This window comes from Magnolia sinica, chromosome 1 (assembly GCF_029962835.1).
Source record: "Magnolia sinica isolate HGM2019 chromosome 1, MsV1, whole genome shotgun sequence".
Classification (NCBI taxonomy): Eukaryota; Viridiplantae; Streptophyta; class Magnoliopsida; order Magnoliales; family Magnoliaceae; genus Magnolia; species Magnolia sinica.
In genome coordinates this window covers 137413179-137485267 of record NC_080573.1, presented here as the reverse complement: position 1 = coordinate 137485267, position 72089 = coordinate 137413179, and the positions used below count along the sequence as shown (strand labels likewise).

Here is a 72089-nt window from a genome sequence, read left to right as displayed (position 1 = left end):
TTAAATCGAGCGTATCTCGCAATTCAGAATTAGTTATCGGGCGTAAAATATATAATTTTGGAGTAGAACGAGCTAATTTAGCCACCTAACCCTACTATACCGCGTTGCACAAGCTGAATTTGCGAAATACCACCAGATCAACAGTTATTTTTCTATTTTAATTCTGTTTTTATTATAAATAGTAAGTTTTAGTTTGATTATAACTCTTCTATTAAGCTTTAGGAGTTGCACCCAATACAAGAAGTGAGAATAATTAAGAGAATATCTTGGCAAAGTCAAATAGGACACTTACTATTTTTGACTAAAAACCTTGGTTACTGTTAGACACCACGACTGCCTATAAATAGTAACTTGCGCACTAGTATACATCACTACCACTTATAAATAGTAAGATTACTAATTATATTAAGTTGTGAATTTTATGAGTTTTTGTTGTAGTATGATTCTGAAATTTCTGTCATTGCTTGGTATCTTCATTTAAAGGTTCGTGAATTGTTTACTTCATTTATCATTCAATTTCAAATTTTATAAAATATATCTTCTATTTTTTTTTTTCCCTATGAATTTGAAGAGTTTTTGTAAGGAGTCTAGAAAAGTTCCGCGTCCTTCCCTGCACCAGCATGGCGCACGTGCAAGATCCAGTTGCATCATAAGGTCATGGGTGAGTACATGCTACTGATCTAAGTAGCAGCAGGTCGGCCCATTAGTCACATGGCTGCAGTTATTAAAAAAAAGAAGGAAAAAAAAAACAGCATCTTCTGCAACGGGCCCCACGCTCATCTGCCTGCACGAAAGGTGTCATCTGCAACAGCTGCAAAGTCAAGGTCAGTATCAAATGGATTTCATTTCATGTCGGATCTCTCATGAGCCCCTAGCTTTACACGAGTAGGCAGGTAGGTGTGGCAGATAAGTGTCACACCCCATTCAAAGAACATGACAATAATAATAACTGATATTACAACATTTAAAAATAAAATAAAAAAATCAAATGAACGGTCCACGATCCTTCTCTCTATTTGTACGCGCATTGCTTTCTACCCCCGCCCTTTCTCTAGCCACGAACGGGCACATCTGTACGGGGCCCACCGTGATGTATCTGTTTATCCACGCCGTCCATCTCTTTTCTCAGATCATTTGAAGGTACGGGCTTAAAAATGAAGCAGATCTAAAGCTCAAGCGGACCACACCAAATGGTAAGCCTGGATTACATTAAGGGCCTGTTAGTTTTTTGAATTCTATGGTAAATGCAATTTTCCTAAGCATTGATTACTTGCTAAGGGAAATGCGGTGATGTGTCAGGGGATACCATAGCCAATGTAACTCGTTTGAATATTTTGCAAAAAGCAGAGAAGCTGCTATTCTCGCGTTTGGAAATGGCGGAAAATGCAGGGCGGAAATTAACAGATTGATGGAACTCGAGTGGTGTACTGTCCATTCATTGACGTCAGCAACTTATGTGGGGCTGATCACGATGTATGTGTAACATCCAAACTGTCCATTCATTTGCTGAGCGCATCTTAGGCTTGAGACGAAAAATTAGACAGATCTACCTATCAAGTGGACCACACTGCAAAAGCCAGTGGGGGATTGAACGTTATGGTGGGCCCTACAAACTTTTTAACGGTGAAAATCATTATCACCGCAGCTATTTATGGTGTGGTCCAGATGATCTAAGGATATGATTCATTTTTTCGATAACGCTATATAGAAGATGGTGCACTCCATCAAATACTCCTACGGATTATCGAAAGCTACATCAGTCTTGTCTAGTCTTCAAGATCTGCCCAGAGATCCCCATAGATTTCCTTTGGAAATCTCCTCTGCAGTTGGGATTTCACATTTTCCATCCGGGCGCCATTTTACAGCATCCGTCAAACACACGAATGGGTCATCATGACCCATTTCACTGTGAATTCACCGAACCCAATAAAACAAACACGCCCTAAATGCTTAAAAATTGCCAATTACATTAAATGCAAGAGTAATGGTGTGGTTCACTAAGAGCCTGTTTGTTTTTCAAAGAAATGGAAAATGCCTGAGAAATAGTAATTATTACAATTTCACTGCGTTTGAAAATTCACGGGAATTTGTGCTCGTGAAATTGATTCAAAAGATGTAATTTTAATTTTTGAACTGCAAGGTAATGTGAATGATATATCCATTCCGTTAGTCTGTTTTATTACAATATTTTGGACGTAGAACAAAAAATGAAGCGGATCCAACACTCAGGTGGCCCACGCCAAAAGAAACAGTGACCCTACAAAGTTTTTAGCGATAAATATTCGATTCCCTTTTTTGTATGACGTGATCCAATTGAGTATTGGATATGCCTCAATTTTTTACTCATGCTATAAATTCAACTGGAATAATGGATGAACGGCGTAGATAAGCCAAATGCATCACAGTGGAACCCACAGATATTTTGTAATATTCTTGATTTTCGTGTCAAAAAGTAAGTAGCCAAATCAGGTAAGTTGTAAATGCAGTGGAAGTAATTATTACTTTTTTACGCTTGATTTACCATTTCACCGGAAAATCAAACACGGCCTTAGGGCCTCTTTGTTTTTCAAAGAAATGAGAAAAGGGATGGATGGCGTGGATAAATATATACATTATAGTGGGCCCTCTCACAGATGTGTCGGTTCGCCTCGGGTGGGGGCAGGACGCAATCCACGTTCCTTTTATCTTTAGCTAAATGTGCACTTGGTACATTCCTCTTTGCTAGGAAACTTAGCAGTTTGATTATTGAAAAAGCTCCATTTTGGTCACCTTACCTCACCAATGCAGAAATGAATGGCTCCCCTTTTGTGCACAACTGTCATATACTAGGTAAGTAATTTTAGGACAAATCAAATACATGAATAAAGAAATGAAAATTGAACAATTACAGAGAAGCATGGAGATTTTATGTAGAAAATTATTTGCAGTAAAAAATACAACACTGAATAAACAATTCACTATGATATAAAAATTATAAAAAATAGAACAAAAAAAAATCCTAAGTTTTTCCTTGTAAGAACTCTAGCATCGTATAGACTCTCTTTACAATACACATTAATCCTAATCCTATATTACAAAAGCTTATATAAACTTCCGTATGAAATTAGAAACAAAATTTGTATTTATGAAAACTTATGCATCCTGTTCGGTCAACCCCACTTGACCTTCGGTCAACCGAAATCATCACGAGGACTCTTAGTCAACCACAGTCCAATGATGGTCCAAGAGCTAAAAAATCTAAGCTTACATGTGATTCAAGTGAGCTATACTAAGGGAAATAATTAAATTTTTATAAGGCCTACCATGATGATTATGTAAAATCCACTCCAACCATTAGATATCACATCAAACTTTAGTCTTGAGGCCCAAAAATCAGGCTCATATGTGATTCAACTGGGCTATAACAAGGGAAACTGTTTGAAGGGTGAGCTTTCATTGTACAATATTTTCAATTGTGTGGTCCACCTAAATTATTGATGGAGCTTATTTCTAGTCTCTAGGTCTAATGTAGTGTGACTCACCTAATGGTTGGAGTGGATTTCTCATTAATGCTATGGTGGGATCACCGGATGATAACTCTTTTCCTCTTCAAAATAACTTTCTCGTGGGTATTATTTATTGAGTAATGCTCACACACAACTGATTGTACATTACATTTTCGTCCAAGTAGCTATGCATTTAATGAAAATTTTCTTCTTAATTAATGTAAGTAAATGCTTCTATTGCATACTAATATCATTTTATCATGGAAAATCCGTCAAGGATTAGGTGGGCCCATCATGTTGTTAATATAAAATCAACCCCAACCATATGTCACTCCATCTTAGACCAAGGTCTCAAAATTTATCCTCATCTATAGTTCATGAGGACCACACAATTGGAATCAGTGTACATGGAAAGGTTCACCCTCCAAACAGTTTCGCTTAGTGTGGCTCATATGAATCATGTATGAACTTAATTCTTGAGACCCAGGCTTACTTTTGGTGTGACATATATTATGTCTATTTGAGATCCAACCTGTTTATAGGTTAACAGGTACATGGGATAATGGCATGATCCACTTAAAATTTGAATTATTATTATTATTATTATTTTTTTACACACGCACCCGCCACACACCCACGCACGCCATAGTGGGATTTCACCACCTATGGGTTTTGAACCGAAGACCTCGTGTTAAAACTCCTCGGAGTCTACCACTCGGGCAAGGACTGGAATCCTACTTCATTTTTAAATCATGGAATGATGTGTAAAAACTGTTGGATGGCGTGGATATACAGCGCATACATGAAGGTGGGCCCCACGGTCAGGTAAGCACTCCACTGCTTTGTTACCAGGTAATTAACACTGATACACTCCCCTGCCCATCTTGGGAATGTCTGACATTTATGGGAACCAACTGTGCAAAAGGTCCACCCTTTATATTTGTACACGGCCTGCCGTGATGCATACCATGACATCTACTCTGATCATTGGATGTGTAATCCTGTGCAGGTCCAGAGACAAAAATCAAGCTGAAATGTGATTCAAGCGGGCCATACTAATAGAAAAAGTTGGGAGAGACATCTGCCCTAAATTGTTATTAGGCTTACCGTGATGAGCATGTAAAATCCATTCTAACCATTAGATTCCACACCAGATTCTAGGGCTGATGACTAAAACAAAGGCTCATAAAGGATTCAAGTGGGGCCATACCAAGGGAAACAATTTTCGTGGTAAGCATTCCTTCTAGATTGTTTTTAATCGTGTGGTCTATTTGAACCACCGATGGGGCTGATTTAAGAGCCCTGGGTGTAACGTTGGGTAACTTACCTAATCGAGGTGGATTTTACATGAACACCTTGGTGGAGTCATCTGGTCATCATTCATTAACATTAATTAGCATTAATTCAAAGTCCAACTAGTTGTGTGTGAGCATTACTCTTATTTATTAGCATTAATTTACACTCAAATCTGCGACTAGTTGGACTCAAATCTGCAACTAGTTGGACCATCCAACTAATTATTTGTGAGTAGGACAAAAAGTCGGGCGGGTTGGGCCGGTCTCAACCCTAGCCCAACTCAAGGTTCCTATACCTCAACCCAACCCAACCTCGGGTTGGGAATTCTTAGCCCAAGCAGGCTCGGGCAGGTTGGCCGGGTTGGTCGGGTAGATATATGCTAATATTTTTGTTATGACATTAGTCTATTATATTTTTAATACGTCTTATTTTTGTACCTATAATTTTATTTATTATATATGTAGTTATTCATCGTAAAGAAGCTCATTTTTTTTTTTCTTTCTAAACAAACAAACTAAAATACAGGACTACTCCTTTAAAAGTTCATTTTTTTTTCCTCTAAACAAACAAGCAATTATTTGGGAGAGAGAAATCTGGCATGTCTTGTTAGCCTGAGTCACCGGAAATGACATGTTCATTGGAATTTTCTGTGCTTCAACACAAACGATCCACACTCAATTATAATTAACTTATAAAGAACTTATTGATTGATCGGGTTCAGGTTGGGTCGGGCAACCTGAGACCTCAACCTGAGCCCAACCCAAGTTTTATCAGGTTGGTGTTTGTATGGCCCAGCCTTATTTGTGAGCATTAATCTTTCTCTCTCTCTCTCTCTCACACACACACACACATATATATAGTGTGCATTAGAGATATGGATACTTAATTAAATAAGGTATTTGACAAATAGCAAGTCGTTAAAATATCAACTTAATCAGATATTCTTAATGGATAGATGCTGTCAAAAATTTCCAGCGTGGTAATTCAACGGGTCATATAAAATACAACAGGCCCACGTGAGCCATTGAATTGCAAACATGAGACAAACAGTACATAATTTGTGTGCTGTATCTAACATTCAAAACCGTACAAGTGGCACAACTCAAGTTGGCAAGTCTTCATAGCTGTGCATTACAGTGGAGGGTCCATTACTCATAAATCATACTATAACTAACAATCCTAGCCCTCCAATCAAAATATCGCTTGTTCTGAAGGTTAGGAATTATGTCCATTTCAGAAACCGGCCTCATTAACCGCAGAAAACGACCCAGCTAAGAAGACAGTGAACCAACGAGAACCAACCGATCAAAATTCTGGACCGCTGAACGGTGGGCCCCACCTAGACACATGGATGGACTTTTCTTTATCGGCATCTTGTGCAATGTGATGACCACACATTTCCTTTTAATCGTGATTGTCAGCTGCCGTGATGGATACTGGAGCGTTTTGACAGACTCAACGGGTGATTATAATCGGAAGACTCGGTTGCGAGTTTGCTACACTGTAAGCGAGAATTGACAGTCCATCCCTAATTACTTGGAGTATATGTACGTAGATCCAGACCATCCAAATAACGTCCCAACTAAGATGGATCATAATGACAGATCACACAAATCAGATGGTGTTAACAATCTAATTTTGACCGTTGATCGATGTTCTTTTGCTGGTCCATATTTCTTGTAGGCTCGGGGGCCACAGCCTTGATGAAACCAATACCCAAATATCCATTTAACGTCCCTCGATTGTACTTCTGGACTACGATCCAATCTGCAAGTGGGTTCATGATTTGTACGGTCATTAATCACCACCATGAAACTCATTAAGGCGCATGCATGCACCTGGTAGGACCGATCGAACATGTGTGGAATACAACATTCACCACGTGTATGTTGTGCACTATAGAGCACGAGAATGCAGTCTCATGAAGGCACGGCATTTTTCAGGCCTCCAGATTGTTTCTCTACACGTGGAATATGTATATGATGATCCGAACCAGACATCTTGTTAGTGCGGTCTCGTTAACACTTAATCAAATTTTTCTTTGATTGTACCATCGTAGTCATTTAATAAGTGGGCCTTTCCTCAATCAGAGCCATTGCTGATTTTGGTATTTTGGAGTTTATTTATATGGCCCAGTCACTGTTGGAAGCATGGAGTGGATGGTTTGGTTTCAATCTCATCCTTCTGTGACAACTGTTCAAAGTGGCAGAGGCACAAAATCAGCTCTCCTGGGATAAGGGTCCTGCTCTTTGGTCTGATGATCCAAACCGTTGATATGATGTGTCTATACGTGGATGAAGAATATGAAAATCATCTCACGGCACATTCTAACTATTTCGTATTATATGGACCATACTATTTTTGTAGGCTACAGAGAGATTTTGCATCTTGAAGATTTTTGAAGAAGACGCTATCAACTGTGCATCTCATCCCATCAACGATTGCTACGGTCCAACCACCCACCCGATGCGTGAGATCATGCTTGTTAAAGACAGTGCATTTTACATCTAGATTCTATAATTGGTCATTCTCGTGCAGTCTCATCATTGAACGTTTTGTTTCCATACCTACTGAATTTTTTACATGTCGATAGGTGGGTCCCACTTTGAAGATACATCGGCCCGAAAATCATACCATGATCCAAAACCAGCTATGTGGTGTTAAGGTCACTGTACACTGTGCATCCCCTTGATCAGCTCCCTCCACTCTTAATGTGATGGGATTTAATTGATCAGTTGGCCACTGTTAGATTTAGAGTCCATGGAAAGCATGTTTTAAAGTTGTTTTAATTGTTTTGAAAATATTGATTAAAAATTATTTTAAATAAAAAATATATATGTATATAAAAAGTGTTTATTTGAAAATTTTGAATTTTTGGTGTTTTGGGAATGGTCCCATGTCCGAAGGTAGAGAAGAAAATATTATGTTTATATATAGGTTGTGGTGTATGTTATTATTTGCATGGTAGATTCGTGAAGTACCAGGAGAACGGTCTCGAGCTCGATGTGAGGGCGTTGGCATTTAAGGCAATGTAGTTGTAGAGGCACTAATGGTTCATTTTGGATTTGGCTAATTTTTGACCCACAGGCTAACTTCTAAAAGTGCACCTGATGGACAGATTGGATGTCACGTGGATAACATAGTGTGTTTTCATAGCTTTATCGTTGAACACCCAGCTTAAAACAGGTGTAACCGGGGATTGGTGTCGGTCTTTGAGCTATTTCCTTGGGATGAACATAGTATACAACATTACCATTTTGTATATGTAAATTCACTCCGCCAATGAGGTGAAAACCTATTTTTAATTATAAAATTAAAAGATCATCCTATTTTTTAATTGTAAAAATTAAAAGATAAGCCTATGTAAAACTCTACTTTGCCACACTAATGAAAACAATATTAAATTATCACTAAAACCTCTAAGTTCACACAACATGGCCAGCCTGAATCATGGACTAGGATGATTTTTTTAATTATTTTAAAGCAGTCAATTACACTTAATTAATGGGTTTGCATGAGAGACACATACGGTGTCACACACATAAAACTATGGTTGTGATGTAGAGAAGGGTGTGAAGAAATGAGAAGAAGATTATTGTCTTTCTAAAACAAGTAAAACCTTGAATTTATAAGGTAGTTTTTAAATTCATAGGATTGAAAAAAAAATCAAAATTATATTATTCAATAATTCCCTTGGCAGGCTTGATTACACCACTTATATGAAAGACTCAAATCATAATGAAAGTCCTAATTCTACTATAATAAAAATTATTCGAAATATGTTGGGGCATCAATTTCATATGACCATTTCCCCATTTTTTTTAGAAATCTCCACATTTTTCTTACCGTTGACTGTGTTTTCAAATGATTTAAGGCAATTTCATGCGGGAATAATGATTATCGAACGGTCTTAAGTTTTTAAAAGAAAATACTTTACCTACATTTGGAACGTTTCGAGCCATCATAAGTGGAGGGTCTCACTTTTGCAACAAGTCATTTGAAACCTTAATGAAGAAATATGGTATTACGCATAAAATGAGTATCCCCTATCATCCATAGATGAGTGGCCAAGCTAAAATGTTAAATAGGGAGATGAAACAAATCTCGGAGAAAACGGTGAACTCGGATCATAAGGATATGTTACTTCAATTAATCGACGTGCTGTGGGCTTACCGTACGGCCTATAAAACCCGTATCGATATATCACCCTATAGACCTGTTTATGGGAAGACTTATCACTTGCCTGTGGAGTTGGAATATAAGGCATATTGGGTTATAAAGATTTTCAATTTCAATATCGATAAAGCTAGCTCGTTGGATAAATTTTAATTAAATGAACTTAACAAAATTCAAAATGAGGTTTATGAGAATTCATGGATATACAAGGATAAGATAGATGTATTTTATGACAAGAATATCTTTCTAAAATTTTTTGAACCACACCAGGAAAAGTCCTTTTGTATAATTTGAGAATTCATATTTTTCTTGAAAAGGTGAGATCTCATTGCAGCCCTCTGTAGTTAAAATAGTTTATTCCCATGAGATTGTCGAGATATAAAATCTAGCGAATGAGAACATTTTTAAAGTAAATAGTTATTGCTTTAAGGCATTTGTTAAGAACTTTGATTCAGATGACATAATGATCCCTTTGAAAAATACTGTTTACCAGGACTAATTTTCTTGTCTAATGGAGGCTTCTCTCACTCTTTACTACTTTCCTATGTTAGATTAGAGCAATTTAGGTTTGCTTTTGTCTGTGAGTTTGTTTTGTCTGGCAACTTGGAAACCCCTTTAGTTGATGGAGAATTCATGCAAATTCCTTTAATCCATCTCGAGTAGTCTCTCTTACTCATTCCTTGTTTAATATTCGTTGTCTTATGTTATGATGCATTCACATATTTTTACATTAAGGATAATGTAGATTTTAGGTTGGGGGTAAAATTTGGTCAAATTTTTAGTATATATATATTTTTTTTAAAAAAAATTTTGAGCAAACTTTTTAAAAATTTTCAATTTTCAAATCTCAAAACTGTTTTTGAGAGTATGTGTAAGTATAGATGATGAAATATAAGTAATTTTTTAAAGTCTAAAGTCTAATTGATCAATAGATTTTTTAACAAGTTTCTTTAATAAATTGATTGATATGAAGTTTTAAACATAAATTGAGTCTAGTTCACAATTCACATTTGACTTAAAGTCCTTTAAGTCAACTTGAACTTCTATTGTTTAGCTTGATTATTAAGCAGAAGTATTAGGAACTAAACTTGGAGATCTTTCTCTACCATGATATAAAAAGAAGAAATTACTAATTAGAAAAAAGAAAAGAAAAGAAAAATAGTAGAATAAAAAAGGGCAACCTATTTCACGTGCTTAAAGAAATAAAGAAAGAAGAAAAGTGATATTGTAAAAGCTGTTGATGATAAATTGAAAGCTGAAAAAATTAGAAAGGGAGATGGGTTCAGAATCAATGACTTGTATTGATTTGACCGCTTTGAAATAATTGTCACGGTTAATATTATGGAGGGAAGGCTAATTTTTAATTATTATAAGTTAGAACTCATGGAGCACATTATGAACTTGATGTTTGAATGAATTCTATTAATTGATTGATGAATAAGAACTTAGTTTAATTTCGTACTAGTCATATTAGATTTTAGGTTGATAATATCTTATCTTTGTATTTTTGAATTATACATACAAAATTTTACTTTTCTAAAAGACGTTTGAAGTTTGAGATTTGGATTTAGTTTTCTTTTGTTTTGTTGGGATTATCAAAATGCTAGTTGGAGTGTGTGTTGAGTGTGAATAGAGATGTACACGAGTCAAGCTGAGCTAAACTTTGCCTAGCTTGTGCTTGCCTCGGACAGCTCGAGTCTCAGCTCGTGCTCGGCTCGGCCTTCGAGCTTGGAACAGTAGCTCGTGCTCGGCTCGGCCTTCGAGCTTGGAACAATAGTTTGTGCTCAGCTCGGCCAGTAGATCGGTCCAGTCCGAGCCGAGTTTGGGCTGAGTTTTCGGATGTGTTCCACTACTCGGACGGACGCTACTCGCTTGAAAAAATGGAGAGAGTGGAGGAGAGGACTCACTTTGGAAGAAGAGATCATCCGGACAGACGCTGGAAGAAAGAACGTCACCGGGTGGTGGAGAACGGCGAGCGAATTGGGTGAACGGACGGCCGATTTGGGCCAAAGGGAGGGAGAAATGGGTTAGGGTTGGGCGATTTGGGCAAAAGGGAAGGGGATATGGGTTAGAGTTGTGGGTTGGGTGAGTAAGGTCGGGCGAATGAGGGTTTTTTATTATAAAAACCCTCATATATTCACTCAAAACTCGATCCAAGTCGAGCTCAATACCAAGTCGAGCTAGGTCTAGCTTGGACTTGACTCTAAATATTTCGAGCCCCCCAAAAAAGGCTTGATTCGGTTTGAACAAAGTTTCGATTTGAGTCGAGTTGAGCGAGTTATCGAGCTAGCTAACCGTACTTGTGTACAGCTCTAAGTGTGAATATTGCATATTTCCCCTTAATTATGCATTGGTTTTTAAAGCATATGTGTGCTAAATTAATCTAATTATATGTGTTTTGCTATACGAGGTGATTTGGAGAGATAAGATGAAAAAGATGATTAAAACGATGATTTAAAGCTCGAAGAATGACCAAGTGAAGGATTTGATCTATGTAAGATAATATTGAAGAATTTAAGTACCAAAGATCCAAGAAAACCAAGCATTAAAGATGGAGAAAAATCTAAAAAATCACTCAATCCAAAATAGAAATAACAAACTATCTGATCCCACTTGAGGTTGATTCTGCCCAACCGAAGGTGCGCAAAACAGTCTAACAAGAAATTGTGATTTTCATACTTAATTCAGCTTGATAATTTTGTGTAACTGAAATGTTGTTCGGTCATACCGACGGAGGGGTCGGTGCGACCTGAGGGAGATAGGGAATTCAAATGTATTTCGAGAAAACTTGGCTATAATTGAGAAATAAATTTGGTGCAATCAAAGGCCGCCATCAATGCGACCGAAGCGTAACAAAAGTGCATAGATTTGATATTAGTCCAAAGTCAGTGCGAGATTTTCTTATTTAAAGGAGTATTTCATGTCATTCTAAATACAAATTAGGGTTTAGGAGAGAGAGCAAGAGGTTGAGAAGCTTCTATGGAGCCGTTCTTCTTATATAATATTTCGGTTCTTAGTGTTTTTTTTTTTTTTTTTTTTTTTTTTTCATGTTTTAGAGTTTAGTTCAACTATGACTACAATTGGCTAAATCTCTTAGGTAGGGCTAAGAAGTAAAGCTTATAGTTATCATTAATGTTATGGTTTGGTATGATTTAAGTTATTTGGTTTGAATGATGAACAATTCATTAATTTCGATTTGAATAAAGCATTATTTTTAGTTTATTTTCATCAATTGTCGACTCCAAACACTTTAAATGATTAGGAAGGCAAAAATTGCTTGCTTATATATTTTACAAGAGATTAATCTATAAAATTTATTGATATATAATAGACTACGGGGTACCTTGAATTCTCGGTGATTAATAACTCAATGCTTCATATGAGAATTGAATCAATTAAAGTTCAAATCTCTTCTGATTTGTGAATGTTGAATTAACTACTCTATTATTCAACTTGATAGGATATGACTTCAATTCTAATTGAGTTATTTAATTGAATAAGTGAATTATGTATTAAGAATGACTAAAAATAGATACTTAGTACTCTAGTATTTTATTTCATTGATTTTTTCTTTACATTATTTAGATATCTTTTAATATAAGTTTCTAGTTAATCCTAATTTTAGTTTTAGTTTTAAAATATTTTCAGAATGCACAAATGTAAGTCCTTGAAGATTTTGAAGATTCGATCTAGGTCTCATCAAGTTAAAACTACATCACAACTTTTTACTTGGGATTGTTATCCTTTTAGATCGATCATTAGATAAGAGTTGTAGCATCTTGGGTGAGGTCGGGGTCTCACCTAATCTACCCCGAGAAGTAGTGTGGTTGGAGGTTTTGGATGAGAAGTGCTTTAAACGCCGCTCCAAACTCCATTTTTAGAATTCAATCGTTTCGATATGACATCCATGCGGTGGTCTATCCAAAGTTGACATCACTGGTAGACTAGATAGGGAAGCGGATTGCGTTCATCCCGCCCATCTCTAGCAAGGAATGGACAGATATGTGTGGGGGCCTCCAGGCCGTCCATCCATTCTCCCAGACTATTTAAAGGTTTGAGCCCCAGAATGAGTCAGATCCAACGCTCAAGTGGACCACACTAGAGATGACTCTTGCATTTAATGCAGCTTGAACTTACTATTTGGTGTGGCCCACTCGAGGGTAGGATATGCATAATTTTTGAGCTCATAAATTAAAATGATCTGAGAGAAGGGATGGACGGCCTGGATAAACAGATACATCATGATGGTCCCATACAGAACTGCACGTTCTCTGTTAGAGACGGACGGCGGCCGGACGCAATCTGCCTCTACTGGACAGGGCTGCATTATTGATGGGCAGTGCATGGCTGAATAAGAAGGGAGCGGATTGGATGAGACCCGCGAAATTGAAGGAGATCTAAATCTGAAGTCGACCATGGAGCGAGTAAGGATTGAATTCTCGCCGTTAGAAACTTTGTATACATGCACCACGAAAATTTGAGATCAATCTTGTCTTTGTCTTTGTGTTTGTCTTTATCTCTGTGTTTTCCCTTCATCCAGGTCTGTGTGACCTTGACGTGCCCTAGGAATTTGTTAATGGTTGCCATTCAATGACCACCGTTTCTTTTGGTGTGGTCCACTTGAGGTTTGAATCTGCTTCATTTTTTGGATCATGTCTTTAATTGAACTAGAAAAACTGATGGACGGTGTCGATATAAAATACATACATTGGGCCCTACGGTCAGGGCCTCACCCAAGCTAGATTTGATTTCCTTTTCACCCTATTATCAACAGAAAAAATAAATAAATAAATAACTTTGATACTCTTGGCAGAGTGCGAGTGCACTTGCACACGTGGTAAATCGTCCTAATCGAGGACGCGGAATAGCTACTTACAGGTTGAGTAGCGAGATTCGCTGCTGAAGTGACGTCATTGGGTTATGTGGGCCCTAGGGTGATGTATGTTTTGTATCCACTCCGTCTATTCACTTGGAGATATCATTTAAGTGAATTATGCAAAGAATGAGGCAGATCTAAAGCTATATTAGACCCCACCAAGAAAACAGTGTGGAGAGTGATTACCTCCGTGGAAACCTTCCTAAGGCCCACCATTATGTTTATTTGAAATCCAAACTGTTCACAAGTTAATACAGACATGAGATAAAGGAAAAAACAGACATGAAATATTGGAAAAAGACAAGTATCCACACGGTGATGTATGTTTTGTATCCACTCCGTCTATTCATTCGCTAATTTAAATGGTGGCCGTCACTCTCCCCACTGTTTTCTGGTGGGGTCCACTGGAGCCCCGTAGTCAACTCATTCTTTGGCTCTTGCCCTGAAATGATATCTACAAATGGACAGACGAGGTAGATACAAAACATACATCATCGTGCGGGGACCTCACTTCAGTAGCGAGTCTCGCTACTCAACCTGTCAGTAGCTAATCCGCGTCCCAATTTTGGATGGCCAAGCTCCATCGTCGTAACTGGATGATTGTTGGTCCATTTAACAAACGGTTCAAAAGAAAACCGGTCCCATTTATCAGATGCTAGAATTATTTAGTTAATATAACTTTTGGGTGACAGACATCTTTAGTGGGTCCCACGATCTCAACGGTTCAGTTTGAAGTAAGTATATTGCACGGATAAAATTCTTAGCGGCCGTGTATTAACCAATAAAAAAAAAAAAAAAAACAAAAAACCATCACAATCTAGCACACTCTAGCAGAGTAATATCAATGTATACATCAAGTCCCCCGCTGGCAAAAATGGTCCCCTGTGCTTCGTGAAATGTGTGGAAAAAATGGTGAATGTACTCACCTCACAAGGCAGATGTATCATGAATCCTATAGCAACTCGTCCACAACAGCCATAGGATCACAAGACACGTGGCACTTGATTAGGAAATGGACAAGTGCCCTCGCTATCACGCACGTTGAGCGATGATGGACCAATACACGTGGCGCCTGATTAGAAAATGGATAAGTATTGCCCTCTCCCTATCATGGACGTTGAGCGATGATGGTTAACGCGTTGCCCTTTTCTGTCTACGTGCCTCGCCCAGACTGCCTGCCTACGTAGGAACAGAAAGGGATTTTATTTTATTTTATTTTATTTTATTTTTTAATACCAAAATAGTCTTATGCTATGGCTAAACGGACGCGGATTGCGTCCTAACCCAGCCCTGACGGTAATCCGTTCGGACAGGGCTCTGTGGGGCCTACAGTGATGTAAGTGTTTTATCCACGCCGTTAATTGTTTTTCTCATATTATTTTAAGGTATCATGCAAAATATTAGGCAGGTACAAATCTTACGTGGACCACAAAATGGGGATTCAACGTCCACCATTAAAAAGTTCTTGGGAGCTGGAGAAGTTTCGGATCAAGCTTATATGTATGTTTTCACTTCATCCACATCTACATGACCTTATTAATAGGGTGGATGGTAAAAAAAAACATCACAGTGGCCCTCGTAAAGGTTTCAATGGTGGGTGTCATTATCACTGCAGCTTCCTTTGGTGTGGTCCACTAGAGCTGTGGACTTGCCTTATTCTTTGTATTATAATTTAAAATGGTCTAATAAAAGTGATTAACGGCATGGATAAAATACTTAAATCACTTTGGGCCTCACAGAGCCCTGCCACGGGGGTAGGACGCAATTAGTGTCCTTGCTAAACGCACTCAAAAAACATCTTAAAAAAACAAAAAACTTTTTTTCTTTAGCTTTGATAGCGCTCTGAGATTTCCAAAGGGATACTTTGCATTCAGGTCACACCGGCTGGGGAGATTCGGGTAAGGCAATCACATCGCAGTGTTTGTGAGAAATTTACACTGTTTACATGTTTTACCAAATTATTTTATCATATGAGCTCAAACATAAGGTAGATTCAAAGCTCAAGTGGGTCACATGATAGAAAATAATATATCATACACCTACGGTTGGAATATTCGTGGGATTGTAGAAGCATTGGATAAAGCTAATATTTTTATTCTTCCAATTTATCTTAGCGATGAGAACTTTATGAGCTTTTGGACAACTTTATGGATGGTTTGAATTGTATATAAATATTATGGTGGAGCCTAAAAAGGTTTGAACAGTAGGCAACCCCTTTCCACTACTTCCAGTCGTATGGTAGCTCGCCCAAGCCCCTAGGCTCTGCTCACATTAGTGTCCGCCCACGTGTACAACAGTGATGGACCGTCACAATATCCCCCACCGACGGCAGAGCTGAGTCTAAGTACAATAAGTGGGCTTCCTTATCCTCTCTATCGCGCTAGAAACTGGACTTCCCTATGGGGCCCAATATATATACACAAGGTGGGCTCTAAGGTGTAGGTATCATGATGCTATGCTGTCACATACTCATAATTGGTATCGATAACCGTCATCGATAATTGGCTTCAATAATTGGCCTAATAAAGGGCTTAAGGGAAAGTCACAATGTGGACATTTAACCATCATTGTGGACATTTAACCAACATTGCTCCCAAGGAGTGGCCTACATAAAGCCTAAAATATAGTGGGCTCATAAAGGCATAATGTACATCACATCAGGCTGTATCACCTGGGCCTTAAATAGTACATCAATGGACCGCATCGCATGGGCCTCATATACATCACAATGAGGCTCAGCACATGGGCCATAAATACATCACATGGGCCTCACCACCCGGGCCTCAAATACATCAAATGAGGCGCAACACATGGACCCCAACAATGGGCCTCCAACATATCACAATGGGCATCATATCTGGCCCTCAAATACATCAATTGGGCCGCAATACATGAGCCTCATATACATCAAGTGGGCCGCTCCAATGGGCCTCATATATATCAAGTGGGCCGCATCACATAGGTCGCACCAATGGGCCTCATATACGGGCCGCATATATATCACATTGGGCCTTAAATACAGGCCGCATAAATGGACGACATAGTGAACAGATACATACACCGAGGTGAGTCTCACGTCCAATGGATGGACGGCGGGGATAAAACAGATACATCATGATGCATCCCATGAACGGACAGCAAGGATAAGATATACATCATGGTGGTCCCCACCACTGTCAAAGGCATGGATGGTGTGAATATATACATGCCATCAAGGTGGGCTCTACTCAGCACCGTCCAAATGGACGGTGTGGATACAAGACACATCAATGTGGGCCCCGCCTGTCCGTCCTGATGGGCTCCCACAGCACATCCATATACGGACGGTGTGGATACAAAACACTTACATCAATGTGGGTCCCACCCCCACATGTATGGGGTGGGCCCTCATCTCCAAACGAATGGACAGTATGTATAAAATACATACATCATGGCTGAACCCTCTCTGCACCGTCCAGAAATGGACGGTGTAGATATTAGAATGCACACATCAAAGTGGGTCCCTTCCCACACGTGCAACACGTGTGGGTTGGGCCGCACACGTCTACCAAATTGACAGGCAGCAAGGATAAAATACATATATCATGGTGGCTTCACCCACCACCGTCCAAATGGATGGATGGCTACATATATTGAGGTGGGTCCCACCTGATCTGGACGGCCAGTGTAGATAAAACACTACATCACGGTAGGCCCCATAGAGCTTGTTGTTGGAACAAAAACAATATTCATTTTTATGACTATAAAAATTGCTGGTGATACCCATATATCGGAAAATTGATGGCAGTCACTGTATGTTAGAAAATGCATTGGAGTGGGTGGTAGTGGGTCCCATACAGGAAGAAAAAGAATTCCAAGAAAACAATAAAGGAAGAAGAATAATAATATCCATACGGGCACTAGGCTCCAAGGACGAGCAATCTAATATTGATTAAAACAAAAAAAATAAAAATAAATCGTCAAGGCACCACTCAGATAATGTTTTAAAACTTTTGATTTTTGGAGCGTTTATGGTGAGGTTAATTTGGTCAAAATCCCGAGCAGAAATTATATTTTCATGAGAAATGACGTGTCCTCAACCAGAGCTTGTACTTTGGCTTTCGGGATGTTACTCAGGCATCATATGCCCTTTGATACACAGGCACTGAGAAACTGCATAAGTGACATTTATTTGCTCAAATTCACAGTTTCAAAATTAGATTGCTTGGTAATTGCAACCCTTTGATTCTTGAATACATGTTTGTTAAAATATGACCATTGGACTCTTTTTTTTTTTTTTTTCATCCAAAAAATGTCTACCAATCAAATGTCCAAGACAAGTAGAATAAAAGTAATTTTTTGTTGATGATAAATGGACTTATAGTTTTGACAGTTTATTTGAATTATTGTATGCCAAATGACTGAGTATCATCCATCACACTATGCCAGAGTATCAAAGCTTTCTAAACCGTTTGTTAGTGCGGAACATGCGTATATTGAATGTGGGCCTTTGGTTGTCTCTTGCATCCCTCCGTTTTCTCCTTTCATACATGGGAGGGAAAATCCAAAAAACAGACCAGATTGTTTTTCGGTCCCGGACATCATCTTAATGGTACCCAACTAATTAAGGGTCCCGATCTTGCACACTCATGTCATCATCACGTATTCTACCAAGATGAACCTTAAAGTCTTAGTCCATGAGTCCAAGTGGCTGTTTAGTTGTGATCTATCAGCATTCCACGTCAGTACTGGAGAGAGAAACACATGACTCGTTTATCACGTGTTCTTGTTGGTACAAAATTTATAAAATGCGATTAAAGATGTACCAACAAAGGGATAAGATTCCTACGGTTCTCTACTAATTTGGAGGGACTTTGACACATGAGCTATCTAACTTTTAGCAGGGCCGTATACGGGGAGAGTTAGCTCGGTTAGCTCGCTCGACTCGACTCAAAAAAGCTCGGATCAACTCAGTTTGAAATTGAGTTCGAGCCGAGTTAAGCTGATTTTTTTAGCTCGAAAAAATTTTGAATATGAGTTCAAGCTTACCCAAGCTTGACTCGACTCAGATCAAACTCAACTTGAATCGAACTAGTTTGGTGACTCGGTTACTTTGATATTACTGTTGCTCACCAAGTGTTCGATGAAATGACTTATCGAAGTGTGGCCTTTCATGCCCCAAACTCGGAAACCAGGCTCACAAAATTTTCGATAACCGAATCCGGTGCTGACAACCTCCGTAGTATCCCATTTTCGGCTTCAAGCCCCCATACGCCAGATTCCAATCATGGGATCCTACAAGGAGGATTTGCAACATGCATTTCTTTGTGGACAAGCATAACAACAAGTGTACCCAAATCACAAAGACAACATCATCACATATCCACTAATATAAACATTTGAATACAATGCTGAAAGGAAAATACATATATCGAAAATCAAAGTTCCAGAAGACACTGCACGCTCCAAGCTCAACGCTGCTGCGACCTAATGCTACCTGCACGCATTTATCGTGCATAAGCTTATAGAAATCTTAAAGGGTGGTGTAAGTGTGTGCACAAGGTAAGTGCCAAGTATGTAATATCAGAGCAATGCGGAAACATGTCGGTAAGTCTATAAATACCATCAGCCTTATTCAAGCTATTGATACAAAAACATAATAAGCCAATATCATATACTGAGGAAGCAATATAGATCAGCTATACAATGCGGAGACATAGTAAGCCAAATATCGTATACTGAGGATGCAATACAATATGCAATTCCGAAGAGCCACGAATACCATCAGTCTTATCTAGGCCATGCATCAAACCTGCACATATCGCGTGATCATGTGGGGGCAACTCCTCTCACAAGGAGTCCCATAAACATCTCAACCCCATGACATATGCTTTAATCAATCATCTCTCACAAAATGTATACGAATGATGGGGTTTGCAGAAGGACGACAGATCTAGTCCAAATATCGAAATAGACTCTAAACAGTGGATACACCAAACCTGATATTGCATATTCTTCTGTCTACGGCAATTTGTGATATAGACTGCTCTGCCAAAACTCACTGATTTAAAATACGTCACGACAGTTAAGGAATCCAACTTATAGCCACCACAACATCGGATGATGCTTTCGATGTGGGACAAAGTTCTGTCTTCACTGAGTGCACAATAGCTTGCCAACACAGTAGCCTGCCAATTATTGGTAGCTCGCCCAAGCCCCTAGGCTCTGCTCACATTAGTGTCCGCCCACGTGTACAACAGTGATGGACCGTCACAATATCCCCCACCGACGGCAGAGCTGAGTCTAAGTACAATAAGTGGGTTTCCTTACCCTCTTCATCACGCAATAAACTGGACTTCCCTATGGGGCCTAATACATATATAAGGTGTGCTCCAAGGTATGGGTAATCCTACAAAGCATGGTGTAATGTATCATCATCAATGGGGGCCCAATGGTTTGGCCTAATAAAGGGCTTAAGGGAAAGTCACAATGTGGACATTTAACCATCATTGTGGACATTTAACCAACATTGCTCCCAAGGAGTGGCCTACATAAAGCCTAAAATATAGTGGGCTCATAAAGGTATAATGTACATCACATCAGGCTGTATCACCTGGGCCTTAAATAGTACATCAATGGACCGCATCGCATGGGCCTCATATACATCACAATGAGGCTCAGCACATGGGCCATAAATACATCACATGGGCCTCACCACCCGGGCCTCAAATACATCAAATGAGGCGCAACACATGGACCCCAACAATGGGCCTCCAACATATCACAATGGGCATCATATCTGGCCCTCAAATACATCAATTGGGCCGCAATACATGAGCCTCATATACATCAAGTGGGCCGCTCCAATGGGCCTCATATATATCAAGTGGGCCGCATCACATAGGTCGCACCAATGGGCCTCATATACGGGCCGCATATATATCACATTGGGCCTTAAATACAGGCCGCATAAATGGACGACATAGTGAACAGATACATACACCGAGGTGAGTCTCACGTCCAATGGATGGACGGCGGGGATAAAACAGATACATCATGATGCATCCCATGAACGGACAGCAAGGATAAGATATACATCATGGTGGTCCCCACCACTGTCAAAGGCATGGATGGTGTGAATATACACATGCCATCAAGGTGGGCTCTACTCAGCACCGTCCAAATGGACGGTGTGGATACAAGACACATCAATGTGGGCCCCGCCTGTCCGTCTTGATGGGCTCCCACAGCACATCCATGTACGGACGGTGTGGATACAAAACACTTACATCAATGTGGGTCCCACCCCCACATGTATGGGGTGGGCCCTCATCTCCAAACGAATGGACAGTATGTATAAAATACATACATCATGGCTGAACCCTCTCTGCACCGTCCAGAAATGGACGGTGTAGATATTAGAATGCACACATCAAAGTGGGTCCCTTCCCACACGTGCAACACGTGTGGGTTGGGCCGCACACGTCTACCAAATTGACAGGCAGCAAGGATAAAATACATATATCATGGTGGCTTCACCCACCACCGTCCAAATGGATGGATGGCTACATATATTGAGGTGGGTCCCACCTGATCTGGACGGCCAGTGTAGATAAAACACTACATCACGGTAGGCCCCATAGAGCTTGCTGATGTCAACCATCAATGGGACCCACCGTCCCATCCGTTGGATCCAGTGATGAACGGCTGGATGAAAAACATATATGACGTGGGTCCCACCGTCCCATCTGCTGAATTTAGTGATGAAGGTAGGATGAAAAACATATAGGACGTAGATCCCACCGTCCCATCTGCTGGATGGTGAGGACACCACACGTGCCAGGTGGGTCTCACCGTCCAGAAAGTGCAGATATAACAAATACCCCATAGTCAGACCCACTGACTGGCTGACGTCCAGGGTAGCAGCCGCTGCCTGTTGCGTGGGACCCACCGTCCTGCTTGGACGGTGTGGATTCGGCATACTATCAAGGTGGGTCCACATGTGTGTGGACCACTAGCTACTGCACCAAGCTGATATTTGTGCATCCTCGTCCAAGCCTCACCATTTGGACAGCGCAGATTAAAACATATATATCACGACAGGCTTGCTGGCCCTGGACGGCCAACATGAATAACATGCACATCAAGGTGGGACACACACACACGCACATTAGGTGGGCCACACACTTCATCATCATCATCACCATACAAAAAGGGAGAGAGAGAGAGAGAGAGAGAGAGAGAGAGAGAGAGAGGATGTAAGGAGAGAGGGATGGGTGATGAGTGTACTTGAAAGGTATGGTTGTGTTGACTTTTGGTGAGAGAGGGATGGGTGTGATGGGATATGTACTTGACTTATACATTGATTGATTGATTGATTGATTTGATATTTGGTAGAGATTCTCTTGTGTGGCGTTCTTTTCAAAATAAACGCGGACCCACATCTCCTGGCCTGGGTATCGTATCGGCGCACAAGACGCGGCGTTGGAACTGCGACGATGGCACGGTCGTAAGAGTATAAGTCTCGGGTCGAGCTGACTCAGATCTACGGGATATGACTTCGGGTCGCGTGCAAACGGCGATTACAAGTTGTGGGTTGCTGGAATTTGATGAGGAGGATCACGAGAGTTTACGGAATGGTACGGACTAGTATACGGGCCTAACATAGCTGGTGGCAAGGAAGGTATGTATATGAAACAAATAACCTTTTCTTCTTAATTTTTATGTTGCTTAGAAGGTTTTTGATGAAATACCTGTATAACCATTGCTGCTGTTTTACATTTAGTGAGATTTTGAAGGTGCAATCCATGTGTTTGTGAAAATGCCACATAGGCGAACTCGGCTCGATCTAGCCCGAGTTACTGACCGAACCGAGCCGAGTTGGATAGTCAAGCTCAAGGATTGAGCCAAGCCAAGTTTGAGCTGGGGTAGCAAGTGGTCGAGCCGAGTCGAGCTGTGCCAAGCTTGACTTGGTTCGACTTATGTACACCTCTAACTTTTAGTATTCATAATGACTTCTTGTCTTTTCAAATGTTAATTAAAATAATCATTCTCTTCAATGAGCTATACTAACAATCCCCGTATTTTAAAAAAAATAAAATAATAATAATAATAATAAATTCAAACCTGACTTTTATTTAGTTACGGGTCGTTACACTTTTACGCGGTTATTACCAAACCTCATTACATATCTTTACACTTGTTACTACTCCCTCTTCTGTTCCTGTTAACCCATGACTATGAACGGACAACATTCATTCTATTTTGATACCTCTTTATTCCGTGTTGGAGATGTAAGAATGACTATTGATGTGATACAATACCTAATCTTCCTGCTGTCAATAGAAATAATGAGAAAATACTGGAGTTTCATTTTTAAACTACCAAAATGGCCTAAAAATCCAAGCCCTGAAAGGTGCACCTGCAGGCACAAGTGTAAATATGAAACACATGCATAAGATCTAATCTACCACGTGGTTAGAAATAATTTGCAAATCCCTAGTGACATAATTATTTATGTTTGCTATCCGTCCTAGCTATTAGGCTAGCTAACAAAAATACTAATGACTGTATTTGCTATAGGTTCAAAAGCCTGAGATTTATTTAGGAATACTTAAAAGGATTTTTGTTAATGTTCCCACCTTAGTCTCAATAAACCTTTTAAATGGTACACAAGTAACCTATCATGGATCCAAACCGTTTATTCATTCATACAACTGAGAGCAAACAATGGGTCAAAAATTATGTCAATAGGGTGATCCTAAGCTATCAATCAATGGCACAAAAATGGACAATCAAAGTTAATTGATGAGAAAAAGGTTCAATTATCATATCAAAACATTTAGTATGTTGATTACTTTTTGTATTTCTTATGATTATAAAGCAACACTTTAATTTGATGATTTTAATTATGCAATTTATGACATATAAACAATGGACAATCATAACCAATTGACTCCAAGGGTCAAGATCATCCAATTGGCATGATCCTTACACTGCCGCTTGCTTTTGTTGTTATAATGAATAAATGATTCACATCTGGTCACCTTGTGTGCTCGTTTAAAAGATTATAAGACATTGCTAACATCAACACTAACAGGGTATGAGGTCCAGTATTGTCTTCCTCTGGCAATAAATAATACGAATTCACAAAGCTTTTTAGGCTTCTCACAGGGCTTCCTTGACTTAATAAGAGATAAAAGTAAGAGTAATTTCTAATAAATTTAAAAGTAAATTGATTGATGATAAAAAATAAAATTACTATCTTTTGAATAATGAGCTCAATCTTATGATAGAATTTTAGGCTTAAATTCCAATTCAAAGACCCTAAAAACATGATCTACAATAAATAGTAAACTTTCTATTTATAGTGTCATCATTCTTACTAGACTCAAAAATAACAAGTGTCCAATTTAACCTAACCACATTATTCTCATAATTTTTATAAGCCCTTTTCATAAAAGCACCTAAAGTTAGAATCGAACGAAAATTTATTATTTATAGGAAAAACGAAAATAAAAGGGACTTCTGACCCTTATATCATCCGAATCATTTCTACCTCTCATTGAGCAGTCTCTTGTCCATCTGGCAGGGTATCTTTTTATTTTTACTTTTTTTCAAAAAAATCTTTACATAGGCACCCGCCACGCACTCACGCACCGTGGTGGGATTTCACCAGGTATGGGTTTCGAACCCAAGACCTCGATTTGAAACTCCTCTAAGTCTGCTACTCGGGCAAGGACTTGAACCGACGAAAAAGGCAGAGCTGTAAATGTCCAAAAGATCTTTTGAAAATGGGAGTGGCTCATCTTCCTTCCATGTGATAGTCATGTACGCTATCTGGACTATCCAAATTGTGGGGTACATGGTGGACGAAGCATATCTTAATCTATCTTATTGATGGTTAAGTATAGCTCAGATAATATAAAAATTGCATGGTTGGAAGGCTGGCCGGCCGTGCACCTCTATCCATAGCACACATTCCATCCTAACACGTGCAAGAGCTACAAATTGGTGGGCCTCACCGTCCATATGCTGGGCGTGAAAATCCAGGTACAAACAAATATTGGACGGTTTCAAATGACTTTTCAATAGACCACGGGTACAACGCGGGCATGACCGTCCCAGTCAAGCTGTACCGAGGTCCCCTCATGCAAAACACGAGCACCGGTTCGCATAGAGAACTCGTGAAAACTTTTTCGAAACTCGTCAGGTGTTGTGGGTCCAAAATCTGAACCGTCCATGATGCAGCACCCCATGAAACCCCTAGATCCCGATTTACACTATGATAAAAAACTTTGGTGGGCCATGAAGAAAGTAACAGTTTTCTCCATTGATTTGTCTTTTTTTTTTTTTTTCCATGTCCCACCAAAATTTTGAATAAGGGTAAAATTCGGCTCACCGGGTCTCATGGGGTGCTGCATCGTATGGACGGTTCAGATTTTGGGCCCACATCATGCATGATGAGTTCTGAAAAAGTTCTCACGAGTTGGGTTGAGTTATGATGGGCAGGTGAGCATTCCTGTTAGGAAACACTGCTTACCTAAACCGATCTCTATACTCGATTCCTCTCTACACGCATAGCACGTGCCAATTTCAAATGCTGACTTTAAAACCTAAGAAATTATAATCTGAGGCTCCCATCTATGCATAGGTCCCACAATTAGTTGATCCAAACCGTTTATCTACTGGGTCCTGTTCTGGATGAGTGTTGCCCCGAAAATCTTCTAATATAAGAGATTCTAGTGGACGGTCTGGAGTACAACACAGCAACGGTCGAAGAAGGTGATGTCTAGAATGTTCGTCACTGAAACAGTTTTACTACTGAAGCGACGAAACCACGTTATGTGAGCCCCACCATGATGTATGTGTTTTATATACACCATTCATATCCACTTGGAGAGATTATTTCAGGGCATGAGCCAAAGAAAGGCAGATCCAAAATTCAAGTGTGGACACCACCACAGAAAAAATTGAGGACAGTGGCGCCCACCGTTGAAGCCTTCTTAGGACCACAATGATTTTTATTTGAGATGCAATCTGTTTATACATTAACAAAGAGATGAAATAATGAAATATCGGAAAACACGAATATAGCTTGATTGAAAACTTATGTGGCCCATTGGAATTTTTAATGGTAGGAGTTCAATCCTCACTTTCTTCCGTGGTAGGGTCCACTTGAGCTTTGGATCTGACTGGTTCTTTGTCTCATTCTTTAAAATGATTTCTCCAAATGGATGGATGGTAGGAATATAATACATACATCATGGTGGGGCCCACAGAATGTGGTGGCGTCAAAATCGGACTGCGTGCTGAGATACTCAGTAGGCTCTCATTGTGCGAGTAAACTCAGCTGGGCTCACCCTGAATGTATGTGGTCTATCCATGCTGTCCATCCATTTTTCCATATGATCTAAAGGGGTTGAGCCAAATTGAAGCACATCCAAAGATCAAGTTGATAATACCACAAGCCGTGGGGATAATGATATCCAAGTTAGGCCCCACAGTGATGTTTATTTGTCATCCAATATCTAATATGTTTATAATATCATGAAGGGAAAACACAAATATAAGTTTGATCCAAAACTTCTGTGGCCCCCAAGAATTTTTCAATGGCAGAGGTTCAATTCAACTGTTTCCTGTGGTGTGGTACATTTGAACATTATATATGCTTCATTTTTGGGCTCAAGCCCAAAAATTATCGGGTAAAATGGATGGACGGAGCCGATAAAATACATAAATAATGGTGGACCTCACAGAGTTTACTCAGTCTGCTGTCGGTGGCGTCGCGAGACTTGCTACTGTCTAGTTCAGTAGCTAGTCCGCGTCCGTTTTCTAGGCTCGCCCATAATGGCAGATCATATCAACGGTCTAGATCAACTAACCATGGACCCCACTTGTACAAACTGGCTACATATGGGTACTTTCATATTCAAAAGCATCAAGACCTTGGTCCCGACTGCCAACCAATGGTCTGCTGCCAAGATTAGCTGGCCATAGTCAGGCTGTTGCCGACTGGGAAAATTATAGCACGTGTGGGAAAATTAAAATTTGGTTGGTGGTATAGTCACATGCATGTGCACATTTGATACATGAGTTACGTTTAATACATTTGATACATGAGTTACATTCAATACACGTGTCACATTTTTACAGAGGATATTTGTGTATTTTAATGGAATTTTTGGTTTTCTTCAGTGGAGTTGAGATGTACGCCCACCTTGTCTCATAAATATATGGTATGCTATAGAAACTGGTGTTATCCATCAAACCTTTCCAACATGTGGCTGGATCTGTCCTAAAAATCAGGTTTTTTCACACCTCAGGTGGAAAGTGGGCACAACATGATACAGAAATGAACATTACGTTTAATACATTTGATACATGAGTTACATTTAATACACGTGTCACATTTTTACAGAGGATATTTGTGTATTTTAATGGAATTTTTGGTTTTCTTCAGTGGAGTTGAGATGTACGCCCACCTTGTCTCATAAATACATGGTATGCTATTACGAAACTGGTGTTATCCATCAAACCTTTCCAACATGTGGCCGGATCTGTCCTAAAAATCAGGTTTTTTCACACCTCAGGTGGAAAGTGGGCACAACATGATACAGAAATGAACATATTGCTATTAGAAAGACGCTCCCATTCATAATAGTGCTCCTAGTTGCACTGAAACGCTTAGATGGTCCAATTCATGATCCAGACCGTTCATTATGTCGTATATATTGCTCATGCAAACATTACACTGATCTGAAAAATATTAACCATTTGATCAATGGACTTTTTTAAGTCTAGTAAACAATTTGATCCCTCTATCTTTTGGGGACTCTCATGGATTGCTTATCATTACGAAGAATCTAATAAAAGAAATCATAACCATCCATCCATGCTTGAAATTAGAAGGATGGCTATAGAAAAATAAGGTCAAAACAAGGATGGCTAATATAATGGGGAAAAAAAAAGTGTTTTAAACTTAAAATGGTTAATTTTACAAGGCTCTATGTTTCTAGATAGCTATATATGCATGGTAATTATAAAAAATCTTAAATCTTGTGAAATAGTCTAAGTGTCTGCTTGGTGTGGAGATCCTACGATATCAAGGTTTAGTGCCAATGTATGCATAATGCTTTTAAAAAATCTTAAAACTTGTTAGATAGTCTAAGCATCTGCTTTCTTATGAGATCTTACAAAATCAGGATTTGATGCCCTTTCCTGCTGTACTCCTAGGCTTAAATAGCATTTTCAAGACTCACCATGTTGTATATGTGAAATTCACTTTGTACATCAGCAATCATGCTCCAACGTGGGCTCACAAAACTTATAGCAGTTTAATAGGGGCGTTTCTATACCAACCATTTCCTGTGGCCCACTCTAGTTTTAGAACTGCCTTATTTTTTTATCTGATCATGTCTCAACATGAGCTCACAAAACTAATAAATGGATTAGATGTTACAGGTACATCACGGTAGACCCCACAAAGCTTGTGTGAGCTCTTGTAGGGCTCTGTTAACAAGAGGAGTTGATGTGAACTCTATGACCCTAACCTAAAGCATGTGTGAGATCCAATTCATTCATAAGTTCTGCAAGCTAATTAATGTTAAGACAAGAAATAAAATGAGGCAGATCCAAACCTGGAGTGAGAAATGATGATGATAGAAATAACCACCATTAAAACCTTCTTGGAGCTCACCCTAATGTTTATGATTTGACCAGCTGATAAGTTCATTACCATAAGGATGAAGGGAAGGCACAAATGCTAGTTTGATGATGATGATGATGATGATGATGATAATTATTTTCAATAACAGTGTCCATTCAACCTTTAAAAAAAAAAAAAAAAGACTATTCCACTGATGATGCAAGACATTGCAAGACTTTTGGCTATTGGTGTGGAGACCAGCTACAAAAAAATGCTGGCCTGCCTATCGTTTCCTATACAAAAGAGATCCCTTAATGCTCTCTAATCAAATTTAACCAGCCTTATCTAACAGATATAGGCCCTTGACAAGAAGGGGCAGGCTAAAGGCCTCCCTGAAAGTGGATTCCTTTAGCTCCCACCTTCTTCTTTGGCCAGCCTGTCTGCCGGCCCATTCAACTCTCTTATTATGATCATTGTATCTCACACTCGAGTCATGAATTCATATGATCTTTGAACAAGTTCTAACATGAGCTGGCGCACTGGATTTGAATAGGATAGGTACATCACATACAACGTGGTGGACCCACAGGTCATTTGGTCAGTCTCTTCATTTGCATACATGATTTGGCAAACCGAAATGATGTCTTTTTAGATGGCACGTTTTCCCTTTACCAGAAGCACACTTACCATTATAAAGTAAGTTTGTAAAAGACTCGTGGAAAGTTGTCTAAAAAGAATATAATACTCCTATTTGAAAATGGGAGTTAATCCAATCCGATTGTGTGGGAATGTAGCTCAACAACAGTGGCTTTCACAATTTGGCGAGTTTACCTTCAAATCATTCATATATGAAAGGTGTAAAATTTCTCAATGGCTACGTATCAGTGTCGCACATGCCTGTGCAACTCCCCAAAATACCGTACGCGCACTGTTTCCTCCATGAGTGGTGTGAAACACAAAGACCGCACTCACAGCCGAGGACGTGGATTGGATAGTACCCTCACCAGCCCCTAGCTAGAGAGGGAGGGTCCGCAGGGGCTCTGTGAGGCCCATCATAATGTATATGTTTTATCCATCTTGATGAAACGTTTTTATGGATGAACCCAAATCAAATACTCAAGTGGACCACGCGAAAGAAAGTAGTGAGGATTGAAAGCCTACCATTGAAAAGTCCCGAGGGGTACAAAAGTTTTGGATCAAGTTGATATTTATGTTTTCCCTTCACCAAGTCCATGGGATTGAGCAAGTTGGATGATAAATAAACTTCAAGGTGGATCCTTGCTCTTGCTCCAGTGGTAGACTCTATGGAGTTTCAACACCCGGTCAAGGGTTTGAGTATCTATGGGTGGTGAAATCCAAGTAGGGCGTTAGTGTGTGTGCGTGTTTAATAAATAATATTTAAAAAAAAAAAAAAACCTTCAATGTTGGCTCCGGAAAGTTTTCAATGGGAGGAGTTCAAACCCCACTGCTACTATGGGTTGGCCATTTTAGCAAATTTACTTTTTACGACGGTTCGTAGCTGGCTAGGTCCCCACAGGGGTAGTACCCAATCTACCAGGCAATTGTCTGCGGTCCACCTGATGGAAGGTTGGTATATTTCACCTGTCTGCCACGTTGGCAATGCTGAGGCAGTAGCAGCCCCGGCCTCATGAACCAAGATGGTACGGTCCTCACTCTGGGCCTACCTTGAAGTATGTATTCAATATCCATGTCATCCATCCTTTTTGCCCAACCTAAAAATGAAGCACATCCAAATCTTAGGTCGCCCGTTTATAGGAAACAGTGGTGATTGACCACTAACAGTCTTATAGTTTTGGATAAAGCTGATATCTGTTTTTCCCTTCATACAGATTTATGTGACCTTATCACCACGTTGGAAGTTTCCTAAAAATGAAGCATATCCAAATCTTAGGTCGCCCGTTTATAGGAAACAGTGGTGATTGACCACTAACATTCTTATAGTTTTGGATAAAGCTGATATCTGTTTTTCCCTTCATACAGATTTATGTGAACTTATCACCACGTTGGAAATTTTCTATGGTGGGATGTTCAATCAACACTGTTTGGTATAGTAAGGTGCTCCGCCAGAGATATGTCTCCTGCCTTAAAATCATCTGACAAAACGGATGGACGGTGTGGACATAGAATACATGCATCAAGGTGGGCCCCACGGTAATTGCCTCACCGTGTTGGGTGAGGCAGGGGCCGCACCTAATCCGCTCTCCGCTGACGCGTGTTCATTAGCTGACATGTACAATAGTTTAAGGAAGGCCCAATTCTACTAACGCAATTTTCACGTGAAACCAATGGAAATAATTTCTTTATTATTATTATTATCATTATTTATCCCATGACAGAATCCTTCCTCTATAAAAGGGGTGTATGGACAGACCAGCTGCAGCTCACAAGCTATCCTTCAAACAATGGCCAAGATGGTCAAGCCCCAGCTGCACCAATCCAACCATGCTCCCTTCACCATGGCCTTGCCCAGGTTCTCATTTCTTAGCCAAGGAAACCCCATGATATCTGTCCGATCGCTGTCCGCTTCCTCTCGCCAGACTGCAATGAATGGCCGAGTTTCTGCAGTTTCAAATAACGTCCGGGCAGTCGTAACCACCCAAGAGAAATCGGTCTCCCTTAAGGCCGTAGTCACCGTGAAACCAACCATTGGTGGTTTCTTTTCCAACCTTGGCCTGACCCGCGGGCTCGATGATATTACTGATTTGTTAGGCAGAACGCTTCTACTTGAGCTTGTCAGCGCCGAGCTTGATCCAAGTAAGTAGAATTACAAAGAAGAAAAGATTTGGAAAGCACATCTACTTTTCTCTAATAAATGCCATTTTAGACTGAATTGGGGTTTTACGGCATTTGATCAACAAGGATGGTTTTTTTTTTTTTTTTTTTTTTTTTTTCCCAACTTTTCTTGGGTTTTGAGAGAGTTGTGACCAGATCAAGTTAAAATCTGGTCGAGTCAACTGAGGCAAGGTTTTTTTTTTTTTTTTTTTTTAAATAATAAAAAAAATAATCTTTTTTTCATGTTTAGAGAGAGAGAGAGAGAGAGAGAGAGAGAGAGATTCATGCTCACCCACGCACCTATATATGCACGTGCGCACCTTTGCACATGTGTCATGGGCGTCAGATCCAAACGGTCCATGTGATGCAGAATCCCATGAAACTTTATAAGAAAAATTTTCATCTTGATCTAAACTTTTTATGGGCCATAGCAAAGAGAAATACAAATCAAGGGGGGAAAATGTTTTATTTTTTTCATGGCCCACTAAAGTTTTGAAACAAAGTAGAAATTGGGCTAGGGGGTTTTATGAGGTGTTGCTTCACGTGGACCGTTCGGATTTTGGAGTCACAACACGTATGATGAATTCTCAAACAAGTTCCCACCAGTTCCGTGCCAACTGGTGCAGAGTTGAGCATTCAGCTATACACACTGGTCGGGTTAGTTGAGCATTCAGCCATCCACACAGGTCGGGTGTTGAATGGAGTTGAGTCAAGTTATCAGGTGACCGAAACTCGACTCAATTTGAGTTCGGATTGGACCAAGTCTACTTGGTTTGAATCAGGTTTAGAACGAGTTGGCTTTGAATGAGTCGAGCCTGTTAGAGTCATCTCGTGCCGCTCTACCATGATGTGTGTATTTTATCCACACCCATCCAGCTATTTTGACATTCCATTTTAGGTGATTTGTTCAAGAAAGAATTAGATTAACAAAAAACAGGAAGCAACGCTGAATAAACGCTTACCAAAACTTCCTGGGCTTAAAGAAATTGTTGATAAAGCTAATATTTATGTTTTCTTTTAAGTTTATACGAACGCGTGAACAGATTAGATGGAAAATAAACATCACATAGGGCCCTAGGAAGATTTTAACGGTGGTGCGGTTCACTTGAGCCTTCGATCCACCTCTTTTTTGAGTTCATCACCTAAAATGGTCCGTCAAAATGGATGGATGGCATGGATAAGACACATACATAACAGTGGGTCCACAGAGCCCCTGCAAGGACCTATCCTCTCTAGCTAGTTCTCGGCTTGAAACAGATTGAATACATTGTAAGGGTCCTTACTCTTACTCCGGTGGTAGACTCTCACAGCAACGAGTTTCAACACCTGGTTGAGGGTTCGAGTACCCATATTTGGTGAAATCCCACCATGGCGTTAGCGTGTGTACTGGTGTGTGTGCGTGTTTAAAAAAAAAGAGAAAAAAAAAACTCTATGTTCATAAAATTGAAGCATATAAAAGCTCAAGTGACTCACAACACCAAAAACACTATGCAGAATAATGTCCACCGTTGAAACCTTCTTAGGGCCCACTGCCTGCTTGTGGTCCACTGCTTGTTTTTAACTGTGGGAGTTTTTTCACCACTATTTAGTGTTTCCTGTGCTGTGGTCCACTTGTGATTTTGATCAGCTCCATTTTTGGGTCCATGCCTTTAAAATGAACTACCAAAACGGCTAGACAGCGTGGATAAAACACAAACGTCATGGTAACCCCACAGTGGCCAAGCCCACTTCGCTGGGTAGTTCTGGGTCACCATCCACTTCAATGGCCACTTCGCTGGGTAGTTCTGGGTCACCATCCACTCCGCTTCCATTGAAGTATCTTGTCATTGCTTTCCATCACAGGATACAGGACATCTTCATAAGAAGTAAAAAAGCTGATGGCAGGATCGTGCGTACTGAAAAATTTACAGCTGTAACACTGAACAGCCATTTGGACAATTGTGATGAGCCATCAAATATTTGATACTCAGTCATTGTGTGACGGATGATACGGAGGCACTAATAAATATTTAAAAATTGCAGGTGTGTCATGCAGAAACTTTCAAATTATATATCCAGGTTAGATGCGTGTACTGACATGGGTGTTTACTAACAAGCTATCAAAAAATAATTTTATATATATATGAAAAAGTATATTGAAAAATCAAAAATAAAAATATTTAAATTATCATCAGGCTTAAACATAGATAAATACTTCATCATGCAAAGAAAATGTTTAAAGAGATTAAATTGAATTTGTTGGACTTGGATGATTCTGAACTTGGATCAATGATACAACCATTGGATCATTAAGGTCCATCATCTAATACCATTACAACCACATTGTCTACGTCTAAGCTTGAGCGCACGCGCGTGTATGCATTATCCATGCTTGAGCTCGAGTGCACGCGCGTGCGTATGCAAAACAAACTTCTCATCCTCCATCTCCCTAAGTAAAATACTATCTACTCAACTACTTATAAACCACAACTTTTCTCCAAGTCTATCTGATATGAGATTAAAAAAAGCATACTTATTTTCTTTATTTTACAAAAACCGTTTTGAAGAGAAAATAAATTTTTTATTCATTTATAGGCTAAAATTTCATATGTGTGTGTGTGTGTGTGTGTGTGTGTGTGTTTTGGTGTTTCGATCTTAAGTTGCTCATGAGACTGTTAGGATTTGTGTTGTAGAATCACACAGATCTAGATATAGGATAACAATCCAAGGGCACCAGGCAAACACAAGAAAATATAAAAATTTAACGTGGAAAACCCTTTCGGAAAAAAATCACGGCACAAAGTTACAAATCTTCATTATAAAAATAGAAATTAGAAAGAGAAAGGACTTACTCGATTCGAACAACCTCGAATCTCACCCTTGTTACACCATTTGATAACCCTATAACTCTTTTAAAAACCCTTGGAATACCTTTAGAAAACCTTAAAATACATAAAAAGACCTTAAGAACCCCTATTTATAGTTTAGGAAACTCCACTTACGCACCTATCTGAAACTGCCTCAAATTTATATAGTCCGGACAGAATCCGCGCACTGTCTGCGTAACCTCGACTGGTCGAAGGAAGGCTTCGACCGGTCGAAGACCTGAGGATTTTCAAAAACATGGATGCTGGACTTCGGGTCGAGCGGGCTTTGACTGGTCGAAGGGAACCTTCGACTAGTTGAGCCAGCCTCTCGACTGGTCGAGCAGTGCGGTGAAACCAGATTTAAGACATCTGTTTTACAACAATTTTCAGTATGTCTTCAATCTTTAATCGTATAGCTTCTTAACATCTCCTCTTATGTCTGTATCACATCATAGCTTCTCGTGCACACTCCGTCCTCCTTTTACACCATTGCCAAGCCTAGAAAAGTCGCACAGAACTTAAACTTTTCTATAGGAACGACCTTGGTGATCATATCTGCCAGATCTAAATCCACATGCCAAACGTCCTTTGCTCATATCTTCTCACAAGTAAAGACGTAGTTTTCTTACCATCTCACCGCTACCCAATATTGCTTGTCGGGGTATTTGCTCACAACACTAATAACCTATGAAATAACCAACCCAATATAGACCATGGCATGCACTGCCAACCGTATTCGAATAAGGCTTACGAGATATATCTTGTTTTTCCTCATATATTTTGGGACATGTCTTGAGAAAAACTTGAGGAGAGACGCGTAGAGAACGCTCACCGGCTTTGTCTAGTCCATTACATACTTGATCAATACATACCCAAGGTATTCTGTCTAAGATAACCAAAACTTATTCATTTTTCAGTCTCAATGAAGATCACTGCCGAGAACTTTCTTTATAGTCCCCCGATCCTTCATCCTTAATGTCCCACTTAACTGAGAATACATTGATTTCAGACATGTCATAATTGATGATCTACATGTCATCAGTATACAATTCCTAACTCACCATGAAGGAATCAAACCATCGTATCGGCGACAGGTCATACCTCGACCTCCTGCAAGCTCCTTTTCTCAACCCCTTTAAACTTTGAAGCCCTTTGGTTGCTTTATGTAGATCTGTTCTTCCAATTTTCCTTGCAGAAGTTCAGACTCCACATCCATCTTTTTCAGCTCAAGATTGCATTGGCCAACCAGCACCAATCACGAATCTAATAGACACCTTACTATACCGTTAGCATGAATATCTCTGAGAAGTCAATCTCTTCTCTTTGAGCATAACCCTTCGCTACCAACATCGCTTTGTATCTATGCTGTATCCTCCTGAAGATCAACCTGCATCCAACCACTTCTCGGCCCACTGGAAGCTCCATAAGCTCTTATGTGTCGATCTGGTACAATGAATCCATCACATCACCCATCGTCACCTTCCACTTCTCAGTAACAGGTTCACATAAAGCCATCTGAATAGAAGACGAATCCCTTTCGATATTAAAGTCGTCCATGTACCTCGCTGATATCCTGTGATTATAACGTGTGATTCTTCTCACAGGTGGCTGCTCCACCTGTTCTGTATCCCTATCCACACGTCACAACCTTCATGCCCTGCCCGCTCATGTGGCCATATCCAACATGCCACACACGTGTAAAGGTGGAATCCACTATAGCCACTGTAACTCCACCTTTTGAAGTGCTCTCGATCAATATGTAAACATTATGGAATTGTTGCGCTTTAATGATTACCCGTGACACCTTAGATACTTTAAGGACACCATTTATACTTGTGAACCTACAGCCTATAGCCTCGAGTACACCGAGAGAAATCAGACTCTTCTTCATGTCAAGAACGTGTCTCACCTCTGTTAGGGTATGCTTCACCCCATCAAACATCTTGATACGCACCATACCAACAGCTACAACATTACACACACTGTCATTGCCCATAAATACCTGTCCACCATCGTACTCCCCTGTAGCTGGTGAACCAACTCCAATGAGGAGTCATATGAAAGGATGCCCCTGTGTTTAGAATCCACTTGCCCTTATGATCATTGTATGGGCGTTTAATCGTAGATACAGATAAAACATCACCATCACATCTACTCGATCCATCCGATGTGGCAGCGTTAGCCTCCTGGTATGAAGCCTCAGAATCTTTTTTTTTTAGGTTTACGATTTGTACAATCCTTCTTCACATGTCTTCCCATCCCACAGTTTCAACACTTTACCTTTCCTTTTCCCTTACCCTTGGATTTGGATGTAAAACCCGAAGAACTTGTTCCTTGTTCAGAATTCTCACCCCTTGTAAGCAGCGCATCAAAAGATATCATCATGTCGACGTTAAGATTTCTTATAGCCTTCCCTAGAAGGGCTAAGATAACAGTGTCGACACTCAGGATTTTATTCGTGGTGCATATTGTGTCCTTAAATGACTCATACGATGTCGGAAGAGAATTTAATAACATACATGCTTGTTCTTCATCTTTCATCATTTCCTCCATATCCAATAATTTTCAAACCAATTTATTAAATTTCCTAATGTGAGCCTCCAGATCTCCACCCTCTGCTATCTTGAAGTTATACCACTGCTAATTCAAGTGTAGGCAATTTTCAGACGATTTTTTCGCATACACATCCTTTAGTTTCGCCCACAACTTAGCCACAGTTTTCTCCCTCATAATATATAGAGAACCTCATCCGTGAGACATAAACGGATTGAAGATAAGAGCTTCTTATCAAGAGTATTCTAATCATCATCAGTCATAGTAGACTTTCGCTCCTCAAGAGCACCATCTTCGCCTTGATTAAGGAACTGATCATCTTGATATTCCATAACTCAAAGTTATTTTTCTTTGAGTACTTCTTAATATCATATCTATTGCTTACCATTATTGCTAAACCTACAGATTCAGATCTGTGCCCCCAACGATTGCTCTGATACCATTTGTTGGGATTTGTGCTGCCGAATCACACAGATTTAAATGTAGGATAGCAATCCAAGAGCACCAAGAAAACACAAGAGAACACAAAGATTTAACGTGGAAAATCCTTTTGGAAAAAAATCACGGCATAAAGCGACAGATCTCCACTATGAAAATAGAAATTACAAAGAGAGAGGACTTACTCGATTCGAATAACCTCGAATCTAACCCTCGCTATACCCTTTGATAATGCTAGAACCCTTTTAAAAACCTTTGGAATACATTTAGGAAGCTTTAGAATACATAAAAAGACCATAGAGACCCCTATTTATAGTTTAGGAAACTCCACTTACGCACTTCTCTGAAACTGCCTCAAATTTACGCAGTCCCAGCAGAATCTGCACACCGTTTGCGTAACCCTCGACTGGTCGAAGGAGGGCTTCGACTGGTCGAATAACACTTTCGACTGGTTGAGCATGTCTCTCGACTGGTCAAAGACCTCGGGATTTTCAGAAACATGGCCGCTGGACTTCGGGTCGAGCCAACCCCTCGACTGGTCAAGCATCACGGTGAAACCAAATTTAAGACATTTGTTTTACAACAGGAACAAGTAGCTTATCTTATTATTATTTTTAATTATTTGATGGCATCCAAATGGGCCTTTATTAAATAGTTCTAGACAGGAAGGGTCATATTTGAACAACCGCCCATTAATAAGAGGTTAGGACTGTACAAACAATCTGGCTTTTCAAATGCAACTTGGAGACTTAGGTTTTCACAATTTAGCTTGTTGAATTTGAGCTAATGCATGTCAGTGGTATTATGTTGAAGTGCCTACGTATTAAGTATCATGCTCAACTGGAGTATCAAATAATTCCTCCCACGAATGGATGCATAGGTCGAGGCTGGTAAATTACTAACTCGAACGCACTGTAACCTGGGCTACAGGAATCTCATGTAAACACCAGACGCTGGTTTGGCTAAATCGATGGTGCTTTGTTGTCCCCACAATTATGTACAGGCTTAATTAGCTCATTGCTACGTGGTTTCCACAATTATGTATGTGCTTTATCCATGCTGTCCATTCAATGCCCACCGTTAAAAACTTCTTGGGGCTTACTGTGATGCTTGTTTTCTATCTAACCGTTGATTAAGTAACAAAAATATGGATGGAAGGAAAAGGCAAATATCAGCCTCATTCAAAACTTCCGTTGCTCCACGAAGTTTTTTAAGGGTGATCGCTTTTACAGTGGTGTAATGTGTTCTTAAACAGCAAGATCTGTGGGGCCTACCTTATTGTTTCTGTTATATCCACCCGTTAGTTGTCTCTAACTCATCTTATCTAGGACTTGAGTGTGTAAACATGTGAATTAAAGATCCAAAAATCGAATGGGCCATACACAAGAAATGGTAGAGATCAAAGAACTTACTGTTGAAACCTTTGGGGGACCCACCGTGATGTTTATATGCCATCCAACAAATTCATAAGGTGATTCCCAAATGCATGAAAGGACAACAGAAATATCGGCCAAACCCAGAACTTCTGTGGTTTCAACAGTGAGAGTTTCATCTCATTGTTTCTTGTGGTGTGGGCTACTTGATTTTGGGTCTCCCTTAACCTTGATTGATGTAAAGCAGATTACAGACAGTTTCATGACCAAGATGGGTCAGAAAAGGCCTGGTTGACGACAGAAGTGATCTAGACCTTTAGATTTTAAATCGGGCGTATCTCGCAATCCAAAATGAGTTATCAACGTAAAATATATGAATTTAGGGTAGAACAAGTTACTTTAGTTGTTCTTTAGGAGTTGTGCAAGCTGGATTTACGAACTACCACTAGATCGACGGTCGTTTCCCTATCTTAATTTCGTTTTTACTATAAATAGTGAGTTTTAGTTTGATTATAACTTTTCATCCGATGGGCTTTAGGAGTTGCACCCAACGTGGAAAGTATTTAGAATAATTAGGATAACAGCTTGGTGAATCCAAATAAGATACTTATTATTTGTAGCCGAAAACCTTGTGCACTAGTAGACATCACGACCATTTATAAATAGTAAGTTTACTATTTATAGTAAGTTGCGAATTCTAAGAGTTTTTAAGAGTTTTACTTATAGTATAATTCTGAAATCTCTCTCATTGCTTGCTATCCCTATTTAAAGAGTAGTGAACTCATTTATTTCATTCATCAATCAAATTATGAATTTTTTAGAATTTAATTTTATTTTTTCCTTGCTTTTTCCTCGTGTATTCGAGAAGTTTCTGTGAAGAGTCCAGAGATGCTTCATGGATTTGGAATAGTTATGCTTGAGGAAGACGGTGATCGACCTCATCGTGTTCATCCCTGCGTCATTGGGGTATATCTTAAAATGAGATGGTAGGCCCCACACAATTGGAGTGATTTTAGTGTTTACAAGTTAGGTCCATTAATGATAAATCAGTTGAAATGTTGAAGCGGGATCAACAGATGGCCCATGGACGAAAATCCACCAAATTTTACAGCCGCCATTTTAATATTTTTTGGTGCGGTTGGGAAATAAAAACATTGCAACGGTTCACATTCGATCAAGAAGAGGCAAAATGGGGATGGCTAGGATCTTCCAATCGGGGGGATTTTTGGTTCATGGGCCGCCAACAATGAGAAGGGTCGCTGAAGCATGGGCCCACCTGAATGCCTCAATGAACTGCACAAGTCCTTTGGCCATGCATTGTACAGTAATATAAATCCGGGCGGACTACACATTTGGTGGGGCCCACTATAATCCTTAAACTGAAAGTGACCCTTGTGGTCATGGTAGAGCTGGACACAAAATAAACCAGCTTGAAAGCTTCACTCGAATTAGTTTGAAAAAGCTCGGTTTGGATATGTTGGGATAAAAGTTCAAACCAAGCTAAGCCGTGGAGTCAAAATAAATCAAGCTATTGGCTTGGCTCAGCTTAATTCAGTACAATTTAATTTGGCTGGTGTAATTATAGTTTTTAATTTTGAGTTCTTATTCTAAAATGATCTATAAAATAGATGGGCAACATATATATATATATATATATATATATATATATATATATATATATATATATATATATATGCACATGCGCACCTTTGCGCACGTGTCATGGGTGTCTAATCTGAACGGTCCAAGTGATGTGGAATCCTATGAAACCTTGTGTGATAAAATTTCACCCTGATCTAAAATTCTGGTGGGCCATCAAAGTTTTTCACGACCCATCAAAGTTTTAGATTAAAGTAAAACTTAGTCTTGGGAGGTTTTACGAGGTGCTGCTTCACATGAGCAGCTCAGATTTTGGATCCACATCATGTCTGATGGATTCTCAAAAAAGTTCGTATGTAGTAAGTACGAATTGGTTCACAGGTGAGCGTTTCCACACGTGTGTGTGTGTGTGTAAATGCACAGTGTCAGAACTTGGTTGGGCTGAACTTGGATCAGATGTTTAGACCAAGTTAACCCAAACCAAGCTAAAGTGAGGCTTGAATCTAGGCTCAAGTTGTTTAGACCAAGTTAACCCAAACCAAGCTAAAGCTAGGCTCGAATCTAGGCTCATGTAGAACTTGAATAGGAGTTGTCACGTAAATAAGCTACACCAAACTCTTTGGTCAAACCCAGTTTGGCTAGGCTGGCTTTCAACATTATGCTGTGGTCCGTACTTAAAGAGTATAGAACACAAAAAAATTATTAAAGTAGGTACTGTCTTTTGAGTTAATTATTTTTTTTCGCTGGTGGAAAATTTTATCGATGGCGGACGATTTTTAAGGTACGGATGACTGAAAATATCGCCCCAGATTCCCTCGGTTCAGATAAAAAGCAAGGGAAAAAGGAAGGTTAATTTCATCCGAAAAAAGTTGTCGTACGAACAGGGTCTACTTTGCTCATTTATGTTTGTCGTCTACCGAGGCTGGTAAGGTAGGTAAAAGGTGGCGTCTACAGTAAAAAATTACCCGCCTGGGGCAAGTACTCACCGTCGTAACGTGCGGTAGTTTTCAGGCTCACCTGAGTGGACGGTAGGGTAACCGTCCAACTTGCTTATATGGTGAATGTGTCAGTACAGCATCCGAGCCTTTCAAAACAGTGGACCACACTATTAAAGTTTACATCCCCCCAAATCAAGCTGATCCAACGGTCGAGTGGGCTACGTCTACAAAAATAACAGAAAGGCAGCCGTTATATGTGTGATTGGTAGTGTTAATAGGTGTGTCACACCTTATAAATAGCTGGGCAATCTTTTACTGTTACTGATTTCTACGTTGGGGACAGCTTTTTCAACGGCTGGGATGTTGTTTTCTCATGTTACATTGACCAAGCGGACATGGTAGATGGTAACGTTGTGATCCTTTATAGGTGCATATGAACAATCCTTGTGCCAGCAGGAGCCTATGCCTTTATTCTTTAGCTACTAGTTTTTGGTATGGCGTGGAGTATCACCATCCGTAGGCATGCACATTACCACCGAACATTTGGAATGCATTTCTATTGATCCAAACCATTAATTAATCGGCCCCTAACATGTTCTACGGTGATTATTTTTGGATTTTGTTTTTACTTATTATTGAAGAGACGGGGTTGGAGAAGAAGACAATCGAAGCATTCGCACGATCGGGGGGCCGCAATGATGAAGTACTGAAGTACGAGGCCGAGTTCGAGATCCCGGGTGGTTATGGTGAAATTGGAGCGGTTCTAGTGACTAATGAGCATCATAAGGAGATGTTCTTCGATGACATAATCCTCACGGGTTTTGCTAGTGGACCAATCACAATCAACTGCAATTCATGGGTTCATGCCAAAAGTGATAACCCCGATAAGAGGATCTTCTTCACCAATAAGGTCATTATCTCACTCTCAACCTCTTTTTTTTTTTTTTTTTTTTTCTCGCATTGATATTTTTTTGGCACACATTTTTCCACATAACAGGCCCAACCTCAAACGTACTCTGGGCTTATATCTACTCCACTTCATCTATCCGTTGTGATAGCTTAGTTTAGGACGTGATCTAAAATATCGTGTATATTCAAAATTCAAGTGGGCCACACCATAGGAAGCAGTATGGATTGAACGCCCACCATTGAAGCTTACTGGTTCACAAAAGTTTTGGATTAGGCCGAAATCTTTGTTTTCCCTTCCACAGTAGGAGTCACCTTATAAGTGGCTAGGATGGCATATAAATGTTACCTTTGCCTAGGAAAGTTTCAACTATGGGCATTTTCATCCCGATTATTATCAGTATTGTAGCCCACTTGAGTTTTGTATTTCCTTCATGTCTGGGCTCATCTCCTAAAATGAGCCAGCAACACGGATGAACAGAGTGACTATAGCACCGAAATGGGGTTCCAATTAGGACTAAGAAAAATATGGACTTTTACGAAAAACTGCTACTCCACCGTCAAACTGGATGGTCATATTCATCAATCCAAATTCGGATTACCTGGTGTAGCACACGGCACCAATTAGTAAGCAGATCATAAATCGAGTGGTCAAGATTGATAAATGTTCATTTAGCGTAGCTGCCTTTATTTTAGATGGTCCAAGTTAATTGAAGGGATTAGTAGAATGGAATGTGGTTGGTGTAAAATTGATGGTCAGCTATAGGGGTGTACACCAACCGAGCTAGCATGGTTAGCTCGCTCGGCTCGGCTCAAAAAAGCTTGATTCGGCTTGGCTCAAAGCTGAGTTTGAGCCTAGTTGCATTGATTTTTTGAGCTTGAAATTGAGTTCAAGCTAGCCCTAGCTCGGCTCAATTCGGATTGAACCAGTTTGGTGACTTAGTTACTTTGATATTGTTGTTGCTCATCAAGTGTTTGGTGAAATGACTTGATGAAGTGTGGCCTGTGGCAATGAAGGTATGTATATGAAATAAATATTCATTTTTTTTTTCTTGATTTATATATTGCCTAAAAGGTGTTTGATAAAATACCTGTAAAACTACTGCTATTATGTTACATATAGTGAGATTTTGAAGGTGCAGTCCATCTGTTTGTGAAAATGCTGCACAGGCAAATTCAGTTTGATCTTAGCTTGAATTGGCCCGAGCTACTGACCAAATCGGGCTGAGCTAGCTAGTGAGGCTTGAGGACTGAGCAGAGCCAAGTTCAAGCTCGGGTCAGCTAGTGGCAAAGTCGAGTCAAGCTGAGGCCAGCTTGACTCGGTTCAACCCGATGTACACCCCTAGTCAGCAATGCTATCTTGATCATGTAATAATGTGAAATCCAATCAACAAGGTGCATGAAGCTATAGTTAAGAAGCTGAATAATTTTTAAATAGGTAGGTTTAAAAACTATTAGATCGATCACTAAACGAATTAGATGCTAGTTAGCATTTTAATCTTGTGTGGTCACTTGAGTGCCCAAAGGTGGTTAAAGGTCAGTGTTTAGATGGACAGGATTATCCGTTCTATGCACTTCTCTAATTAATTTTTTGATTTTATGACCCATCCAAAGTGGGTCCCACTATTTGAACAGTTACATGGATGGCATATGTACCCTGATTGTTAGCATGTGTATAGATATCCATAGTCATGCAAGCGTATGAAAATTCTTCTCACGGGACTTTGTGGGCGTGGCGTGTGCGGTGCAGTCGTACTTACCATCACAGACCCCAAGTGGTCTAAAGCGGATGAGGGAGAAGGAGCTTGAAATCCAACGTGGCGACGGTGAGGGAGAACGCAAGACTTTTGAGAGGATCTACGACTATGACGTGTACAATGACCTGGGGAATCCAGATGGGAGCGATGACTTGGTAAGGCCCGTCCTAGGTGGCAAGGAGCACCCTTATCCACGCCGTTGCCGGACTGGACGGCCTAGATCGAAGAAGGGTATGTAGATGAATGCATCAAAAATGGGTAGACACGCACTTCTTTGATCAGTTGACTCCACCCGAAGCTTTGGTGGAGTCAAGCAAAAGTGGGCCCCACGTGATGGATGCACGAAACCCAATCTGTCCATTGGAGGCAGCTAATACAAGGCTCATCCAAAAATCAGGTGGGCCACACCACATGGAAGAGTTGGGAGGGGGATACCCAACCCACTATTCCGTGTGCACGCCATCCAATCCATACATCTGATGCATCCCACCTAGATGAAGGGACCCTAAAAAGAAGGCCATTGCGAACCTGAAGGGGGCTCCAACGCAACAAATGGACCGCCCAGATCATGCCTCAGTGGAGTGTATGATGGATGGATTGGCTGTCATTCATACATCACATGGGGTTCACTTTTAGGGTCAATCACTGAGTCTGATTGGCGGGAAAGCGATTACCCGTGAAGAGGATCCAAAGGAAGACACAGCAACGACCGTCGAATCGACTTTGATCGTCGATCTGACGCATTGGGTGCTCTTCTTTTGATCTGAACGATCCGGACGGTCCATCCTATTGGAGGACATTCTGGGTGAAAGGGATGGAAGCCAACTTTAAATCGAAGTGGGTTGTGGGCCACAGTCATGAGAAGCGTTGAAATGGTGATCAAAATCATGAAGTGGTTATTTTTCATGGGTGGGGAACAGATCCTGAGAGCGAGACGACTGGCAATGCCTATGTGCCGAGGGACGAGGCGTTCTCAGAAGTGAAGCAGCTAAACTTTTCGGTTAAGACGGTTAGGTCGGTGGTGCATGCGCTGTTGCCATCTCTCGAGACAGTGCTGGTGGACAGCAAGCTGGGGTTTCAATTCTTCACGGACATTGACTTGCTCTTTGATGATGGGCTGAGCTTACCCCCACCACCCAACGAGGCTAAAGGAATCTTTAAACTGCTGCTGCCCAGGCTCATTAAGACTCTACAAGAGGGTGGGGAGGAGCTCTTGCGCTTTGAGCCCCCTGAAATGATTGAGAGTATGTCATCCACACCTCTCTCTCTCTCTCTCTCTCTCATCCACACCTCTCTCTCTCATCCACACCTCTCTCTCTCTCTCTCTCTCTAAGTTTCCTTCCTTGTGTATGTGATATGTGTAGGAGACAAGTTCTCATGGTTCAGGGATGAAGAGTTCGCTCGGCAGACTCTTGCCGGACTCAACCCCCTCAGCATTCAATTGGTTACGGTTTGTTTCCTTAAACTAATCAATGCGCTTAAATATTCATTCATGCATAATGTATCATGTATCATTTCGTTATGTGTTTAATGACATATCACTTCCATGCATGCTTGGCAGATCATGTTCACCACATAGGTGCGTGTATTTATAGAAGCATGTCGACACTCACACGTGTTTTGCCATGCTGGTCAGTTTAGTATGTGCATATATACATCCGGCATGTATGCTTGAAAAGATGGGAAAGCGGATATTGGGTTTGTACGCCTACATGCCCACTATCCATATGCATGTATTTATTCATGCATGCATGTGTTTAGGGTATATGAAGTATATTCAATTATAAATAATTGCGAGTCAGAGTTCTGAAGTGAACTAAAAATTGGTGCAGGAATTTCCATTCGTGAGCAAGCTCGACCCTAAGATCTATGGCCCACCTGAGTCTGCAATTACAAAGGATCACATTAACTGCGCAATTAAAGGGTTCATGACAGCCGATGAGGTAAAAATAAATTAAAAGCTCTGCTGCTAAGTGCACTCATTTGAGTGCACGCGTGGCTTAAGTGTGCATGATCCAAGCCGCTCATCGAGCAGGAAACCTTCTAAATTTCGTGTCAGTAAAATCAGTCCGATTAACAGGTAGCTGCACGTGATCCTAGCCACTGATTGGAGGATTCTTGAGGATTACAAATGGGTAGAAATCCAATCAATGGCTGACATTCAATGTGCAGAAAAATCTCTCAACTGATGGCTAAAATCGATTAATTATTGTGATTTTTGCGTGTGGACCATCAATGCTAGGGCACCATCTCTGAATCAATTGTAATCTGTGCAGGCCCTTGAGCGCAAGAAGCTCTTTGTGATTGACTACCATGATTTGCTCTTGCCACACGTGCACAAGGTGAGAGAGCTGGGAGATACCACCTTGTATGGGTCCCGCACGCTCTTCTTCCTCATGCCTGAGGGCACACTGCGGCCCATCGCCATCGAGCTCACGCGGCCCGCTTCACCAACAAAGCCCCAGTGGAAGAAGGTGTTCACCCCTGGCTTCGACAACACCAATTCCTGGCTCTGGAAGTTCGCCAAGGCTCATGTGTGTGCTCACGACGCTGGCTATCACCAGCTCATCTCCCACTGGTAACTGTTTCACGATCTTCCATTTGGACACACCATTGAATAAAATTGCAATTTGGGTCATATGAGTACTGTGAACCCAAACACCCAACCAAAACAAGGATTATATATATATATCTTGATTATAGAAAATTACATTAGCTTAACACGTGGATTTTTTTCAGGCTAAGAACTCATTGTTGCACGGAGCCTTACATAATTGCGGCTAATCGGCAGCTAAGTGCATTGCACCCTATTTATAGACTACTGCTGCCTCACTTCCGATACACTATGGAGATCAATGCGCTCGCTCGTGTAGCCCTCATCAATGGCAATGGAATCATCGAGAGATCCTTTACACCCAAGAAGTATTCCATGCAATTGAGCTCTGATGCCTATGATCAGCTTTGGAGATTTGATATGGAGGCCCTACCAGCAGACCTGATTAGAAGGTATATAAACCGACCGATTCCAACTCCAATGGCAAATTAGTCATCAATGAAAACTCTGTATGTGCTAGTAACCGTGCACATATTTCCTGACCGTCCAAATTAATGGGCCATTTCGTGTATGGATCATGGCTGTAAGACACTCTAGTCCAATCATCCCAACAGTCTGATCGATGGACCAGTGACCAACTAAAAAAGAGGGTCATTGATTACAGCGTAGGGAACTTCCTGAGAATAGATGACCAATCCAAGATGGGGTGGATTGATTGGATGGTCCAGATCAATATATGGCATGTGCACTCATTACAAACTCTACATCTAAGGTCATTTGCACCAATATTAAGAAACTCATGTGGGGCCCAGCTCATACCATGGACGTGTTGGATGTAATGCTTTCATCACGTGGGTCCCATTTCCAGCCTTTATGTTTGTATGTCTTTCTCGCACTTGTGTGAGTTTTCTGCTAACGTTCATTGGACTACCAGGGGTATGGCAGTTGAGGATCCAACAGCTGAGCATGGCCTAAAGCTGACCATAGAAGACTACCCATTCGCCAACGATGGCCTTCTGATCTGGTCAGCTATCAAGCAATGGGTCAGCGACTACGTGACCCACTACTACCCAGACAACAGCCAGGTGTCATCAGATAGCGAGCTCCAAGCATTTTGGACAGAGGTCAGGACCAAAGGCCATGCAGACAAGAAAGACGAGCCATGGTGGCCCACCTTGAACACCACAGATGACCTAATCCATGTCCTGACCACCATCATCTGGGTTGCCTCAGCCCACCACGCTGCAGTCAACTTCGGCCAGTACACCTACGGCGGGTACTTCCCGAACCGGCCCACCATCATGCGGACCAACATGCCAACGGAGGACTTGTCAGGTGACGAACTGGAACGGTTCTGGAAGAGGCCTGAGTCTATGCTGCTGGAGAGCTTCCCGTCGCAGGTCCAGGCGACGTTGGTGATGGCTATCTTGGATGTGTTGTCTACTCACTCGTCTGATGAGGAATATCTGGGGAAGGTCCCAGAAACAGCATGGACCGATAATCTTGCGATCAAGGCCGCGTTTGAGCAATTCCACGGACGTATGAATGAGATCGAGGGAATCATAGATGAGAGAAACAGCAATATTAATATGAGGAACAGGGCTGGAGCTGGGGTGGTACCATATGAGCTACTGAAGCCATTCTCTGAGGCTGGGGTCACAGGAAAGGGTGTCCCATACAGCATCTCAATCTGAAGTTGGCAAATGGAGGGGAAGTTTCGTAATTAGAGTATATATTATGCGTATTTATAGGGAATTCGTAGTTGGATTGTTGTAGGAACGGTACAATAAGGATGCGTGGGTTGAGTTGAGATATCTAATGAAAATGGAATGGCTTAGGCCCTGTTTGGTGAATGCCTAAAAATGAATTGCTCTCATTTTGTTAATTGTAATTATGTATATATTAGTGATTGTTGGTTATTTAGAAACAAATATAGTCTCTGTTACATAATTATAATTAACTAAATTAAATGAGGTTAACTCTACCAAATAGGCCCTTAGTAATATTAGATAATTAAGAATGTCGGCTGGATTGTCAATAGGCTGAGCTGGCCTGACCTGTTAGGCTTCTGGACCTGGCCCGCTCTATGCTGGGCTTGGGTTCGCATATCCGGCCTGGATATGGCTCAGGGCTGAAAAATCAAGCCCGTTTGTTAATATTCGTTGGCCATTTTTTATTTTTATTTTTTAATGTTCTTTTTTACTATTTGCTATTAGGTTTTGACAAAATAAGCAACGTGGTGTCACAACTGGCATGCATCATGTGAGGGCTGACTTCCAATCTTAGATGCACACGTGTGATCAATCTGGGCATGCATTAATTAGTAACGCGCATGATGCACATGCCATGTACCAGAAATCAGGATAGTACAAAGCCACACGTACGTTGAATTTGGACAGTTGAACTTTTTCTCCAACTGCCCATTTTCTACTAACTAGTATAATCTGCATAGTTGAGCTAATAAAATTTTGAGTCGACTTGTGCATACCTCTTTATTGAACCGTACAAGGTATGAGTGGCAATGGGTCGGGTCCAGCCCCTACTTAGGACCCAAGGCCCAAGCCTAGCTAAAAGGCATAGCCTGAGCCTGAAAATTGCTTCGGCCCCAGCCCAACTCAACCTTGGCCGTTTGAAAATTTGATAAAATCCTTATTTCCTGTGTGAATATTTCTCATGTATCTACCGATCAAGTAAGACACATGTACAAAGAAATAAACATTTTTGAGGAATGAGATGGACCATTTACATTCAAGATAGACGGGTTGCCTGATGATTGGAACAACATATTTTTAAGATATAATATATATATATACAAAGTTGGGTCAGGTTGGACTAAATGACTTGATACCAATCTAAGCTGAAAATTTATTGGGTGATGCCACTATCAAAAGCCGTCGGAAGAAGCTATCGCCGACGGTTTTTAGCTGTAGGCGTTTCCCTGTTTTTTTCATTGCCACCCCATCCTCGGACCCAAGCTCAAGATTATGCATTTTGACACATCACGGACCCAGAAATTAACAACCCTAATGTTGGCTTACCATCAGAATCTTTGAAATGCAACCTACTTTGATGGAAACTTCTCCAGGTACTCGCGGCAGTGTTTCGGACTCCATGATCTCCATGCACAAAAGATGCAGAGAAGATTGTAAATCCTAACTCAAGATTGCAAGTGGTTGCTTTCTCAATTCTCGTCAATGTTTAAGACTCCAAATCAACATGCATCAGACCTAGCTCGACGCTGCTTACATTCCCATATAGCACAGAAGATACCAATCATTTTTCTACAACAAAAAACTAGTGAAGGAGGTTTGGCTTCACTTCTCGAATCGATTTGAAATGAGATCTTAGCAAGAAGAGTTGGTTGAACAAAGAATCTATTTGATCTTTTTTTTTTTTTTTCAAAATTTCTATTCTTCCAAACGTCTCCATTTTCTTTTTCAAAATGTTTTTTTTTGGTACTTGTCAATTCTTTATTGAATTCTATTTTTTGTTTCAAAATCTCACTTTCATTATCGAACTTTTCATTTTTTTTTCGAAATACAAATCTCAAATTCTTTTTCAAAGTTAGTCAAAATTTTCACAAATTTTTTTAATCTTTTCTATTTTTTTTTTCAAAATATCTTTTTTTTTCAAAATATCTTTTTTTTTCTTGAAATCTATTTTTGTTTCCAAAATTATCAAAATTATTCAAAATTCTTAATTTTTTTTTTTTGAAATCTAAATTTTTATTAAATCACAATTTTTTTTCAAAATCTCTCTTTTTTTTTTTTTTTTCTCAAACATGTATTGGTAATTGTTTTTCTAAACTACTCAACTATTTTTTAAAATTGTAATTTCTTTTAAAATTCTCTATTTTCTTTTTCAAAATGTCAATTATATATCAAAATTTTGATTTTTTTATTCTCTATTTTTTTTCGAACTTTATTTCCAAAAATATTCTCAATTTTTAATAAAATGCGAAGGATGTAAAGTGTGATTTTTCATGTGATATTGAAAAGCATTTAAATATCAATTTTAAAGAAAAAAATAATAATAATTTCCACACTTTATTTTTTTTATTTTTTTATTTTTTTGTTTTTTATACACGCACACACACACACACACCCCCACACACTCACGCTAATGGAATTTCACCACCTATGGGTACTCGAACCCTTGACCCGGTGTTGATACTCCCGAGAGTCTACTACCGGAGTAAGAGTAAGGATCCGATTTCAATCAATTGTTACCAAAATAATCTTAGATACAAATAAATAGAATTCAGCCATTGAAATTCTATTAAAAAACAGTTCTTAGACTAAAATGAAACACAATTTCCTTTATATTTTGCAAAAAAAACAACAACAACAACAATATGCGATAGGGAAAAAGTCAATTTATGATAGACTAGGATCCGTCGCAAAAGCCAACAAATCCGTCGCTAAATGAAGGTTTTTTGGGCGGTACAACTGACCAAAATCCGTTGTAAATTCTTATTACGCATAGTATCAAATCCGTCGCAAATTTGTGACGAATTTAATCCGTCGTAAATATCAATTTAGCGACGGATTTTGGTCCGTCGCTAAATCCCACCGCTTTTAATTACCATAATTTCCCTAAAAAAGTTGCGTACGATGTGTCACAAAGATTCAACGGTAGATATTTTCATACCTACCATTGCGTAATATGCCTAACTTTTCCAATTTGCCTCACTTTGGAGATCGCATAGTCCCGTGACCTGGTGAAATTGATTAGTGAAGTAGATGTGATGTGGGGCATGGGTGCTTAGGCATTGTGCAGGCATAAAAGGAGTGGTGATATTTGTCTCCCAAGAATTTTTAATGGTGGTTATTCAATCACCATTGTTTCTTGTGGTGTAGACCAAGTGAGAGTTGGATCAGCCCTCATTTTGGGCTCATACCCTGAAATGAGCTGGCAAAATGGATGAACAGCGTGGATAAAACACATACAATTATGGTGGAGCCCACAGAGCATTGACCATTAGAGGCTCTCTATTGGTAAAGTCAGTGTGCAATCCTGTCCATCCACTTGGCAGGCTATGTTCCGATAAGAAGTGAAAATTTGAAGATAGAATGTCCATGTGATCGTATCCACCTGAAACAATGGAGATAAAAATGTCCACTACTGAAATCTTCGTGGGCTCACCTTGATGGTTCTATGCCATACAAGCCGTTCATTAAGTGATTCCCAACAGGACGAAGGGAAATTTAAAGATCAGCCGGCCTACCCAAAACTTCCATGGGCCCCTGTAAGATTTAAATGGTGGCCGCTCAGTCCCACTGTTTCCAATGGTGTGGCCCGTAGAAAAGTCATCTATCTGATTCATTTTGGGTTCTCAACCTGACAAAAGCTGCCAAAACTAATGGATGGAGTGGATTTCATTGAGGAAAATTTGGTGGGCTGGTGGAGGTACTCTAGTCATGGAAACCAGCAGAAGCGGATTGCCTGGTGTACCACACACCTCCAACCTAAGCTGGTGTGGGTACTGTCGTGCGAAGACAAGCGCTGACGCTCGTCGAGCTCGAAGTTGTACCAGCAGTAAGGAAATCAAAGTTACATGGCCCCAAAATGATATATTTATCATATCTACACGGTTCATCCATTTGATGTGATCATTTTAGAACTTAATCCAAAAAATGATTAATTTCCAAAGCTCAAGTTGACCACACCACAAATATCAGTGGGGACAATAATTCTCACCGTTAAAACATTCATGAAGCCCACCGTATCATTTACTTTCCATTCAATCTGTTCATAAGGTCACACGGACCTGGATGAAGAGAAAAAACGAATATCATATTGATCCAAAAAAAGGGTTTAAATGTCATGCGTTCAATCCCCCACTGCTTTTTTATAGTGTGGTCTTGATCTTTGGAACTGTCTTGATTTTAAGCTCAAGCCTTAGTACGAGCTCACCAAGTATACGGACGGTTTGGATATAACTCATACATCATGATTGGACCTATAGAACTTGGTGATGTCAACACACCAGCCACATCGATGGTGTGTGCTAAACCAGCCATTCCGCTTCCGAAACCAGCGTCCTTTCCCTCCACCTTTTGGCATTCGCCAATTGGCTCTTGACTGGCAGGTGAAGAAGGACGCCATGGGAGCGGATCAGGTGAGACCCCGGACTCAACCAAGACAGGTGCGGCCCACCTTGATGTATGTATTCTCTATCCACGTTGTACATCTGTCGTTTTTCCCGTCATTTTACAGGATTATCTCAAAAAATAAGCAGATCCAATTATCAGGTGGACCAAGCCATAGTAAACAAAGGTGATTGACCATTAATGAACCACAAAAGTTCTGGATCAAGCTGATTTTTAATTTTATTTTTTGCCTTCATCTAGGCTTTTGTGTCCTTATTAACAGATTGGATGACAAATAAATACTAAGGAAATATTAAGGTGCGCCCCAAGAAGTTATTAATGATAGGGTGTTCAATCACCACTGTTTCTTAGTATGGACCACATGATAATCGGATCTACTTCATTTTTCGAATAGTGACCTAAAATGATTCGGGAAAACGGATGGACAGCATGGATACAGAGTCCATCCATCAAGGTGGGTCGACCCCACAGTGAGGGATGCACGTCTTGGGTGAGGATAGGGTCTCACCTAATCCACTCCAGACGCATGTGGTTGGAGGTTTTGGATGGGGATTGCTTTAAACCCCGATTTTGCAATTCAATCGTTTTGTGTGATATCCATGCAGTGGTCCATCCAAAGTGGACCCCGCTAGTAGACAAGACAGGGAAGTGGGTTGCGTCCGGCCTTGGCCGTTTCTTCCGATGAATGGGCAGATGTATCTGTTTTTCTAGGCTGGACGGGGATTAGATACTGACAAGGTCAGTAGCCAAATTGCTACAACTTAGGGCCACGAAAGTTTCCGATAAGCTGATATATATATGTTAACTTATGAATAAGTTAGATCTGAAAAATACATCATGAGGGACCCTATCAATGTTTCAACGGTGAGTGTGACTGCTCCCACGGTTTTCTATAGTGGGTCCACTTTAACTTTAGATCTATCTACTTCCTTTTCCGGTGCCATGAAACAATCTCTACGGAACTCAGGTGGGCCATACCATCTAAAATCATGTGAAGACACCGTTAAAAAATATAAAATCACTTGGTGGGGCTCACCTGAGTTTTGAATGTTGCTGAAACTTGGTCTGAACCCTCATCCAAGTAGGACACACATAATGGATGGGCTGGATTTGCAAACCACATCTCGGTGGGCCCAAAAAATGATTATGAATGTTTTAATTGTGCACAACCCCTCTCCACTTCTGTATGTGGTGTGGCCCATACAAGTCACGGATTGACTTGATTTGTGAGACCTAGGCCCACGATGGAATGGTGCATCTGACTGATGGGGTAGATGTTCGAAACGCATCACGGTGGGGCCCACCCAGCTCGACCTCATGGGAGGGACTCGTGAGGTCGAGCGCATAGTACCTTTTCCCATATATATATATATATATATATTGACGCTTATATATATGTTAACTTATGAATAAGTTAGATCTGAAAAATACATCATGAGGGACCCTATCAATGTTTCAACGGTGAGTGTGACTGCTCCCACGGTTTTCTATAGTGGGTCCACTTTAACTTTAGATCTATCTACTTCCTTTTCCGGTGCCATGAAACAATCTCTCCAAATGGTTAAACAGTATAGATATAACACATGCATCATGGTAGGGTCCACAAAGCTGGGTGACGTCACTTCATTAACTCTATGGCTACCGACCTTGTAAGTATATAATCCGCCTCCTTCTCCCATCCCATTTAAAGGTATGAGCTCAAAAATGAGTCACATCTAACCCTCAAGTAGACTAAACCATAGATGACTCTTGCATTTAATGCTCCGTGCATTTAATGTACCAAGAGCTTACATTTGACATGGTCCTGTCCACTTGAGGGTAAGATCTGCCTCATTTTTTAGCACGTACCACTTGAGGTTAAATCTGCCTCATTTTTTAGCACATACCACACATACCACTTGAGGTTAAATCTGCCTCATTTTTTAGAGCATATATTAAAATGATACGAGAAAAGGAAGAGATGTCATGAATAAATAGATACATCATGGGGCCCCATGCAGATCTTCACGTTCCCTGTTAGAGAGGGCAGTGGCCAGACGCAATCCACCTCCACTGGATGGCTGCATTGATGGGCAGTTCATGGCTGAATAAGATGGGATCGGACTGGATGAAGCCCGGGCAACATCTTAGACCGTGGTGCTTACTTTGATGTGTGTTGTATATCCACACGTTTCATCAGTTTTTACAGCTAATTTTTAGTCCCCCAAGAAGCATATCCAAATCTAAAGTGAACCATACAGTGAGGATTGAATTCAGCTGCAAAAGTTTGACATTGAGCTGGTCATTGTGTTTTCCCTTCATCCAGGTTTGTGTGGCCTCATGGCAATTAAACAATACAGTCCGCCCTAAGAATTTATTACTGGTTGTCATTCCATCTCTTGTGGTGTGGTCCACTTGAGATTTGGATCTACTTCATTTCATTTTTTGGATTATGCCGTAAAATAAACTGAAAAAATTGATGGGCAGTGTTAATCTACAATGTATACATTGGGCCCTACCGTCCGGGCCTCACCCTCTTTTTTTTGTTTTGTTTTGTTTTGTTTTGTTTTGGTTTTGTTTTTTTTTTTTTTTGTTTTTGTTTTTTTGGTTTTGTTTTTGTTTTCGTTTTTTTTTTTTTTTTAAAAAAACACCTTTGATACCCTGAAAACTCGGTCCTAACTGGATGATTGTTGGTCCATTTAACAAACGGTTCAAAAGAAAACCGGTCCCATTTATCAGATGCTAGAATTGTTTAGTTCATCTAAGTTTGGGGTGACGGCCATCTTTAGTGGGTCCCACGATCTGAACGGTTTAGTTTGAAGTAGTGTATTGCACGGATAAAATTCTTAGCGGTTGTGTACTAACCATCCCACTATAGCAGAGGTATATTGATGGGATTAGGTGGGATAGAATTGTATTTGGTCCCATGGAAAAGGTTGGGATTAGGTGGAATGGAATTGGATTTAGTCCCATGGAATTGCAATTGATCACATGCCAGATTTTCATGGATTTTAAAATTCACTACACATGTGGGCCTCACATTGATGCATGCGTTTATCCATGCCATCCATCCATATACACCGTTTACACGTGACATTCTAATTATATATGTGTACAAGTGAGCGACATCCGTTGTGAATTTGGTCCATTGACTACAATTCCATGGTCCACCAAACATGATTTTGCTTAATCCCATATTTCACCGTAGCAAAAATTTTATGCCAAACATGGGACTGGATGACTACAATTCCATGGTATTTTCAGACATGCAATCATCGTGTAACAATGATGTTAATCCCATCTAATACAATTCAATGCCATTCAATTCCGCGCCAAACACGCCCTAAATGTATACATTAAGTCCCCCATTCCCAAAAATGGTCCCCTGCTTCATGAGATGTGTGGTAAAAATGGTGCATGTACTCAGTTCACAAGCCAGACGTGTTATGAATCCTGACAGCAACTAGTCCACAGCAAGCTTTAACACCAAGAGATGTGGCGCCTGATTCGGAAATGGACAAGCGCCATCGCTATCATGCACGTTGAGCGATGATGGTTAACGGGTTGCCCTTTTCTGTCTGCGCGCCTCGCCCGCTGCTACACGAAGTTGACTACTTACCTACCAGAAATATGAAGTTATTTTTCACTAAAATGCCATTGTGATATTTCCATTTTCAAATGTATCAAAATGTGTCTTTTTCGAAAAGGGAAAATTCTTTGTTGGGGTCTGGTACGTGGAATCATACATATATGGATCTAGAATAGCAATCCAAGAGCATTAAGCAATTACAAGAGAACACAAATATTTAATGTGAAAAACCCTTTCAGGAAAAAAATCACGGCACAAAGCGACAAATCTTCACTATGAAAATAGAAATTACAAAGAGAGAGGACTTATCCAATTCGAACAACCTCGAATCTCAGCTTTGCTACACCCTTTGAAAACCCGAAAACCCTTTTAGAAGCCCTTGAAATATCTTTAAGAAGCCTTAGAATTCTTTAGAATAGCCCTAGGGACCCCTATTTATAGTTTAGGAAACTCTACTTACGCACCGACTTTAAAAAACTCCGGAAACCGCCTCATATTTACGCAGTCTGCGTAACCTTCGACTAGTCAAATTAGGGCTTCGATTGGTCGAAGGACCCTTTGACTGGTCGTGCCTTTCCCTCGATTGGTCGAGTGTCTCGGAAATCCAAATACATTGTTGTTGGACTTCGAGTTGAACGGGCTTCAACTAGTCGAAAGAATATTCGACTAGTTAAGCTAGCCCATCGATTGGTCGAGCATCCTAGAAGATTTATTTAATGCCCCGATTTTTAAAACCCGAGTATATGACTCGTTTTTCAAAAACTCGAGCGTTAGCCTATAAAATTCAGTGTAAATTTGAATTGTTTATCGTAAATCAGAGTTAACAGCAATGAAGCTAGAGTAAACCATGCATTGCATAAAAACATTCTGATTGTCATAAAATTCCCAATGTAGCGCCCATACAAGACTTATACAATTACAAATAACCAAGTTCATTAAACACACTTTATCAACTAGTGGTGGAGCTCAATATGAGCCGCAGGGATCCCGTCTAGCTCCTCAACTACCCATCTGCTCTAGCAATCCAGTGAACAACATGGGCTCGCTCTACACCTGCATCAACTAATATGGTTTGATAGTGTCAATGGCTATCGCAGTGAGGAGCACCCTCCAAGATTGCACACTTATCATTCATAATCTAAAATAGATCGCAAGTCATAAGAATAAATATATTAGACAACGCAATGCATGATTATGATTATTGTAACGTCTTGGAAAAATTCGTACAAAGATCCAAGTACCACCTCAGGCAGAAATCACTAAGGACCAAATCCCTTTAGAAATTAGTTGTGGATTAATTAGGTGCTAAACTAGATTATCTGTAAAATTAGCACTAATCACTTTAAATACAATCTGTATGACTTAAAATCTGCAGGATAATGCTACATTGTCTAAAAACTTAGGATTTATCTCAAAACCTAGTTGCTCTTGGGAGCGCATTGAAACTTTGTATCGGACTTGGACCGCGCGTCGAAAGTTCAATTTTCCCAAATCTATACGGTTATAACTGCCTTGCTGGACTTGACAACCATCTCGGAAATCAAATCCTAAAGGTATCTAGAAAAGCATAACATGAGCCCGGAGCAAAGTGTGTGAGAAACGTGAATATCTTTAGGAAATGAACTAAAACTTAAGTGAATTGAATCGTTCGCTTACAGGCCGAATCTAAGGATTCAGACCGTCAGATTCTGACCCAATTACACTCTCGGATCAGGAAAATTTTTTAACACATGTCAGTGCACTTGTGACCCTGATTGAGTACCGGTGACCATTGAACTGAAACTGGTCCCCCGCGGCCGATCCACTGATCCAATCGGACCGAGATCTTAACCTGACCTAAATCCAATGACAGGGAGCTTAAGTTCGATGTTGAGGGTCAAATATTGCATATCAGACCCGAGTTATTGCCTGGATTTACGAACATGGTACTGTTTAACGGCCCGATTTAATCGTGTTTGTGATGCAGGGTGTATTTACGAGCTTGGATTGAAAAGGGATGCTAAAAGTATGGATTTAACACTTAGGAATCACTAGGGCAATGGATGAGACTCCAAGGGACCGAGATTGAAGAGTTTACATGCCAGGAATCCAAGAAAGTCAAGCTGTTCACGTTAAAGAGGCCTGAAAAGTGTCTTGAATGTAAGATCGTAGGGTTCTCACCATCTATTTGGCTCAAGACTTCATATATGGCCTGAGGACCATAAATTAACCGTACAAGTCAAATTTCATCCATTGGATCCCTGCGGAAGTGGCCTAACGAACAAATCAGCCCATAAACTAATGATTTCAGGCCCACCTGATATCTGGATATACTTTAATTTTGGTCTCAACCCCTTAAATAGGGAGACAAAATGAATGGATGGATTGGATTTCTCATAAACGTCATAGAGGACCCCACCTTGCATGATGTGTGCATCGTGCACAAGTGCTCTCAGATGCACTGCATCTCAAGTCGGGTCAAACCAACCTTTGACTCGTATCCTCTTCAAAAACGGCAACTGTCGTTTCCTCTGTTGCGTAGACGGACGCGGGCGCACTTTTTACGGAAGCCGGTGGGCCACCATTATAGCCCAAGGGGACGATCCAAGCCGTCCATCTTGTAGAGGGGCTCGCGAAGGTTGAACCCATGTTTAAATCATATATCAATGCATGCACACATGCTGGCCACATCAATCACAAGAAATCTATTCTACTTCGTCCAAACCGGTTGCAACATGATTTCTTCTGTGGGTCATACCGAATCTGAGTCAAAACAGTCCCTTCCCAACCAAAATTTCGAGGAGAATTCAATGGACGGTGTGGATTTCTCAACCGACACTGATCATGGGCCACACCATCACCACAATCCATGTGCAGGCCCTATTTTCATGCATCCGAGATTTGGATGATCCAGGTCGTTCTGCAAACTTGGCCAGGATCTGATTGTTGAGGGTCAAATATTACATATCAGACCCAATTATTGCCTGGATTTATGAACATGGTACCGTTGAATAGCCCATTTTAATCATGTTTGTGTTGCAAGGTGGAATTGCGAGCTGAGACTGGATCGGGATGCTAAAAGCATGGATTTAACGTTCAGAATGCACCAAGGCAAGGGACAGACTCCAGGGGACTAAGATCGACGGAATTACACCCCAGGGATCCGCGAAAATTGAGAAACTGAAGCTCAAGCGGCCTGAAAGTCAGCCAGAATGCAAGATCACTGGGTTTCCATCATCTGTTTGGCTCGAAACTTTATACATGGCTCGAGGACCAAAAACTAACCGTACATGGTCAAATTTCAGCCATTGGATCCTCGTGAAAGTGGCTGAACTAACAGATCAGTCCATACGGTTTGGGGCCCACCCGCTGTCCAGATACGCTTTAACTTCGGCCCCCACGGCTCAAATGAAATGGAGAACAAGATGGATGGTGTGGATTTCTCATAATCATCATACAGTGTACATAGTACACTTTTTGTACTAAGACTGCATGGCAACACAGGAACGTCTTCCTCTCCAATTCAAATTCTCGCCAGCGCGAAAATAGAGCTCGCGACTGGCGTTTGTGGGGCCCAGGCATTGTTCAAAAGACAATCATGCATAGGGGCGCGATATGGTCAGAACCATGTTGATATTATATACCCATGCACCCATACATGCTGGTTTCAACGGTCACAAACGGACAGCCCTGCACTGATTGCAGCGTGATTACCACCTTTGGCCGCGTCCATAACATTCCAAAGCCAGACACATCCAGCTGAAATTTCGTTGTAAAGACAATTGACGGAGTGGATTTACTGCATAGGATTGACCATGGGCCCCACAACACTCACCGCAACTTGTTTTACACAGGGAGTGCGCGTCCGGGAAATCCGAAGATTCGGGGGAGTTGTGGGCCACGATCATCAATCTTTTCGATGATCTAAACCGTCTAAATGATAGAGAGGGAAGATTCATCCACTTCCACACTGGCAGAATTGATCAGAAAATGAACAACGGGCCACACGAAGTTTCTAATTACTGGCTGCGTAAGCTGACCCGCGCCTCTTCTGTCGATTCCTTGCTGTGAAAGGGCTCTTCTGCACGCACCGACTACAGCCAGGACTCCCTTCCACCGGCCTTCCTGCCATTAAAGAAAGAAAGAGATGTGAACCGAAGGGAGGAAAAGGAAAAGACGTGAAGACAGTGCTGCTGTAACGGGAGGTGAGCAAGAGTTTGGCGGAGACAGCTTGGCTGGAGGCGGCTGTGGAGCAGTGAAGAGGCTGGAACGTGGACGTGAGGAAGGAAGGAAGGGAGCTTGGTTTGGCATAAACGAGAAGACAGGAAGAGGAAAGGGAAGTTTTTCCTTATTTTCTTTTTCTTATTTTTTCTTGGCTGTTATTCTTTTCTTTCCTTATGAATCCTAAGGATTTTAGCCTAATCATGGTCGGTTAAACCTCTTAGCTAGGGCTAAGAGGTGAAGCCTGTAGCGAGATGGGAGATGATATTTTGTGCCTTTAACTTAAAATTCATAAACTGGATTTGATTTTAGTTGATTATTAAAGGAATATTTTTCTTAGTCTTTAATGGTCTGTTGTGACTGAAATTACAATGGGTTTGCAATGGCTTTGAGTATTTCTTTCCCCTTTTTTTATGTTTATGAAGTCAGGAAGCCCTGTTGTTCATCATTGTTCCATGGGCATGGTAGGATGACAGTACCCTTCCTGATCTTCATACATTGTTGGTTGGTTGGTAATTATTTTAATTCTGTTGTTTACTTTGTCTCCTGGGCATGGTTTGGTGATGGAATCCATTCTAATTCATATACTTTTCATCTCTTGAAAACCAGATCAAGTAAGTTCAGTTTGAATTCCATAATCCTTGATGCAGGCATAAGATCTCCCTGATCTCTACAAGTGGATCCTCTGAATCCCTAGTTTCCTTCCTCTGAATTCTTTAAAGTTTTAGATAATTATTCCACAATTATTTCTTAAATTCTATTTGGTTTAGATCACATCTTAGTCTAGTTCTAGTTCTACTTGGTTTCAGATAACGTACAGGTATCAGTCCCTGTGGATTCGACCTCGGTCTTACCGAGTTTATTACTACATCACAACCCTATACTTGGGGAGTGAACAAGTTTTTGGCGCCGTTGCCGGGGACTGACGGTTACGTTTTTCTGAAATTAATTAGTTTTAGAATTAGGTTAGGATTAGGATTTTACTAACTTTAGGTTAAAAGTTTTTATTTTATTTTATTTTTTAGAAACTAACCTGTTTTCCTGTTTTGTACGATCCTGACATAAGTTCCTAAATTGGTAATTCCTTCCTAATTTCTCTACTTTTTCCACTTTTAAAGTTAGGGTTTAAAATTTTCTAATTCTAGTATTTTCCTATTTGTAGGAAATAGTTTATTTTTAGAAATCTTCCTCTTTTGTTTTTAGAAACTTGGTTAGTTAGTCCCCTTTTTAGAAATTAACTTTCTATTTTTATTTACTTTTTAATTGTAGAATTTTTGTGTAGAAACTAAACTTCCTATTTTGTAGGCCTTTAAGATAGAAATTTCTAATTCGGTAAGCTCCTTCCCTACTTTCTATTTTTCAATTCTCTTTTAGTAATTTACTTTCTAGTTTAGGACTTTCCTAATTTATTTTAGAAATTTCCACTTTCTTTTAGGAATTCCTTCTTTTAGAAATCAGTTCACTGCTATCTTTCTTTTAAAGGATTGTTCTTCTCATTTTTTTAGAATCTAACTTATTTTGTTTTATTTTGCAGGTCTTCAACTTAGGGCCTCGTCCATTTTGGTAACTCCTTTCCAACCCTCTCTTTCTTTTTAGATTTTCTTTCTTAGGATTAGGTTTCAAATGTTTCATGCCCAAGTGGGCCCGTGACGACACTCGACGTCTCTTGACCGAAGGAGGATTGGTTGAGGGGTTGACTATCCATCGCAGGACTAGACACCGCTCGAAATCCCCGGAGTTAATTGAAGTTATGGCCGAAGACCAACCTCCTCTACTTCCACCCGGGGTGGAGGATACCCAAGATGAGAATGAGGTGCATCGAGCACCCCGCCTCGTTCCTTACGAGATTATCTACAACCGGCGGGAGTGAGTATGCCCTCATGCATGATTTTCTCGAAAACACAGGACAAATGGACATCAAGTCGAGTTATCCAACTCCTTCCCAAATTCCATGGACTTGAATCAGAGAGTCCATATTTACATTTGAAAGAGTTCGATGAGATTATAGTTACATTATGTTTTCCTAATGTATCTGAGGATACAATTAGGCTGAAACTCTTTCCTTTTTCCTTAAAAGAGAAAGCTAAGACGTGGTTACATTCACTGCGTCCTAGATCCATTGGCACATGGAACGACATGTAGAGGGAATTCATAAAAAAATTCTTCCCACATCATAAAACGATTACCCTTAGAAAAGCAATCATGAACTTTGCCCAAAAGGAAGATGAAACATTCTTCCAATGTTGGGAAAGGTTCAAAGATTTGGTCAGTTCATGCCCACAACACGGATTTGAAACGTGGCGCATTACAAATTTTTTCTACGATGGACTGACATCTTCCATGCGCTAAATGGTAGAGACAATGTGTAATGAAGAGTTCATTAATACAGATGTCGACGAGGTATGGGACTACCTCGACAGTCTGGCTAAAAAAACATAATCTTGGGACTATTACCCAAAATCAAACACCACGTCTAGGCCGACTCAATTAAAGGAGAAAGGTGGATTATATCTCTTGAAAGAAGAGGATGATCTCAAGTGTCACTCATAAGGAAAGTTGAGGCCATGGAAGGAAAGAAGGATAAGGTTAATGAAATTGTTTGTGGCATCTGTGAGTGCAACATTCATACAACTGAAAATTGTCCTACAATACCCGCCTTTCGAGGAGTGTTGAATGAACAAGCTAATGCCATAAACAACTATCAAAGACCTTTTACTGGACCTAACTCCAATATATACAATCCTAGTTGGAAAAATCATCCAAACTTTAGTTGGAGGAATGGACAAATGGCTACTCCTCCAGATTTCTTCAATCAAAATCCAAATCAAGTGAAACCTCAAGAGGAACCGGTTCAAAATTCCATACAAGAGCTGGCTCAGTCAATGCGGGGAATTACAGATTTTATACAAAAGATAGATTCCCTTATGACGGTTATAGAAAAGGGGATGCTTCTTGCACAACCTCTCCCCAATCCTAAACCGCAGTATGAGATTAATGATCCCAACTCTTCAAATCAGATGGGGCACGCTAAATCCATCACCACTCTTAGGAGTGGAAAGATCATTGATAAAACTCTTCCGGTTAGGCCCGAAAAGCCTCAAGAACCAGAAGAGGACAACAATGATGGAGCTAGTGATGCCCCACAAAAATTAGAACCGAAACTTCTAGAGAAGCCAGTTGCTCCATTCCCCCAACGGTTGGTTTCACCAAAACCTCTCTCTAACTCTCAGGATATCCTAGAGGTGTTGAAACAAGTGAAAGTCAACATTCCTCTACTTGATGTCGTGAAACAAATACCTTCATATGCCAAATTCCTGAAAGACTTATGCACGACCAAACGACGGCAGAGTATTCAAAAGAAGATCTTCTTGACCGAGAAAGTGAGTGCCATCCTAAAGCAAGACGTGCCACAGAAATTCAAGGATCCCGGTAGCCCAACCATATCATGTGTAATCGGGGACCATCGAATTGATCATGCACTTCTTGACTTAGGAGCGAGCGTCAATCTGATTCCCTACGCGGTATACAAACAGTTAGGTTTGGGTGAATTAAAACCCACCCTAACCACACTACAACTTGTTGATCGCTCTGTTCGTGTACCAAGAGGGATAATTGAGGATGTGTTGGTCCAAGTTGATAGATTTTACTACCCTGTAGATTTTATCATCCTGAACACCGAACCCATCAATAACATAAGCACTCAGATCCCCGTCATTCTTGGCCGCCCATTCCTTGCCACTTCAAATGCAATTATCAATTGCAGGAATGGTGTCATGACTATGTCTTTTGGGAATATGACATTGGAGTCAAATATCTTTTTCAATAACAGCAGAAACTTAGAGGAGGATGACGATTTCCACGACATTAACATGATTGACTCTTTCGTGGAAGATACGACACCTCTAACCTTATCCTCCGACCATCTAGAGACGTGCCTGGCCCACTCCCATGATTTTGATGATGACATGATTAGGGAGACGTGCGCCTTGCTTGATACTGCACTGGTACTTGAAGTTAACCGGTGGAGGCCATAATTTGAAGAATTGCCACAAACCGATGTAGTGCCTCTACCGTCTAACCTCAAGCCGCCGAAGCTTGACCTAAAACCTTTGCCCACTGATTTGAAATATGCCTATTTAGGTTAAGATGAGACATACCCGGTGGTGATCTCTACCCACCTGGAGAAAGAACAAGAGAGTATGCTTATATCTACTCTCATTGAGCATAAAGGATCCCTGGGATGGACGATAGCGGACCTCAAGGGAATCGATCCCTCGATTTGTACTCACCGCATATATCTTGAGGATAATGCAAAAACCGCTCGGCAACCACAACATAGACTAAATCCAAACATGAAGGAAGTGGTCAAGGCCGAGGTTCTTAAACTATTGGACGTGGGTATCATATACCCTATATCTGATAGTCAAAGGGTGAGTCCAACTCAAGTGGTCCCTAAGAAGTCCGGAATCACCATTGTAGCCAATGCCAATAATGAACTCGTGCCAACTAGAGTCACTACTGGTTGGAGAATGTTCATTGACTACAGGAAGTTGAATACCGTCATAAGGAAAGACCACTTTCCTTTACCATTCATTGATCAGATCCTAGAAAGGTTAGCTGGTCATTCCTATTACAGTTTCCTTGACGGGTATTCGGGCTACAACCAGATAGAGATAGCCCCTGAAGACCAGGAAAAGACCACATTTACATGTCCCTACGGCACCTTTGCCTATCGAAGGATGCCATTCGGACTATGTAATGCCCCTGCCACCTTTCAGCGATGTATGCTTAGTATCTTTTCTGATATGGTGGGGCAATATCTAGAGGTCTTCATGGATGATTTCTCTATTTACGGTCCATCTTTCAGCAAGTGCTTGGAAAGTCTTAAATGTGTGCTGAAAAGATGTGAAGAAAAGAACTTGGTACTTAATTGGGAGAAGTGTCATTTCATGGTTCAGAAGGGAATTGTCCTTGGGCATATCATCTCATCCAAGGGAATCGAGGTAGATAAGGCAAAAATCGATCTTATCTCTAACCTACCTCCACCCAAGAACATCAGAGACGTGCGATCCTTCTTAGGACACGCAGGATTTTACAGGCGATTCATAAAGGACTTTAGTCTCCTCTCTCGTCCTTTATGTACTCTTCTTCAAAAGGATGCTCCGTACGAGTGGACTGAGCAATGCTAGGAAGCTTTCACTAAGCTTAAGGGCACGTTAACCATCGCACCTATCATGCAGCCACAACTCGAGCCTTCCTTTTGAACTTATGTGCGATGCTTGATTATGCTCTTGGGGCGGTCTTAGTCCGAGAAAAGATAAGAGGCCCTACGTCATTCATTACGCAAGTAGAACTTTAAATTCGCCCAAGTGAACTACTCGACTACGGAAAAGGAACTCCTAGCCGTAGTGTTCGCTTGGATAAATTTAGGTCCTACTTGATCGATCCAAGATCATTATCTACACGATCATACGGCACTTAAGTATCTTCTTTCTAAGAATGATTCTAAGCCCCACCGATACGATGGATCCTTCTACTTCAAGAATTTGATTTGAAAATTAAAGATAAAAAGGAGTAGAAACGTTATGGCCGATCACCTTTCTCGCCTTAATACCTCGATTCCCTTGAGACGCCCCATATCAACGACATGTTCCCCGATGAACAACTGTTCGAGTCTCCCATTCACCTTGGTTCGCCGATATTACTAATTATCTTGCTACAAGTGCCATACCGACACAATGGATTGCGTAAGATAAGAAGAAATTCTTCACCGAGGTGTGCAAATTTTTCTAGGAGGATCCTTATTTATTTAAATATTGCCCGAGACCAAATCCTAAGGAGATGTGTACCGGACGATGAGCATCAGGAGCGTCATCTCCTTTTGTCACTCACAGCCTGTGGTAGTCACTTTTCGCTAAAAAGACCACGGCCAAGATTCTGCAGTGTGGTTTTCTTGGCCCACTATGTTTAGGGACGCTCATGAGTTTTGCAAAGCTTGTGAGCGTTGTCGAAATTGGGAGCATTGTCCCGTCAAAATATGATGCCTTTGAACCCCATCCTTATCATTGAAGCATTTGATTGCTGGGGCATCGATTTCATGGGACCATTCCCCAATCGTTTGGAAATCTGTATATTTTAGTCACCGTGGATTATGTCACTAAATGGGTCGAAGCGATTCAGTGTCGAACTAATGACCATCGCACGGTCATTAAATTCCTAAAAGAAAACATCCTTTCTCGATTCGAACGCCTCGAGCCATCATTAGTGATGGGGGCTCACACTTTTGTAATAAACCATTTGAGAGCTTAATGAAGAAATACGGTATCTCTCATAAGGTGAGCACCCCATATCACCCAGACAAGTGGGCAAGCCGAGATTTCTAATAGGGAAATTAAACACATTTTGGAGAAAACGGTTAGCCCCGATCGTAAGGATTGGTCAATTCGATTGACCGATGCCTTATGGGCATACCGTACTGCCTTAAAACCCCTATTAGAATGTCTCCCTTTAGACTTGTCTATAGGAAAGCTTGTCACTTGCCTGTGGAGCTGGAACATAAAGCATACTGGGCGATCAAAAATCTTAATTTCAATCTGGACAACGCTGGCTTACTACGCAAACTTCAATTGAATGAACTTGAGGAAATCCGGAATGATGCATACGATAATTTGAGAATTTACAAGGACAAGATGAAAGCATTTCATGACCAACACATTTTGCAAAAATCATTCACGCCTAGTCAGAAGGTCCTTTTGTATAATTCTCGATTACATCTCTTTCCGGGTAAGCTTCGATCTCGTTGGACCGGCTCTTACATTGTTGTTACTGTTTTTCCTCATGGGGTCGTTGAAATAAGAGATCCCGACAATGGCAAGGAGTTTAAAGTCAATGGACATCGATTGAAACCATTTGTCGAGAAATTTGATTCAGAGGACATGTCGCTTGACCGATCCTGTTTACCAAGATTGATCTTCTAGTCGATGGAGGCATAGGTAGGTTTATTGCTTTCATAGGACTGGGGTAGTTGCTTTATTTGTCTGGGTGAAGACGGTAAACTTAGCGCTCTTGGGAGGCAACCACTCTTCATTTCATTTCTATCATTAGTCGTTCAATGTTTGTGGGTAACATTGCTGCAAACCCTCACGAGACTACAACTTCTCCACTAGGGGCAACCTAGGGGTTTGAAGACTTGTTGCATATGCTAAATGCAATCGAGAGCACCTACGAAAGTGGAATAGGTAGGATTTTATTTTTGTTATTTTTGTGTTGCCTTCTCTCTCGTGCTAACCGACGCCCATGTGCGATATCTTTGGAAAGCCTCTTGATTCTTTCATCCAGGTACTATCTTTCCATCACTCCTCTTATATTTTCGTTGTCCCATGTGCATTGCATGCTTATTTCTTTTACATTGAGGACAATGTAGATTTTAGGTTGGGGGTGGGAGATTAGGTTTCCTAATCTGTGTTTTCTTGGTCTTGAGCGAAAATTGTGAAAATTTTAAATTTTTTTTTGGAATTTCGTATGAATTCAAAGTGATTTTGATGGCCATCTGGGACACTTGGAATTACAAAATACATGATGTTGTTAGATTTCACAGTTAAGTTAGAACTATTAATCCATGATTAGAAGTTTTAAACATTGATTGAATCATAATTTTACATGTCACATCTCGCTTACACATTAAGGTTTCGTTCGATATTGAAGGATTAATTTGGTGATCACTAAGCTTGAAAGGAACCAACCTGAGAATTGAAAGGATTGAGTGAATGGTTTTCACCATAGGTTTGCTCCCTACAGGTGAAGGTTTGATTCCCCAAGGTTAACTTTTTTGGCGACTGGTCTTTATCATAGGTTTGCTCCCTATAGGTGTAGATTCGATTCTCCTCCTTGGATTTTCTTAAAAAAAGAAAAAAAAAAGTTGACATGGTGTGAAAATCATCAAAAGCTAGAAGAATGAATCAAGTTTTGGTTTAGGTGTTGGTTATTATAAATTCTATTGTGGTTACCAATGATATCTTGAAATAGAGAAGTGAATTTTAATAGTGTTAAGCTAAGATTACACTATACACTCATGGAACTCAATATTTAGAATCGTTCTAATTAATGGATTAATATTTGAGCTTGATTTCAGGATAAAGTAATGCCAACATTCATGAATCTGAGAATTCTCATATCTGGATTATTCTGCAAAAATCACTCGAGTTTATGGAAATTGTTCTGTAATTCTCAACTTACTTTTCACATATTTTGCTCGGGACTAGCAAAATGCTGGTTGGGGGTTGTGTTGAGGGTCAAATATTGCATATCAGACCCAGTTATTGCCTGAATTTATGAACATGGTACCGTTGAATAGCCCATTTTAATCATGTTTGTGTTGCAGAGTGAATTGAGCTGGGACCGGATCGGGATGCTAAAAGCATGGATTTAACGCTTCGAGAATGCACCAAGGTAAGGGACAGACTCCATGGGATCAAGATCAACCGAATTACATGCCAGGGATCCGCGAAAATTGAGAAACCAAAGCTCAAGCGGCCTGAAGTCCAGAATGCAAGATCACTGGGTTTCCATCATCTGTTTGGCTCGAAACTTTATACATGGCTCGAGGACCAAAAACTAACCGTACACGTCAAATTTCAGCCATTGGATCCTCGTGAAAGTGGCTGAACTAACAGATCAGTCCATAAAACCCTGATTTGGGGCCCACCCGCTGTCCAGATACGCTTTAACTTCGGCCCCCACGGCTCAAATGAAATGGGGAACAAGATGGATGGTGTGGATTTCTCATAATCATCATACAGTGTACATAGTACACTTTTTGCACTAAGACGTGCATGGCAACACAGGGACGTCTCCTCTTTAAAAACAGAACTCTGTTTCTGGTATGAAACAGAGACTGCGGATGATCTCAGTGGGCCATCATCATGGAAAAAAAGATCAATCCGAGCCGTCAATCATGCATAGGGGCGCGATATGGTCAGAACCATGTTGATATTATATACCCATGCACCCATACATGCTGGTTTCAACGGTCACAAACGGACAGCCCTGCACTGATTGCAGCGTGATTACCACCTTTGGCCGCGTCCATAACATTCCAAAGCCGGACACATCCAGCTGAAATTTCGTTGTAAAGACAATTGACGGAGTGGATTTACTGCATAGGATTGATCATGGGCCCCACAACACTCACCGCAACTTGTTTTACGCAGGGAGTACGCGTCCGGAAAATCCAGAGATTTGGGGGAGTTGTGGGCCACGATCATCAATCTTTTCGATGATCTGAACCGTCTAAATGATAGAGAGGGAAGATTCATCCACTTCCACGCTAGCAGAATTGATCAGAAAATGAACAGCGGGCCGCACGAAGTTTCTGATTACTGGCTGCGTAAGCTGACCCGCGCCTCTTCTGCCGATTCCTTACTGTGAAAGGGCTCTTCTGCACGCACCGACTCCAGCCAGGACTCCCTTCCACCGGCTTTCCTGCTATTAAAGAAAGAAAGAGATGTGAACCGAGAGGAGGAAGAGGAAAAGACGTGAAGACAGTGCTGCTGTAACGGGAGGTGAGCAAGAGTTTGGCGGAGACAGCTTGGCTGGAGGCAGCTGTGGAGCAGTGAAGAGGCTGGAACGTGGACGTGAGGAAGGAAGGAAGGGAGCTTGGTTTGGCATAAACGAGAAGACAGGAAGAGGAAAGGGAAGTTTTTCCTTATTTTCTTTTTCTTATTTTTTCTTGGCTGTTATTCTTTTCTTTCCTTATGAATCCTAAGGATTTTAGCCTAATCATGGTCGGCTAAACCTCTTAGCTAGGGCTAAGAGGTGAAGCCTGTAGCGAGATGGGAGATGATATTTTGTGCCTTTAATTTAAAATTCATAAACTGGATTTGATATTAGTTGATTATTAAAGGAATATTTTTCTTAGTCTTTAATGGTCTGTTGTGACTGAAATTACAATGGGTTTGCAATGGCTTTGAGTATTTCTTTCCCCTTTTTTTATGTTTATGAAGTCAGGAAGCCCTGTTGTTCATCATTGTTCCATGGGCATGGTAGGATGACAGTACCCTTCCTGATCTTTATACATTGTTGGTTGGTTGGTAATTAGTTTAATTCTGTTGTTTACTTTGTCTCCTGGGCATGGTTTGGTGATGGAATCCATTCTAATTCATATACTTTTCATCTCTTGAAAACCAGATCAAGTAAGTTCAGTTTGAATTCCATAATCCTTGATGCAGGCATAAGATCTCCCTGATCTCTACAAGTGGATCCTCTGAATCCCTAGTTTCCTTCCTCTGAATTCTTTAAAGTTTTAGATAATTATTCCACAATTATTTCTTAAATTCTATTTGGTTTAGATCACATCTTAGTCTAGTTCTAGTTCTACTTGGTCTCAGATAACGTACAGGTATCAGTCCCTGTGGATTCGACCTCGGTCTTATCGAGTTTATTACTACATCACAACTCTATACTTGGGGAGTGAACACTGACCATCGATCCTAGCCATCCAAAACCTTCTTATGGGGTGGCCGACCATCGCCAAGGAGCTTGAATGGCTCAGATCTTGCACTTGGCAGATCTTTTCGCTGAACATCTCACCCAGATGCAACCTGTTGCATCTCCTTTCACTGTGAAAGATGCTACGGAGGGTGTTCTCCACCGACAACTCTTTACCGCCTTCATTGCCTATAAAAGAAAGAGAAAGAGAGAGAGAGCAAATCATCTCGGTTTGGGCTTGAACGTGGATATAAGAGGAGGCGAGACAGAGAGAGTAGTGTTTATCATATTTTCTTTATTTTTATTTTTATTTTATTTTATTTTGTTTTGTTTTGTTCAAGGGATCCAGCCCATTTATGTTGGGCTGAACCTCTTAGCCAAGGCTAAGAGGTGAACCTTGTAGTGTGATGGGAACGGTTCTATGGCTTTGATTCATGTTAGACTGAATTGATGTTGATTTAGTTTGATTAATAGGAATGCTTTCAGTTTTTAATGGTTTGTTGTGACTGAAATTACAATAGATCTGCGATAGCTTTAAGCATGTTCTTAGCATTATAGGGTTTATGAAATTGGGAACCCTGTTGTTCACCATCGTCTCCTGGGCATGGTTGGATGATGGAATCCTTCCTAACATTCATTCATCTCTCAGATTGGTTGTGGATCGGTTTAATTCTATTGTTTATCTTGTCTCATGGGCATGGTTTGGTGATGGAATCCATTCTAATTTTCACCCGTCTAATCTCTTGAAAACTAGATTAAATGAAGTTCAGAATTGATTTTCAGGTTATATCTTCCAACTGGATGAAGATGGGACTTGAAGTCTAGTTGAGTTCATGAATCGACCGTAGATCTCCCTGATCTCTACAAGTGGATCCTCTGAATCCCTAGTTTCCTTCCTCTGAATTCCTTAAGTTTTATATTAGTATTTCACCATTATTCCTCAAAATCATTCGATTTAGATTTCATCTTAATCTAGTTCTAGTTCTAGTTAGTTTTAGATTATGTACAGGTTTCAGTCCCTTGGGATTCGACCTCGGTCTCACTGAGTTTTTTACTACATTACAGCCCTATACTTGGGGAGTGAATAAGTTTTTGGCGCCGTTGCCGAGGATTGACGGTTACGTTTTCTGAGATTAATTAGTTTTAGAATTAGGTTAAGATTAGGATTTTACTAATTTTAGGTTAAAGTTTTTTTATTTTATTTTTAAAAACTAACCTGTTTCCTATTTTGTAGGATCCTGACATAAACTTCTAATTTGATAATCCTTTTTTAAATTCTCCATTTTTTCTATTTTTAGAATTATGGTTTTATTTTTTAGAAATTTTCTATTTTCTAATTTTAGATTTAGATTCTTCCTTTAAGTAACTTTCTATTTTTTAGGATTAGAAACTTTTTTTTTTTTTTTTAAGAAACTAACTTCCTATTTTTATTTTTAGAAACTTGCTAATTCTAGGATTTCTTCTGTTTTTAGAAACTAATTTATTTTATTTCCTTTTGCAGGATTTT

General features: G+C 40.4%; 1 protein-coding gene, 1 long non-coding RNA gene and 1 other non-coding gene across 4 annotated transcripts; 1 reads left to right on the top strand and 2 right to left on the bottom strand.

Annotated features, from left to right (window-relative positions):
• The first annotated feature begins 30854 nt into the window (after window positions 1–30854).
• On the top strand, window positions 30855–48067 carry LOC131220147 (linoleate 13S-lipoxygenase 2-1, chloroplastic-like). The gene is made up of 9 exons (XM_058215119.1): window positions 30855–31234; window positions 41641–41909; window positions 43656–43893; window positions 44583–44906; window positions 45027–45112; window positions 45495–45605; window positions 45939–46240; window positions 46402–46668; window positions 47151–48067. The coding sequence occupies exons 1-9, from the start codon at window positions 30883–30885 to the stop codon at window positions 47908–47910; spliced, it is 2709 nt and encodes a 902-aa protein (XP_058071102.1). The 5' UTR covers window positions 30855–30882; the 3' UTR covers window positions 47911–48067.
• LOC131220156 (uncharacterized) lies at window positions 44744–45113 on the bottom strand. Of its 2 annotated transcripts, none has more exons than XR_009158527.1 (2): window positions 44972–45113; window positions 44744–44927 (listed from the first exon to the last, which is right to left on the bottom strand). It is a non-coding gene; the product is annotated as an uncharacterized LOC131220156 (long non-coding RNA). The 2 variants fall into 2 exon arrangements; XR_009158528.1 differs by having other exon boundaries at window positions 44744–44935; window positions 44972–45098.
• A 14214-nt stretch (window positions 48068–62281) lies between the features above and the next one.
• LOC131222358 (small nucleolar RNA R71) lies at window positions 62282–62388 on the bottom strand. Its single transcript, XR_009160012.1, has one exon. It is a non-coding gene; the product is annotated as a small nucleolar RNA R71 (small nucleolar RNA).
• Between the last annotated feature and the right edge of the window lie 9701 nt (window positions 62389–72089).

Excerpts from the sequence above, each read along its gene's own strand:
- LOC131220147 (XM_058215119.1), top strand. The coding sequence starts at position 30,883 with ATGGCCAAGATGGTCAAGCCCCAGCTGCACCAATCCAACCATGCTCCC. Across the intron at positions 31,235-41,640 it reads CAGCGCCGAGCTTGATCCAA|AGACGGGGTTGGAGAAGAAG; the intron begins GTAAGTAGAATT and ends TTATTATTGAAG. Across the intron at positions 45,606-45,938 it reads GGTTCATGACAGCCGATGAG|GCCCTTGAGCGCAAGAAGCT; the intron begins GTAAAAATAAAT and ends TAATCTGTGCAG.